Source organism: Phalangium opilio, unplaced genomic scaffold, assembly GCF_054372755.1.
Source record: "Phalangium opilio isolate 3A_F unplaced genomic scaffold, DU_Popi_V2 ptg000085l_1, whole genome shotgun sequence".
Classification (NCBI taxonomy): domain Eukaryota; kingdom Metazoa; phylum Arthropoda; class Arachnida; order Opiliones; family Phalangiidae; genus Phalangium; species Phalangium opilio.
The window spans coordinates 934,838-1,006,926 of NW_028324190.1; the positions used below are offsets into that span (position 1 = coordinate 934,838).

Sequence of the window (72,089 nt, forward strand, 5' to 3'; positions counted from 1 at the left end):
CGTTCAAAACTAGCCATGATCCTTCAATTTTGAACAAAGTACCGTCATATTGATCAAATCTTAACGCTAGCACACATTTTTAAATAGCCTATATATTACCATTAAAAATGAGTCTTTATCCCATTCAATTTTGAATAACCCAAATGACTGAACGTTCAGTCATTTGGGTTATTCAACTTATTTTCTTAGTCACGGATTGTAGAGCCAAAACTCAAAAATGTTATTTAGATCTAAGGGTCAGAATTTTCCTGAAATTCTAATAAGAGGCGTGTTTCAATCTTATCTTTTATCATACTAGGAAGGTTTCAACGTTCTTGAGAGGGCAGACCAGTGAAAAGCATGTTTATTATTTGGTTTTACAAACCATACAGGATTTTTTAAAATACAGAAGCTTTCAAGATAAAATTAAAAAGAAAAGTCAAGGATTTTTTTACACTTCAAGTATATCAGTTTTTTGCGTTATGAGATGTTTTTGATTTACTAGTCTTTTTAGTTCATTTGACCCTCATTTTTGGTTTGATCGTTTACTTCTTTCATTTTGGCTTTAGTATTTTCACAAAGATCCAGCTGCTCAGTTGTACTTTGATATTTTTCTCCTATGGTTTCGGCATTTTCATCGCACTTCGTAATTTTCACATTCTTCTGTGACCAGAAATATTCTGATAGTTTTGATAACTGTGAATCGATGTCATTCTCAAGGTATACAACATCTGGGGTCTCCTAAGGACGTTTCTTTGTTGTTACAATTGGGCTTTGAAAGCATGAACTTGAAAACTTTTGACTATATTGTACCAAGTGAAAAATGCTATGTTCGACTATTTACTAGGCGTAATATATTAAAAACTTATGGTGAATTATAAAGGGAATACATCGTAGTGTGATTTCCCAATTCTTGCATTGAGCACTGTATACAGTGTAAAATGATAACTATTATCATCAACCAACCTGTGATTAATAGAAGTTAGCTAACTGTCATAGTTCTGTGTGTGAATTAAATTTTTCAACACAAAAAGCTTTGACAGCTGCCCTCAAGTTTTTTCTGTTTTGCCACGCGTGATACTGAGCGTATTTGGCGCTTGTGAAGTCAGAGTACGTTGTGCCCAAACTCAGTTACTAAAACACCTCTACGAGAAGTTTTTCGTCGATCCCATTAATGTAAGCAAACGCTAGAATTTTTGTGATTTGATCCCGCGATTATCTATGATTCAGGAAAAACAACCTTTTGATATATTTTGGCCACAAAGATTTTAAGCCAAATTATTACTTCCATTTGAAGCAAAGGAGTTTTGACATTTGTTGACAACATCAAATCTTATTATAGCTGGTATGGATTCAATGTTAATTCAAATCCTTATCTGTTCCACATATCAATAAGGCAATAACTAAGAAACTAAATTGTCGAATAAACAATATACCAAAACTGTACCCAGAGTGATAGAGGGTCACAAGGCTTAAACCGTAGGCATTAGACAAATGCCAAAAATTACCGAATCTACTAAATGACTAAACGAGGCAACAAGACCACGACAGAAACTAAAAGTAAACTTGAATTTAAGCACTAGACCAAAAACCCGCAACCAAAAAGTTATTAATGCCTAAATTTGGCACGATGAAAAGTGTCTTAATACTATTTGTTTTAGTTCAGACACAACGCTATACAGCAAGCGTGATCGAGTGGGCTGTAAATGAGAACTTCTGATTCGCTTAACAAGCGACGCCCAGAAAGTTCTCGAAGTTCGAATGAGTACGAAACGACGCAATTTATGATTTCTGAAGTTTCATCGTGGGAAGTTAGTTACAGTTTGTTGCTATAAGAATCAGGTTTGATATCTACATTTATGTCCCGGTTAAGTTGTGATTAGTGGGTTTAACATTTAATTGCGTATAATTAGTCCAGTAATGCGATATGACGTAAAAGTGAAGGTATCTATTAGCCGACCTAAAACGCGGTTTAAAAGGTCGAAAGTGAGAATCTGTTTCATCGAACGATTCACGATTATCTGAAAACGTTTCTTCCTGGATTGAACCCTATAAATTACTTTAGCAATAGTGCAAGCTCATAGTATAAAAATCGTAAATTTTTTGTAAAGTTATGCCACCTCGAAATTGATTTTGGAATAACGGAAGAATGGAACTTTACGCTACCAGACATGGCAAAAATGCTTGCGACGGCAAAGGAGGTACGGCAAAACGCCTTGCAGTAGAACCTCTCTGAAATTGCTTATTACAGAACAAATAGTCACGCCGAATCAATCTTTTTGAGTGGTCGAGAGAAAACAAAAAAGGGATTAGATTTTTTTGGGTTTCTAAAGAAGAAGTTCAACTTCACAAAGAGATATTAGAGGAACGATTTTCCAAAGCTTCTACTGTGACTAGAACGTGAAGCCATCACAGATTTGTCCTATTGAATAAACGTGAAATTGAAATGTACCGTGTATCATAGGATACACACAGCACAAAAGTTTTTATTGGGATAAATGACGATAAAAAATCTATTTCTTTTTGGATATATCAGTGCGACACTATGTTGCTGCTATTTACGACCAAAAGTGGTACGTTGCCCTTGTTCTGGCCTCCTTTAAGCGATTTCAAGCTGAAATTTATAATGACGGACTCCCAGACGAATTTGTTCACATGGCCTAAGCAAACTCACGAAAGCTTTCTCCAACTTAATAATATTATATGAGTATTACACGAGCCACAGGTTTCTAGCAATTCTAGAAGATACTATAAACTAGATGATGATTGCCTTAAACAAGTTCAAAAAATGTTTCATACTTTCATCTAAACGTAATTTACCGTTAAAGTAAATAAATATTTTATATTTTGAAGCAAAATTTGGGTTTATTTATTTAAATCAAATACGTTAATATATGAATACACCGTTAGAAAGCTCTTTTTGAGCGCTATAATTAAGGATAATGTATATGATTTTTCGAGTTGGACGTTTTTCTCCATAGGCCCAAAAACGAGACCCCAGAAAATTTATTTTTTCTCAAAAATGCTTTTGTAACTCGTGAACAAAACTAGATAAGCTAATTTTGAGTAGCATAATCGATTTCCCGGGTTATATTACGTATTGTATGCAAATTTGATTGAATTCGCACACAAAACTAGAAATTTATTGCAGACTATCATAAAGGTACCAAAATGACTCTTCAGAAACACCGTTTTTCTGGGGTGTTACAAATCTTCACTTAAAAATTAAACCGATAGATTTATTTAAAAACTATTTCGGTTTCTCTTTTCCAATAGTCACAGGATCATTTGTGCCAAATTTCATCTAAATCCGCCGACCCATTGTTAACGACTTGGCTCATATCAAATGGAATGACCCTGTATCCGATGTTAGTAAAAAAGCCACTCTGCTGGCTTCACGAACAGCACTCATTCAAGAAATAAATAAATAAAATTTTTGCTTATTGACGTTATTAGGCCTATTTTTCCTTTGTGGGCCACTTTGTCCCCTGTCTGCCGATTCCTACACCCCCTTAGAAATACGTTATAGAAATTTAGTCTCTCTCGAACGGTCGTAGTGGTTGGTAAGCATTCTTCATGGCGGCAAATAAATATAAATTATAATTTCATCGGCCCGCCCTGGGGCCTACCCTCCCCAAAGTCCATTTTTTTGGGTATCCGGGGCTCCCTAGTCATGCGAACTTTTGAGTCTTCAACTCTTGATACTAGAAACCCCGTCACACTAGGGAGTAAGGGAGTAAAACAAAATGTGAGTGAGGGAAGGATGCATTCCGGCCACAGTTTTGTGGGGAAATATTCGTCAATTCTTCTTCTCCTTTTCTGATGGCTGTTTAATAAGTTCTATTTTATTTCTAAGTAATTTCTTACAGTCTTATTACCCCTGTATTTGTTGCGTTAAATATTGCTACTCCTCTTGGGAGACTAGTAAGGTTGAACTTGAACACCACCCAAACACCTTAGTTCTTTTCTTACTTGAATATAGATCGTAACAATGCCTAAAACAAGAGGAACCAACGTCACAACACCTTCCAAAAATGTTGGCATAATTGAGTTCAAGGCCTTTCTCGAAGCAAATGGTTCAAATAATTTGAAACAAATCAACATTTGGAGGCTTGCTAGAGGTCACTCGCTAATCACTATTCAATAGTTTTTCAAAGTTTTGATTGTTCCTAACGCACAATTTTGACAGTTGAAAACAATGTTAGGCTTATGAATGAATCGAAATCATTACTATGTTTTGATAATGTAAAGGATAAAGTGGTCGTCCTGATTATTAACAGCATCTGTAGTCCCGTCTAAGAAGTTCGTAATATGGTCAGTGACTTGTTTAAAACGGTCATGAACCAGTTTTATGACTCCAACTAGGCTTTAATATTAGCCTTAACAAGTCCTTTATGCGTTAGTAAACTATATTTCTAGTAGGCTTCTACTATATGGTGAAACTAAATAAAACGTTTTTGTCCTAAAGGATGTTAGAGAAACTATCGTAGAAAAGTGCAAAACTGGGCAACTTGATTATGTTTTTAAACATTAATTGGTTATTTTAACTACCTTAGACTCGGTGAGGTTATTTGTGCAGTCCTGTTTTGGCCAGAGAGATTTTAAGTTAGTATAAATTGTTTGTGGTCAATGTAGGCTCTTAACAAAAATCAATTTCGGGATCTTTTTAACTCCCTTCTGATGGTTTTGGAAAAAGCATTCGAAACGAATATCCCCGATTGTCAAACTGCTTGTTATAAAACTTGGCAAGGTTTGATTGACCGGTTCGCGCGCGATAAAACCGTCCTAGTTTCTGCCAATCGGGTGAAACTATAAATGCGACCATTATTGAATGGTAAAAGATACAGTGACGATATAAATGTCGCTCGATTTGATGAATGGTGGCACCTTGCCTTTAGAATGGAGGAAAAACTTGATTCTGAGTTGTTTTCTACTGTAAGAATTTGTTGTTTAAATTTAAGTAATATCCCCTTGAACGTTTTAAATAATTTCCAATCATTCTACTACAGGTTATATTACCACTTTTAATCGCACGCTCAACGGTCAAACAGACGGAACTGGCCATTTTATTTCAATTATTTTTAATAATGTAAGGTTTTAATTTTATTTTAATAATTTAATTTCTATTACGTGTAACACTAAATTAAAATTTTAATTTTATTTAAATAATTTAATTTTTTGCATTTTACAACCAAATTAAGATTTTAATTTTACCATAGTATTTTACTATTTTAATTTTATTTTTTAATTTAAATATTTTTGCTTTTTACCAAAGTGTTTTCCAATTTTAATTTAATTATTTAATTTAAATATTTTCTTACCTTAACTGGTAAGAAAAAAAACTTCCTCTGATGTGAAAAATGCACGCGACAACTAGTAGTAGTTTTCTAGCCGGATCACGCGGTACATTTCCACTTTCTACGCCAAATTTAAACTACCTTTCTTTCTCTCCTCTCCGAGCGGGAAGCCACCTCTCCCTATTCCCCCTCTCACTTATATACCAGGCAGGAAGTTGTCTCTCTACGTCGCGCGCTTTCTTTCGTTTCTCTCCGAGCTTCTCTCTCTCCAAATCGTGTACGCTATCTCCGTATCGTGTACGCGTCCGGCAAAGGGACAAGGACAGGCGCTTGGGCCCTTTCTTAAATTTTACCATGAGTTAATAATATGTTAGCTCCCTATAAGTTACTCAGGCTCCATAGGCGTAACGTATCCAGCGATTTCTTCCCATTTCGCCCGCGCGGGAAAAAATCCGAATGTTGCGCTCTCTCTAGTCGAAAAAAAAAATCCCGTTCGCACGGTTCCTCGACCTCGAGTCGTAGGCAGCTTTTTCACCGACGGAATGTTTTAGTCGTGAATGTTTATGTTTTAACAATTTAACATTAAATCATGGCGTTTGTGTCAGTACTGAGACAAAAAAAATGCAGGAACTCCATGGAATTTGCCGATATTGATAAAGAATGCTAAAGATAAGAGTTGTTATTGTGACTTGAAACCAGAAAAATACACAACTGAGCTAAATCCAATCCACTGATCTCGTAACTGTTTTCATAACCGAGGCTACTGAGCGAAATATTCGGCTGCTTAAATAGCTCCGATATCATTGGCTAGCTTCCACTACACGCGCTTCCGGGGAAAAACCGGAAAGAAGAGTAAATAAGATTTTCGTTCACGTGGCGGCCGCAGAGCGTCGCATATAATTGGGAAGCCGGCGGCGCGGGAGAAAACGCTGGAGTATAAAAATGAATTGCCTGAGTAACTTATAGGGAGATAACATATTATTAACTCATTATTTTACCGGAATTAAAATACCGTGTAAAATTAGTAAGTGAATAACCCCAAAAAACATTTACGTTTAATTTAGGATGAAACTTTTCTCTGTCATAAAAAATTTATGACTGACCCCTAAAATATCAACGATAATTTAAGGAAGGCCCCTGTCCCAACGATAATAAAAGCGCCTATGTTGAAAATATTTTCCTTATCAAACTGGATATTTCCTCACATAAAAATTGACACGCACGGGCCTACACTCTAAGAACTATTTGTTCCAACCTGAAAATTTGCAAAGCCTCAACACACTGGGAGCAAACTTTTTCGTTCAATTTCGAACAGTAAATACAGGTAGCAAAATTGAACACGAAAACAAACCATGGGCAAGGTTGAGCACTTTCATGCTCATTGTTGAACATTGTGTGTGGTAGGAATTTTTATTAGGGATGAAAAATTTAACAGTAAGGTTGACAATTTGGCACATAACGTGTAATTTCGAATGGTATAAATGACAATTTGGAAAGTTTAGAGTTGCCCGTTTTGAATGTCGTTAGTGACAAATTGGCACGCTTAATGTGGCAGTTTTAAACAGTTTAGCGGCTCATTATATCTCTTATAAATGCCAACCTTCGATATTTATGTTGATTCCTTTTCAATGGACCAAAATGGGGAGATTCCATTAAATCGAACTCTCTCACTTTGGGCAGTCTACGAACATTGGAAAATAGACTCGAGGGACTACACTTAACGAATGTGATCAGTGTTACTTTTCTCCGATAATAATGACGTAGCATATTAAACTTTCAAACGATTTAAAGTCTTATGTATTTATAAGAGAAAGGTGAAATACGTAATAATTCGTGACATTTCCTTTCATATTATTGTAAAATTATGTTTGTAAAGACCAATTTATATTTAAGTTAGGGTAAGTAAGCATGTTACAAAAAACTGTTGGGATATTTTCGGATATAAACAAACAAGTTGGGTATAAAATATTCTTTAAAACCCTTCAGGTATACGGTACATATATGGGATTATTTACTTTGAGATCGACAAATAAGTTATGTTATGACTGCTCGTTGCCCGTGACTCAGGTAGGCTGGGTCATAACTACTGGAGGATATCACCGAAAAGATATATCAACGAATGAACCCATGAAACTTCTAACCCTAGACCCAGACGTTTATTTTTGTACCATTGTGCCCATTATGCTGGTATCCTTTACGTTTCTTTGCATTACTCGAAGTTTCGTGTTGAAACACCACAAAATTAACTTTAAAAATGCTTTTCGGACTTTGTGAATAATGATACTTCATCTGGTTTTTATTTGTTACGTACTATTCAGGTTTTAAGCAGAAGCGGATTAATACTATCATAAGCCTATATTGCAAGTTTTCGGTTTGCAGAAGCGATTCATTTAATCCAAACAAGAAACAAATAACACACTTAAAATAACTTTAGGTTAATGATTTTATCTGATTTATCGATTTTGGGATGGAGACTTCCAACACGGATTTTGCTTGGATCGTGGATTCTGGCGTGTTTCGTTTTAGATTAGTGCTATTATAGTTCCATGGTCCTTTCTCGTTCAGATTTTGTTAACAGCATTGAATATTTGTTGCGAAAACCCGATCTCCAGCCTTGTATCTTCTACGGATCGTTTATGAAGATGTTGATGGTGTGGTCTTTAAGACTAACAATATTAAACTTTACGAGATATTTCTTTGCACATTTGTATCGTTCATTTATTTCAGAATTCGACGGATCCACTATACATTAAGCTTCAAAAGAGAATGGCTTTTAAGTTTAAACGGACATTACGTTGACAGATTGATAAAACAGAAATTTACGAGCAAAGGAAAGTTTGTTATATTTTACCCAAGGAGCCAAGTTAATTTGATAACCCAGAAGCGTGGTTCATTTTATGCTAAACAAAAAATGTTGTTACACATTGGAGAAATCGGTTACAACGTAGTTACTTTGCACGTACTATTCAGCGATAAGTTGCCGGTGAAGGTCGTTGAAAATATGAAATACATGTAAGTTCATAAAAAGAACTACATGAAAACGAAAAGACTTAAGCAGAGCAGACCATACGCTGTCAACAACCCACATACTTACACTACAAGTAACGATGCCAGATGTCGATCGCCTGGACTCGTTCAAACAAAGTTTTGGCTCGATTCTCATGATTGTCGACACTGGCGTGCGACAACTTAGTAGGTTGAACAACCAAAATCCGCCTACTGCGATTCTAGCCTAAATTCAATCGTTTTTAATTTTACACGCAATTTTATTAATAATCATTTACTTGTTGACAGCGTTGCACGAATAATGGAAACTGGACAAACGCAACTAGGAAAGAGAAAGAATCCGACAAGAAAAGAGTATGTGCAAGACTCGAGAGGATTGAGCCTCAGATTTATTTCACCGATTTTCAATGTTTACCTTTATGGAATCGCATTGTCAGTTTTTGGATTTCTGGTGGAATGGATTTTACAAACTTCACATCGTTTTCAATGCAAAATGCACTAAAAACAATTCGTTATTTCTTGAGATTGTGATTAGAATTGCACTCTTTGACACCGTTTTCCTTTTGACTGAAACTCAGCAACAAAGTTACTTCATTATTAATGTGTCGTTGTTTAGCCATTATTAATGTGTCGTTGTTTAGCAAATAAATCTGAAATTCCAGTTAGCTAGTTAAAAACGACATTATGAGTTTATATAGCACTTAAGTCCCCCTTTGTTTTATTTGTGTAATATATGCCTCTGCAAGAACCACTGATAATAATGATAGTTGAAATAAATACGTAATAAAAACTAGAGGTTAACCATTTTAATATACCAATATTAAGGTCATCGCGTGGGTTGATTGAAATATTAAATAGTCAAAAATTTTAGGGGAAAGATTCTGTATTTTTAATTTACAAAATGAAAAACTAGTTCCAAAAATTTGAAAGGGAAGTTGTAAACTTTGGTCTTCTATGTATAAGAAATGAAATTTAGTATTTTGCATTGCGTAAAATATGATAACTGTTATTGCCTTGTAGAGATAAATACTGAAATAAAACTGACTTTTGTGGCAAACTAAAGAGGTTTTCTTCATATGAGCAATTCTTCATACTGTGACAACTGATGTTAGTTAAGAAAATATTCCGTAAATCCCTTTTTATCTCTCCGAGTGACGATGACGGGTCTGTGTGTGTTTCTGACACCGCAAAACAGAGCAAACGTGTTCGCAATTTCCGGTCCGCGTTCGCAGTACACAGAAATTCGGAAAATTATACGTTATATATCTATCACTTAGGAACCGCTCATTATCTAGCTATTATACCTTCATCTGGTAGCTAGCCGCAATTATTTCACCCAATAGTTACTGTCTATCACACTGATACTCGAACCAGAAATTATTGGTTTCTACCAACATGACCATGCACACTAATATATACTTATTAGTTTCCAACAACACCACCACGCAACTGTTTTTTCTCCTAAACCACATAGAAACCAATGCACTTATTGTCTTCTACTCCATTATCATCGTTAGGGATAGGATGGAGTGGCTATCGGTTAAAGTTACAAGAAACGTCTACCCTCATAATGGCAGTGTTTCCGTCAAAGATTCACGCAATTGCGCGGTTCTTATTCATACCCGTGATTCGAATCCCATTTTCTGATTTTAGAAGGCAAAACGTCACGAGTACGCTTCATTTCAAACGACAATATTAGTCAAGTCTGTTAAAAATGTTCAATTGTTCTTTTTTAAAACGATCTTAAGTGAAAAATTAGGGAAGGAAATGCACGTAAGAAGTGTGCACAATGAATTCGAGGGTGGGACACTTTCTTCAAACTTAGAGCTAAAATATTTTATTTATAGTTATATACCAAATTACATACTTCTTGCATTTTCACTTGAATGTATGTACCTTAAAATATAACCTTAATTAGGAAAGCGTCTTTTATAAGACCAAGAGCAAACCAGGCAGGAGTATAAACTTTGAAAAAATTTCAATATAATACAAATTTCATCGAAAATTAAGGGACAAATTAGATAGAGCACCCGCTTGGTGTGTAGTGGTCTGTTTGACCGCTGGTTCACCGAAGTTGATCACTCGATGTATCGACTAGTTGGTAGGCATTCTACCCGACATTCCAACGATCGGTACGTAATGGGTCACGTGAATAGCCGTGCAGCTTTGTAATGTCCTACACGCTCCCACAGTCGGCCGACTTCTTTTATCAAGAATAAAAACCGACCATATTCCTTCACTTAACTGTCATGTTGGTCGAAGGGAATAACATTAGTTAAGCGATTCCATCTTTCGAAGCGAAAGGTTTATTATCTTAGGTCAGCCGAGTGATGGCGAAATCTAACGTTGTTCCAGACTTCCAAATGCCGTCGTAAAATTAATTGGATAGGTTTGTAGCTGTGGTTTTCCGAAACACTTTTCTATTGAACGAAGGTTAAAAGGATACTTTCTTTTAATTTCATTGCAATAAATCCCTATAAGGTTAATTTATTTCGATAGATAGACAAATAAGGATTCTGAAAATATATATGTTTTTATATTTTAGTTTAATTAATGATTTTTAAATTACGATTAAAGACACCTGGTGATACAGAGTCGAACCACCGAAAAACGTTACTAGTTCGTCTCTACCAATTTCGACGTCATAAGTCTCTTAGGCTCCGTAGTGTTTTTCCTACTGGTAAGGGGATTCATTCTGTGGGCGCAGTATGATACAGATTGACGGGAGTTCCGTCACTACGCGGGGTAACGCTGCCGACTTTCGGCACGGCATCGGCGATCCCATACGTTCGCCGAGGCTTAGTGAGTTTAAACCAATTATTATCATTGCACCGTTTCAATTAGAAGTTAAACACTGTTTATTTCTTAACGTGGTTTTAATTTTACTCTCTCGGTTTAAATACGAGGCATTTTATTTTAATAATAAATCACAAAATATTCTAAAACTCGTCCATCGTAGTTCATTTTACACGTTAACTCCATAGAAGCGTAAAACTCAAGGCGCGAAACATTACAACTGCTCATGCGCGGCCATAAGTGTGAAAAGGCTAATTCTCGTTCCTACTACTTTTTACTCCTAAAACGACAGTTTTCATTCCAACTACTAGCAACCAATCAGAGGCCGAACTTTACCTACGTAGGTAATGGGTTGAAAATGGCGACCGATTTAAAATCTGGCGTTCAAAATTTAAATTTTTATTCACGTTTATTTTAAATAATAAATGTTTCTCGCAATTTCTACTGACCCCCATGTTTTTAGTGGTGGTTAATTTATAGAAACCCAATGTTAGTTTGACCAACTCAGATAAATCCGATTCTATCCCTTTAAATTTAGAACCCAAGATTCTAGAAACAACTTTAACGTTACATAAAGAACCTTAATTCACACTCCAGAACCCTTTAAGTTCTAACTAGAAATGTTGGGTTCTAGGAAAAACCATCAAAGAACCTTTTTTCTAAGAGTGTAGTAATCCTGGGTTTTTCAAGAGATCTAGCTTATTTTTATGCCCAAGCACGATGGTCAAAACGTGTATCTACCAAGGTTCGAACATGGGACCTTCCGCGTGTGAAGCGGACGTGATAACCACTACACCATATATACATGATCACATTGATATTTCCAAAAGATCTAGCTTCTTTTTATTCCCATTCACGACGGTAAAAGCATGTATCTACCAGGTCTCGAACCTGCGACCTTCCAGGTGTGAAGCGGACGTGATAACCACTACACCATAGATACGTAGTAAACCTAAGTTTTTCAAGAGATCTAGCTTATTTTGATGCCCAATCACGATGGGCTAAACACATATCTAGCAGGGCTCGAACCTGAGACCTTCCGCGTGTGAAGCGGACGTGATAACTACTACACCATATATACATGACCACACTGAGTTTTCCTAAACATCTAGCTTGCTTTTATGCCCAATCACGATGGTAAAAGCATGTATCTACCAGGTCTCGAACCTGCGACCTCCGCGTGTGAAGCGGACATGATAACCACTACACCATAGATACATGATCACACTGAGTTTTCCAAAAGATCTAGCTTATTTTTAAGCCCAATCACGATGGTCAAAACACGTATCTACCAGGGCTCGAACCCGGGACCTTTCCCGTGTGTAGCAGACGTGACAACCACTACACCATATATACGTTATGACATTGAGATTTCCAAAAGATCCAGCTTCTTTTTATTCCCAATCACGATTGTAAAAACATTTACCTACCAGGGCTTGAACATGGGACCTTCCGCGTGTTAGGCGGACTTGATAACCACTACACCATAGATACATGAACACACTGAGTTTTCCAAAAGATCTAGCTAATTTTTATTCCCAATCACGATGGTAAAAACATGTATCTATCAGGGCTCGAACCTGGGACCTTCCGCGTGTTAGGCGGACGTGATAACCACTACACCATAGATACGTAGTACTTCTGAATTTGTCAAGAGATCTAGCTGTTTTTTATGCCCAATCACGATGGTCAAAACATGTATCTACCAGGGCTTGAACCTGGGGCCTTCCGCGTGGAAGCGGACGTGATAACCACTACACCATAGACACATGATAACACTGAGTTTTCCAAAAGATCTAGCTTATTTTTATGCCCAATCACGATGGTCAAAACATGTATCTACCAGGGCTTGAACATGGGACCTTCCGCGTGTTAGGCGGACTTGATAACCACTACACCATAGATACATGAACAAACTGAGTTTTCCAAAAGATCTAGCTTAATTTTATTCCCAATCACGATGGTAAAAACATGTATCTATCAGGGCTCGAACCTGGGACCTTCCGCGTGTTAGGCGGACGTGATAACCACTACACCATAGATACGTAGTAGTTCTGAATTTTTCAAGAGATCTAGCTGTTTTTTATGCCCAATCACGATGGTCAAAACATGTATTTACCAGGGCTCGAACCTGTGAACTTCCGCGTCTGAAGCGGAAGTGATAGCCCCTACACCACAGATACATAATCACTCTGAGTTTTCGAAAAGATGTAGCTTATTTTTATGCCCTATCGCGATGGTCAAAACATGTATCTACCAGACCTCGAACCTGGGGCCTTCCGCGACTTAGGCGGACTTGATAACCACTACACCATAGATACATGATCACACTGAGTTTTCCAAAAGATGTAGCTTATTTTTATGCCCAATCACGATGGTCAAAACATGTATCTACCAGGGCTTGAACCTGGGACCTTCCGCGTGGAATCGGACGTGATAACCACTACACCATAGACACGTGATAATTCTGCGTTTTCCAAGAGATCTAGCTTATTTTTATGTCCAATCACGATGATCAAAACATGTATCTACCAGGGCTTGAACCTGGGGCCTTCCGCGTGGAAGTGGACGTGATAACCACTACACCATAGACACGTAATAACACTGAGTTTTCCAAAAGATCTAGCTTATTTTTATGCCCAATCACGATGGTAAAAATATGTATCGAGCAGGGCTCGAACCTGGGACCTTCCGCGTGTGAAGCAGACGTGATAACCACTACACCATAGATACGTAGTAATTGGCAGTTTTTCAAGGGATCTAGCCTATATTTATGCCAAATCACGATGGTCAAAAATGTATCTACCAGGGCTCGAAGCGTAGAAGCGGACGTGATAACCCTGCGTTTTCCAAAAGATCTAGCTTACTTTTATGCCCAATCACGATGGTCAAAACATGTATCTACCAGGGCTTGAACCTGGGACCTTCCGCGTGGAATCGGACGTGATAACCACTACACCATAGACACGTGATAATTCTGCGTTTTCCAAGAGATCTAGCTTATTTTTATGTTCAATCACGATGGTCAAAACATGTATCTACCAAAGCTCGAACCTGGGACCTTCCGCGTGTGAAGCGGACGCGATAACCACTACACCATAGATACGTGATAACAATGCGTTTTCCAAGAGATCTAGCTTATTTTTATGTCCAATCACGATGATCAAAACATGTATCTACCAGGGCTTGAACCTGGGACCTTCCGCGTGGAAGCGGACGTGATAACCACTACACCATAGACACGTGATAACACTGCGATTTCCAAGAGATCTAGCTTACTTTTATGCCCAATCACGATGGTAAAAGCATGTATCTACCAGGTCTCGAACCTGCGACCTTCCACGTGTGAAGCGGACATGATAACCATTACACCATAGATACATGATCACACTGAGTTTTCCAAAAGATCTAGCTTATTTTTATGCCCAATCACGATGGTCAAAACATGTATCTACCAGGGCTTGAACCTGGGACCTTCCGCGTAGAATCGGACGTGATAACCACTACACCATAGACACGTGATAACACTGCGTTTTCCAAGAGATCTAGCTTATTTTTATGTTCAATCACGATGGTCAAAACATGTATCTACCAAAGCTCGAACCTAGGACCTTCCGCGTGTTAAGAGAACTTGATAACCACTACACCATAGATACATGATCACATTGAGATTTCCAAAAGATCTAGCTTCTTTTTATGCCCAATCACGATGGAAAAAGCATGTATCTACCAGGTCTCGAACCTGGGACCTTCCGCGTGTGAAGCGGACGTGATAACCACTACACCATATATAAGCGATAACATTGAGATTTCCAAAAGATATGGCTTCTTTTTATGCCCAATCACGATTGTAAAAACATTTACCTACCATGGCTCGAACCTAGGACCTTCCGCGTGTTAAGAGGACTTGATAACCACAACACAATAGATACATGATCACATTGAGATTTCCAAAAGATCTAGCTTCTTTTTATACCCAATCACGATTGTAAAAAATTTACCTACCAGGGCTCGAACCTGGGACCTTCCGCGTGTAAAGCGAACGTGATAAACACTACACCATATATACATGATCACACTAAGTTTTCCTAAAAATCTAGCTTATTTTTATGCCCAATCACGATGGTTAAAACATGTATCCATCAGGTCTCGATCTTGGGACCTTCCGCGTGTTAGGCGGACGTGATAATAACTACACCATAGATATGTGATAACACTGCGTTTTCCAAGAGATCTAGCTTATTTTTAAGCCCAATCACGATGGTCAAAACATGTATCTACCAGGGCTCGAACCTGGGACCTTCCGCGTGTGAAGCGGACGTGATAACCACAACACCATATATACGTGATAACATTGAGATTTCCAAAAGATCTAGCTTCTTTTTATTCCCAATCACGATTGTAAAAACATTTACCTACCAGGGCTCGAACCTTGGACCTTCCGCGACTTAGGCGGACTTGATAACCACTACACCATAGATACATGATCACAACGAGTTTTCCAAAAGATCTAGCTTATTTTTATGCCCAATCACGATGGTCAAAACACGTATCTACCAGGGCTTGAACCTGGGACCTTCCGCGTGGAATCGGACGTGATAACCACTACACCATAGATACGTGATAACACTGCGTTTTCCAAGAGAAATAGCTTATTTTTATGTCCAATCACGATGATCAAAACATGTATCTACCAGGGCTTGAACCTGGGGCCTTCCGCGTGGAAGTGGACGTGATAACCACTACACCATAGACACGTGATAACACTGAGTTTTCCAAAAGATCTAGCTTATTTTTATGCCCAATCACGATGGTAAAAATATGTATCGAGCAGGGCTCGAACCTGGGACCTTCCGCGTGTGAAGCAGACGTGATAACCACTACACCATAGATACGTAGTAATTGGCAGTTTTTCAAGGGATCTAGCCTATATTTATGCCAAATCACGATGGTCAAAACATGTATCTACCAGGGCTCGAAGCGTAGAAGCGGACGTGATAACCACTACACCATAGATACGTGATAACACTGCGTTTTCCAAAAGATCTAGCTTACTTTTATGCCCAATCACGATGTTAAAAACATGTATCTACCAGCGGCCGTATTCTGCAGAAAAGTTAAGCTCCATCTTCTGCCCTTGGCATTTTAATTGGCTACGTCTACCGATGACGTTACATGCCTTGGCTCAGTGATTGGTGCAAATTCCGCGCAGACTCAGATGTAAACTATTAAATTATACCCCAAATTCAAAATGGTTTTTCATAAACTGACAAATGAGTTACCGGTTAAACACCGGTTTTAATGGTTTCTTCGGTAACGCTATGTGCTGATCGCACTTACAGCAGACGACATTTCAACACTTTTTTCAACCTCCCGACGTTGATCAACGTGCCGAGTAAAGTGGTGAGTGTAAGTTATGAAGGATTAATTAATTTATGAAGTATTCAACTAAACTCTTTAATTTTCCCCCTTAAAAATCCGATTTAAATAAAAACACACCATATAATTTATTTTTTTATGATTTATTACTTGTTCAGATTGTGTGGCAACTGACGATCGCAGTATAGAAGTCACTGCAGTAAAAAAGTGAGAGGGCTGATCGCCCGTGGTAACTGAATGGTTAAAGCCTTATTTGAGCACTTAGCATGACCAAAATCGCAAGAGCAACTCCATGATTCTTTCATGCTCTTGTGGCACTAACATTTTTGGCAATTATCATATTCTCATGGACGAACAAGCTTATCCAGAGACTTAGTGTCAAGCCATTTGCGCCTCGCAACTAATACTGGAAGTCGCGGATCACCCGCTTAGCGCTTTACAACTGCAAATCGACGTAACTTATAAAACATAACCAGTACCCATATTTACACCTTCCCAATGAACAGTTACTTGAAAAGTAAGCATTTCAGTATGCAGCAATTGGTATAATCAACCCTTTGTTTCTCATAAAATATGAATATGGTAAATCTGAAATAGGTCTAATGAATGACAATAGAATAGTTAAGTTATATTTAGAATAGGTATGTGGTCATGAAGACTTCGGAGGATGTAAATTGCAATCATGCAACAGAAAAAAGCAATGAACTCTTGACAGTCAGAAATTTGTAAAATTTAATACACGTGGAAAATAAATTGCCGAATTTTTGGGTTTGAGAGTGTATCGGGACTGATTGGGTGCTGGCATGCTGGTTATAAATAATGTCATCTTGAGAAAAGGCTAGACATCATCAACATAATTCTAATGTGAACAGATTAAAAACATGCCATTAACGGTTTTAATGCAATAAAGGCGGTAACAGACGTTTTCTTCATTTTTAAACCCCTCCCCGGCTCCACTTAGCGCTATGAGGATGACAAGCTTTATCCACACAGGCTCACAACCCCTTTTAATAACAGTCAATGATAACAAAAGTCCAAATAATTCAAATAATGTTATGAAGTCTATCTAATAAATTATTCAATGCATGCATATAACCCATGCAATAAATTTAATTGGCTTATTAAATGAAGCGTCTCCTTAATTACAATATAAGTTAACAGTAAACTAACACGTATGCGAGAAATAAATCATAAAATACGTGAAAATAGCGCATTTAGTATATTAAATGGATTAAACGCGAAAAAAATAACTATTTATAATGAGAGAATGAAAGAAGTACGTGTCAAATTGGATATTAAAGCAACTATAGTGAAAATGAATAAATAGAATATCTACAATGAGTACTATAAAATCACAAATAATCAGAGAGAGTTCATGCCGTCATGAAGAAAGTGCTTGCCAAATTGAACATTGAAAATAATCGAAATACAGGGAAACTTTATTCAAACAACCTATCATGGCATTAAGAAAATTATCTACAGTAAAGTTGAGCATGTCTTCAAAAAACAAAACTAGTCATTATTTTCTGGCTGAAATTTTTCAGTTCGGTCATTATGTTGGCTTGAATACTCTCGGTTTCCAGTCTAAACCTTTTATTTTCAAAGCTTAGCTTTTCGTATTCATTCTTAGCCCATTCATTTTCAGTCATTATTTGCCAAACAGACGCAAACATGAGTAGGGCATCCAATCATGCATTAGCGGAAGCTATGAGCATTTCTTGCTTTTCTTACTAGGCAGCGACTGAGCTATAAGAAAGTTTAGCCCATTTATAAATGAAACAATAAAGGAAGGCGATGCATGCAGAAACAATAGCAAGGATTGGTGGAAAAAAGAACAATGAAATGTTGAAGTGAAGAATAAAATTCAAAGGACACCGCAGTAACTCTTAATGGTAAACTGACTTTGCAGCAACCCTCTATCTCAAAAAAATGTCCAAATGAAATTTTCAGAAGGTGGACTATTATACCCTACGTCGAATAGAAACCATTCTTATGACCATTTCTGTGTTCTTCAGTGGCAATTGGATGAGCACCATGTTCATGGAAAGCAGAAGGCTCTTTGAGGAATCTTCAGCAAAAACTGGAGGAAGGCTATTCAAGAAGCTTGCACCCACCTGCAACAAAAAATAATGTTAATAACATGGTTAATACATTACGAGAACTTACCAAATTTGCAATACGCTGAGCTTCACGTTCTTCTATAACAAGTGGAATATTGTTGAGGAATGCCTTTCATTGACACCTCGGGAAAGGGTTCTCCGTTAGCGGTGGACATCATTTACCTGCTTTGTGATATGTTATCACATCTTTGTCCTCACTTCGGGCTGGTGACCAGCAAGGGTACAACCTTCAACTCATAGAGGGAATGCGGCGCCTTTTTCAGTTTTTTAAACATGTTTCATTACTATGTATAATTCAATACAATAACTACAAATAAATCTTACCAATGTTAGAACATATAAATATACATGTAATTACAACTTCAAAAGTTGAAGATAAATTACACAGGAATGAAAAAATTACTGTTTCACCATTACCAAATAAAACTACTGACACAAAAATCTATGTGCCCTTCACGGATGCTTAGGCAGTTGTGGTTCGATGTTATCAAAGTAACAACATGGAAACAGGGAAAGAATTCAAAGAAAGTTTAATACTTAATTCGACAATTACAATTGGTTTTTAATTTTTTATACAAATATGGCAAGCACATTATTTACGTGAAAATATATAACTTACTACACATTAAACGATGTTACCTTAACAAGCGGCTGTCTCAAATACGTTGACGTCATTTAAAATTAAAAAAGAGCAGACGGCACGAAATTACTATTCAGTTCATATGATAGGTGGCGTTAATAGCTTAAACGTTTCCGGTGAAAGGTTGCAGCACTGACCTTTGGCGAAAAATTTACACCATAGACATTATAACACTATTAAAGCCTAGACAAACTATTGGGGAAAGCGGTCCTTGAACGTTTTTGTGAGGGATTTTTCGCTTCTCCTCCTTCGCATGTGTGATAGGGTGAATGACTGGTGGCGCCCCCTATCGACGAGCGAAGGAGTTATTAATAAGGATGAGCTTATAGTAGTGGCACTCTATGTTAACTCCCTATAGGGCATAATAAGTCAAACCCTCGGAGATGCCATTACTCCATTTTATACGAGCTGAGAGCGGAAAAACGTATTTTTAAAACTTACTTTCGAGGAAATACCACCGTTTTCTGAAGGTAAGAGTCTTTTTTTATACATTTATTTGTAATAAAAACATTTAAGGCGAGCTAAGCCTTGGTCTTGTAAAACACGGCAGATTAGTGATTTTGAAAACGACGCTAATCCTCGCGCTAATCACTAATCTGCCGTGTTTTACAAGACCAAGGCTTAGCTCGCCTTTATTACAAATAAATGTATAAAAAAAGACTCTTACCTTCAGAAAACGGTGGTATTTCCTCGAAAGTAAGTAGAAATACAAGTTCCAAGTGTTTTTTAAAAGATTTTACAGGTGTAAAATTTAAAAATACGTTTTTCCGCTCTTAGCTCGTATAAAATGGAGTAATGGCATCTCCGAGGGTTTGACTTATTATTCCCTATAGGGAGTTAAAATAGAGTGCCACTACTCTAAGCTCATCCTTATTAATAACTCCTTCGCTCGTCGATAGGGGGGCGCCACCAGTCTTTCACCCCATCACACATGCGAAGGGGCGAATGCCCTAAAACCGTCACAAAAATGACTCTCAACTGTTCCTCTTGTATCTCTATGATTTACACTGTACACTGACCTTACACCGAAATTTGGTTCAACTTGAAACTCAAACTGAACTGAATTCAAAGGCTTATTTTTGCCTGTTGAACCTCCAATCACTAAGCCAAGGCATGTAACGTCATCGGTAGACGTAGCCAATTAAAATGCCAAGGGCAATGGTTGACGGTCCAATCAGAGAGCCAAGGGCAGAAGGAGGAGCTTAACTTTTCTGCAGAATACGGCCGCAGGCTTGTAAGGCTGCTAAACGCCAAGATCCCGAGTTTAGAGATGTTGAACGTGCTAGAAACCAGACGGGTATGGCGGCTAAACGCCAAGATCCCGAGTATAGAGATGTTGAACGTGCTAGACAAAGATCTTCAGCCGCAGATAGGCGAGCAAACCCCTCGCTTATAGAGCAGACCTATTTTGATAGCATAAAAGACGGCCCAACGTGGCCGTGTTAACGATGTTCAAATCTTTTTTTAAGTCATCTGGCACCATTGTAAAGTCCATAGATTTTTTGTCAGTCCCTGGTATTGAACAAAGAGAGTTGAATGATGAAATATTTTTGTGTAGTACTTGTAATAAAACCGTTAAGAGAAAGCAAATTCCAAAATTTTCAAGGGAAAATGGATTTGTGTTTCCTGAAATACCTGCGCAATTAAGTAACTTAAGTAATTTAGAAGAAAGAATGATATCACCACGAATACCATTCATGCAAATAAGAAGGTTAGGGTGTGACCAACAACGTGGTATTAAAGGAAATGTGGTTAACGTCCCTATAAATGTAGAGTCCACCGCCTCGGTTTTACCCAGGTTACCTCGAGACACGGATACTATTCAAATTGAGTTTATCATAAGAATGCAGTATAACACACCCTATTTGTACGAAACTGTGAGACCCAAAGTCATTTTAGAGGCCCTTAACGTTCTGGCAAAAACGCCTTTGTATGTTAAACATGGAATTACCGTTAAGAGTGACATATTAGACCCCATTCCTGAAGAACTTGAATTTATTGTTGACGAAAATGACCGTCAGGTAAATCAAGTTGATGTATCAGGAGATAATCCAGTAGCGCCAATAAACGCAGAGAATGATAGCGATGATATGTGGAATGAACCCAACGAAAGTAGTTCGTTAACAGTTGGGAATCAAGACACATTATTAGTTTCTTTAAGTAATTTTTTGCCAAGTAATACCATGCATGTGAAGTTTGCTCCTGGTGAAGGTCAAACCCCAATGTCTTTACTCTTTGACGAGGATGCGGAAGAATTGTCATTCCCGAGCATTTACGTGTGTCAAAAAATGAACCTTAAGGTTAAGGGAAGTTTTGGTGATATTTTTAAATGGGAGCTTCGTAATATTGATAGGCGCTGTGCTAAAACTCATTCGAAATTGTTTTACTCTTTTGTCAAATTGGAAACCTTGAAAGTTAGTCAATCTATACAGGTTTGCATAAGGAAAACTAAAAGAACAGATGGGTCGAATTATACTGCTGGACTTTTAGCCTCTGCAGGTTCTCTTGATGCTTTAATTAAGCAGGATGATGGTTTTAAGGTTTTAGAAAGACTACAGAGTTCGCCTTCTTATTGGCAACACAGACAAAAGGAATTGATGGGTATGATTAGACAGCTTGGTACGGCTACCTTTTTCATAACGTTTTCGGCTGCCGAAAGTAATTGGCCTGAGCTACTGAATATTTTGAGACTAACCTCTGGGCAGGAGAGTTTACCTAACGATGATATTAATAATTTAATTTTTTCGGAAAGGGCAAAACTGATTCAGGATGATCCTGTTACTTGCGCTAGATATTTTGACCACCGTTTTCGGGCTTTGCAAGGCTCTACAGAAATTAGATCCTCTTGGCGTTATAGAAGACAATTATTTTAGAGTTGAAATACAGCAAAGAGGTTCGCCCCACCAACATGGTTTGATTTGGATAAAAGATGCTCCAAAACTTAAAAATGATCTCTCAAATGTTAAGGAAGTAGAGGAATTTATTGATAATGTTATTTCTTGTGCTGCTGAGCACACTGACGAACATTTAGATTTGTTAACACGATTACAAATTCACAAACACACAACGACTTGTAGAAAGAAGGTCGATAATAATTCCGTTTGTCGTTTTGGAATCCCGTTTCCACCTATGCCCAGAACCATAATTTACGACCCTGGTTTGAGAGAGCCTGGTAGCGTACAGGAAGAACTCAGATGTAAGGAAAGGTCAAAGTTTTGGGTAGATTGTTTTGAGGAGTTGCTAGCTAAGTTGGGTTGGTCAGAAGTGGAATATATTTCTGCCGTTACTTATGACCTCAAAAGGAAAACAGTTTTGTTGAAAAGACACCCTAAAGATACTAGAGTTAATCCTTACAATCCGTGCGCTTTGCGTCTTTGGCAGGCGAATATGAACATTCAATTCGTTCTTGATGCTTACGCACTGGTTATGTATATTGTATCATATATATGAAAGTCTCAAAGAGGGATGTCTTTGCTTCTGCGCGAAGCTTCTAAACAGGCAAAAAATGATAAATGTACAGTAAAACAGAAGTTGAAACTAATTGCTAATCAGTTCTTGAATGCCCACGAGGTAAGCGCTCAGGAAGCGGCTTACTGTGGTTTACAAATTCCTGTGTCCAGGTGCAGTCGCGCCTGTGTTTTTATAAACACCAATGCCCCTGAAAATCGTGTACACATTCTTAAGAGTCAATCTGAAATTGAAGAACTACCAGCAGACAGTAATGATGTTTTTGCCTCTGGGATGCTAGAACATTATGTTCAAAGGCCAGAGGAACTAGAGGCAATAACGTTAGCTCAACTTGGTGCCTGGTACGAATATTCCAAAGCCCGTAGAGTGACTAAAGCCGCCCACGATCATGTTGATGAGGGAGAGAGCAATGAAGTTGAAGCTTGTGGTAAATGGCTGAAACTTAAAGATGAATCAGGGTTTATTAGGAAACGTGGCCGTGCTAAAATTACTAGGTACAGAAGATTCAATTTAGAAAAAGATCCCGATAACTTTTATCGTGAACAATTAATGTTGTTTAAGCCTTGGCGCGATGAAAGTAATGGTATTTTGTCAAAGGATATGAAATCAGAATATCAGCTTTGTCGCGAAACTATTAATGAAATTTGGAAAGAATTTCACAATGAAACTAGGAAAGAATTTCACAATGAAATTGACGAAGAAGCCGTGGAACAGGCTGTAGCAGATTTTGAAAATGGAGAAATTCAATTGGATGTTACTAATATCCAGCCTGAATTAGAACATAGAAATGAAGTTGATAGATCTTTAGCTATGGATGATTCCGATTTTTTAATTAATACGGTTCAAGAACCTGTAGGAAATATTAATAGAGAAATTATTGATGGCAATGCCGAAAATACTGTTTCTCCGTCAATTACCTTAATTAATGACTCTGAGTACAACGCCCTTCTTAGAAAATTGAATTCAAAACAAAGAGAGATATATTACCATGTTTTGTATCAGGTAAAAAGCAAAGAAACTCCGTTGCGTCTCTTTGTTACAGGGGGCGCTGGTGTGGGGAAAAGTCTTTTGATTAGTGCTATATTTGAATCTGTGTCAAGGTTTTACAACAAACAACCTGGGAGTAATCCATCGCAAGCGAAAGTAATCCGTTGCGCACTTACTGGCAAGGCTGCCTTTAACATTGGTGGGGCAACTTTGCACAGTACTTTTAGTTTACCGGTTAGCCAATTTGGTGGAAATATATCGAGATTGGAAAGTGAAACACTTCATAAATGCAGGTTAGTCTATGGTCAAGTAAAACTAGTAATAATTGACGAAATTTCGATGGTTGGAGCGAAAGTGTTTAATCGGGTAAACGCTAGGTTACAAGAGATTATGGGTTGTCCTGATTATTTTGGTGGTGTGTCTGTCGTTCTAGTTGGAGACTTTAACCAATTGAGACCAGTTTGCAATAATTTCGCATTTCAAGGTCAAAGTGAGAAAGATAATCCTTACGCGTCGTTAATTGGTAACCCAATATGGGAGCAATTTGAATTTGCCGAACTTGAGGAAATTATGAGAGAGAGATGATAAAATATTTGCTGAAGCTTTAAATAGAATGGCTGTGGGAAGTATGACTCAAAATGATATTGATTTCTTTAGTAGTCTGGAGGTAACGCCTGAGCGTGTACCCCCAAAAGAAGCGATACATCTTTTCGCCACTAACGCGGAAGTAAACATATTCAATCAAAATAAGCTTTTAAACATGAATACGGAAAAGGCTGTTTCGGTTTCAGTAGATGTTGTCAATGGTGATCTTAGTAGTGAAGTTAAAAATAACATACTTTCCCAAGTTGAAAAGTTAGCAACGTCTGATAGGTATGGTCTGCCCAAACAATTGACTCTTGCGTGTGGCGCGAGATATATGATGACTAACAATGTTGACACCTCTGACGGACTAACTAATGGCGCGACCAGGAGCAGATGACAAAGGAGTCTCGGACGTTAGCTTCCATAATGTAGAGGGCAATGGGATCCGCGAACGTCACGGTTATTAACCAAAATCATTACGCCAGTGCCACCTCTCGTAGGAAATTTGAGCTTTATTTTCCAACCAATAGCGTGGCTGCAAAGTCTCGAAAGGAGATCTGGGAAATCGCATTGGTTTAGTTCATGGGTAACCATGGAGGACAAGGTCAACGAAATTGTAAACAAGGTATGTAATAGTGATAATTAGTTAATGGGGATAATCGTTGAGGTGATTTATTGTGGTTCTTCAGAAAATACGTCGGCAAATATATCTCAAGGCTTATCCTTAGGCTTAATAAAGGTGAAATACAACTCTGAAAACGTTAAAATGGTTGCGTCAGATGACTGAGATCTGGAGCGGCAACTGTGGGTTCATGTAAAGGCGAACCACTGAACAAAGTGTAACTGTTGCACCAAGTTTCATAGGTTTCGTGAAGAATGGAGCAATTTTGTATAGCGTACTTTAAAAATGTTTTAGGTATGGCGAAGCGGAAATGACTGAATAATCGGCGACAATTCAACAGTCCTAGTCGAAAATCCCCTTTTTTCGGCAAAACGCGGCCGAGGTGATTTTGAAAATGTTCCTGGCGGCGTTATCTGCCGTTGGTAACACTGCAGCGTCCTCAAAAGTTGGCCAACGCTCAAAGCGGAAGTTGGACTGCGCCGCAATTTATCGACTAGAACTATAGTTCTAGCACGTTCAATGTTATGGGAGCAGCAAGTAGAGCAATACAAGGGCGGGCTGCATAGCGGTCTAGCAGTGGAAATACAGAAAGGAGAAAAACTTAACGCCAAGAGGCAGAGTTTTCCTATTTTGTGGAACTGGAGTCGTCTTGGTCTTTGTTATCAGAAACGTACAGCGCCAATACACTTATGTAATAGTTTCGAAAAAACGAAACTTTATGAACTACGCCTCATCTACTAGGTTATTGCTTTCTTTCGGACGCTATCCACCAAACATTCATCCTTAAACAGTCTGAAGAAGTTTTTAATATTAATAGTCCTAATTTGATTGTGGTTTTTTCCCAAATGGGTTTTCCCAGAGCCTTTTTTCCCACATGCGCTGTGGGTTTTTATGGCTCGAATTAGCTTGTATTATGACATGAATATTTGACATCCATTGCATCGTTCGATAATGCTATTAATAAATTTATTCGTGGATAGCTCAGACGTCAGAGTGAAAAATCAACTCACAATATAAAAATAAGTGTTTTAATATTAATAATTCAACTGTAATTATGGTTTTTTCCCAAATGGGTTTTCCCAGAGCCTTTTTTCCCACATGCGCTGTGGGTTTTTATGGCTCGAATTAGCTTGTATTATGACATGAATATTTGACATCCATTGCATCGTTTGTTAATGCTATTAATCAATTTATTCGTGGATAACTCAGACGTCAGAGTGGAAAATCAACAATTTAAAAATAAGTGTTTTAATATTAATAATTCAATTGTGATTATGGTTTTCTCCCAAATGGGTTTTCCCAGAGCCTTTTTCCCACATGCGCTGTGGCTTTTTATGGTTCGAATTAGCTTGTATTATGATATGAATATTTGACATCCATTGCATCGTTCGATAATGCTATTAATAAATTTATTCGTGGATAGCTCAGACGTCAGAGTGGAAAATCAATAATTTAAAGATAAGTGTTTTAATATTAATAATTCAACTGCGATTATGTTTCTTCCGAAATGGGTTTTCCCAGAACCTTTTTTCCCATATGCGCTGTTTGTTTTTATGGTTCGAATTTGTTTAATGTTAAATTATACTGAAGGTTCCAATATATAATGTTAAATAACTATTCAATGTTGTATATAGATATGAACGTTGAAGTATTATAAATACTGTTCGGTAAATGGTTTTCAAGAACCTTTTGTTCCCATATGTATTGTGGGTTTTATGGTTTTAATTAGGTTATATTTAACTTTTACTGTACAGTTTAATGTAGTAGGTTATTTATTGCTTTTTATATACTGAAGTATTGTTGAAGTGCTATAAATACTGTCTTCTGAGCCTAATGCAATATTATAAATACCGTCTTCTGAGGCTAATGTACTTTCAGAATTAAATGAAAAGTAAATAAAGTGAACGTTAAAATATATGACATCGTCCCTATATTATTTAAGATGAACCTCGTTCAGCCGTCGAAGGTAATTTAAGACAAGTAATGATGATAATATACATGTATGAAGTCGATAAGTTTTATAATATAGGGGGGGGGTAGAGTTTCCACAGCAAGTGAGAGATATTGAAAAGGCTTGAACAATTGACTATTTTAAAATTGAATTCCTGCACTTGCAAAGAATTAAAAAAAAGCGATAGATGCATATATTTAGGTTGTTTAAGGGGTAGTGATAGTCATCTCCACTCGGAGAGGTAATATTTTGGTTTTCCCAACTTGTTTCCAATTTCACCCGCTAGAGGCGCTGCGTGTTAGTTTGCGCCTCGATCCTCGACTCGTATAGGTTAACCTCTTTCACTATGGCAACGCTCTGTGTTAGGACTTGCTATAAAAGCAGTTCTAACCTGGCTCAGGCCTTCGAAAACATCAGACCCTCGCGTCGTTAGTTAAACATTAATTCCCCCGACCCTCGTTTCAATTTACTTACTCGTTTTTTTCAATTACCGTTAATTTTTTGTCTAATAAAACTCAAGTTATTTTTTGATTTAAATCGCTTTGCTTTATAGAACTCTTAAGGCGGCCACTAATTTACGAACTAGCCTACACAAAACCTTTAGATATTTAAGTAACCCGCTTCCACATAACCCTTTTTGGCTGGCCTTTTTATCTTCTCTCCATCTCAAACGTCAATTCAAAAAACTTATCAATCCAAAATGATTGAGTTTGGTTAGAATACAAAACGAAATCATCTGTCAGATACAGTCATGACTAGGGATGCACCGATATATCGACCTATCTTTTTCATTTCGGTATCGGCCAATATCGGCTAGGGATGCACCGATATATCGGACAATATCGGCTTAATGTAAACGTGTATTTCCGGTAGAAACTTGACAAGAAATAAGGTACTCAATGAATACTAATTGAAACAAATAACACAAAGTTTATTTATTCCCACAATTTAACATTTTCCTTTAAAAATGCAAGGTTCTCCACAATGTTTGGTTTTAGTCGGTTTCTTAATTTGGTAAGTATTTTTCCAGTTGTACTAAATAATCTTTCGCTTTCAACACTGGATGGAGGTGCCAACAGATATATTTTAGCGAGGCTGGCCAGAATTGGAAAACGTTCTTTATTCGCGCGCCACCATTTGAAAACACAAACATTATTAGGAACGAGAGGTTCATTGAAATATTTGGCTAATTCATGAACTTCTGGGTTCTGAGGCTCGGGGTCATTTGTGGTCGTTGAAGCGATGTCTTCTAAGAAGCTCCATAAACCGGAAGTTTTCCTCGTCTTCGCCGGCGTAGGTTCGGACAATGGGGCTTCCATATCAGTTTTTTTCTCGTTTTCGACCAATTCCTTCAACCACTCTTTGCCAATGGTAGCACTTTCTTGCCTTCTGAAAACTTTGTCCAAGAATAGTAGCAATCAAACAAACTTTGTTTGATTCTAAAGAAACAAATCGCTCGTTGAGTTTTTGCAAAAGTTCAGATTTCATAGTCAGAACGCCGCTAAAGTTGTTATCGTCACTTGACAAAAATTTCGCCAAAGCGTATATCACTGGAATGTTCACAGAAGCGGTAACGTCTATCTGAGACACAGTTCATGTTAATTCTTCGAAAGGTTGCAGTAATTTAACAATTTTTTCGATTAACGACTACTGATATGGACTGAAACATTTAAGCTTGTTTTCGGTGCAGTAGGTTGTCAACACCTCTTTTTGTTCTAGAGATCTTTCTAGCATATAAAAACTGCTGTTCCACCTGGTAGGAACATCTTGAATAAGCGCGTGCTGAACCACTCCCAAATCCGATTGAATTTGTTTTAGGCGGTTACAAGCCAGTTGCGAATGTTTAAAGTGGCCGACTAACTTTCTGCCCATGGCCAATAGGTCAGAAACACTCCTTTGAACTAATACGCCCTTTTGAACCAATTGTAAGGAATGCGCCATACAGGGAACATGGTGGAAAGAGCTATCTTTTACGGCTCGAACTATGTTACTACTATTATCAGTTACAACAGCGTGAATTTTCGTATCTGTGATGTTCCAGTGTGCAAAAATTGAGTTGAACAATTCGCTTTTGAATGCAGATGTGTGCTGGCCAGGTGCATGTTTCACCGCCAACACTACATAATTTTTGACAAAATCAGGACCGATGAAATGTGCCGTCAAGCTTATAAAAGCCTCATTGTTGGCGTCTGATGTCCACAAATCGGAAGTACAACTTAGCATGGTTATTTGTTCCAGTAGGTTTCTTACTTTTTGTTCCACTGTTTGCATCAGTTGTGGATGTGCTGTATCTCTAAAATATCGCCGAGAAGGCAAGTTATACCATGGTTCCAAATTTGAAATCAACTTCCGAAAGCCGATGTTTTCAACCACAGAAAACGGTTGATAATCTGTGGCAATAAACTCTGAAATTAATTTCGTAATTTCTTTAGCGCGAGGATGATCAGGATCAAACGTTCTTTTTCTTTCAATTGCTTCACGTAGTGTGAGTTGGGAAGAACATGATGCTGCAGCGTGAAGATTTGGTTGCTTACGGTTGGTGTTCTGGCCCAAGTTTTGAGTTTCTTCTAAAAATTTGGAATGCTCCTCTTTATGGTGTAATTTCAAATGCGAAATCATATTTGAAGTAGTAGCAGATTTTGCAGTCAGTCCGCCTCTGGAAACAAGCTGATCACATGAATTACATTTCGATTTCGATACATCGACAGTTTTCGTAAAATATTTCCATATAATAATAATAATAATAATAATAATAATAATAATAAAAAGCTTTTTATTGGAAACACCGTCTCAGTTTACACTGATTTTCAGCCAGGTCCAGATTAATTTAATTTACATTAGGAATTAAATATGTGAGTCATAAAAATGCAAGTTAGTTTACATTAGAGATTAAGTTTACATACTGTTAAAGAAAATATTGAGTTTGTTTGTAAAATTAAGTAGTTGTTTTTCAATTTTAATGTCATGTGGTAGGCTATTCCATTCTTTAACTCCTTTGACTTTTGTGCTCTTGTCTCTTAGGTTAGTCATGAGCTTTGGGACAGTAAAGTCTGTGTCACTACCTCTGGTATGGTATTTTCTTTTATCATTGATCATGAAGAGTTCAGTGATGTAATCTGGAACTTGATTGTTCATTGCCCTGAACATTAATTGTAGTAGACTGATTTTATATTTAATATCAAGGGGGGAGTAGTTCGCATTCTTCCGTGCTATGGTAGCTGAGGAACGCTTGGGTGCCTTAGTTAAAAATTTAGCTAAGTAGTTTTGTAGCGTCTGTAAGCATTTTAGCTTAGAGGCAGTAGCGTTATTATAAAATATGGATCCATAGTCAAAAAGGGGTTGTATTATACCATTGATGATTAACCGCAACGCTTTTTCGTTAACTGCGTTTTGAATAGGTCTCAGTATCCAGATTCTTTGTTTTATTTTCTTTTGGATATATGCAATATGTTCTTGCCATTGTAGGTCTTCATCTATCCACACTCCCAGATATTTGAAGGATTTTACTCGCTCAATATGTCCTCCATTAATGCTTGTGATGTTCATTATGAGCGACTTTTTATGTTTTTTTGGGGCAAACAACATAACTTTGGTTTTTGCCTTATTAATTATTAGGCCTCTTTGTTGTAAGTTGTACTCTAATGTTTTAAGGTCTGACTCCATCTGTTCGATGGCTAATGAAGGATTTGCATTCGATGTTGTAGTCGCATTGTCGTCCGCATAATCGTTGACTGTCGAGAACTTTTGATTATCATGAATTTTACGAGTATAAATATTGAATAGAAGCGGACCAAGTACACTCCCCTGCGGAACTCCATATTTAACTGTCTTTTTAGTCGATGTTTCACCTTTGTATTGTACGTATTGCTGGCGGTTTTCCAGGTATGATTCAATCCATTTTATCGCTGTGCCTCTAATCCCACATTCTTTCAAGTCCTTTATGAGGGTTATATGTGATACCGTATCAAAAGCCTTTGACAGATCGACAAATAGTACCACAACAAATTGATTTCTGTCCAGTCGTACTATAATGTCTTCATACAAGTTTAGGATTGCAGTTGTAGTTGAGTATCCCGGGCGGAAACCAGACTGTAGCTTAAATAGGAGTTTATTTGCGTTTAGATGTGCATAAAGTTGCTTGTTAACAATTTTCTCGCAGACCGTTTCTGGGATATCGAGTATCGATAGTGGACGATAATTTGATGGGTCTTTAGGGTCCCCGGCTTTAAACGCAGGAATGACTCTGGCTATTTTCCATTGCGTAGGGAATATTCCTGTATTGAAGGACAGGTTAATTAGGTCTGAGATATACTTTGATGTGATGGCCGCCGTATTTTTGATAATTGCCGATGGGATCCCATCTTCTCCTTCAGCCCTATTCGTCTTAATTTTTTTGATTATGTCAAATATCTCCATTTCGGATGTGTCGTCAAATTTTGTTAGTTGCGGTATCCTACCATCGCTATTGGAGACATGTACGGGATCGTCTTCACTGAGACTCAGGGCGGACTCAGTACCTTTATCCTCAATCAAGGTGTCTACCATCTCAATGAAGTGTAGATTGAGGACTTCCACGATGTCCTTATCTTGTGAATAATTAATGTTATTTCTTGTGATTTCCTTTATATTTATACTTTTTTTCCCTTTTATGTATGGCTTAAGTACTTTCCATGTAGCTTGTGAATTGTTGCCAATCGTTCCAGACAATTTCATTATTTGGTTTGTAAAGTAGGTTTTTTTCGATTCTCTAATGTCCTTATTTACCATATTTCTCTGCCTCGAATATAGGGATTTATAGGTGATACCATTTTCAGGGTTTTTAGATTTCGTTTTAATAACGGAGACAAATTTCTTCTTTTTAGGGGCGTGTTTATCAAGGTTGGATATCATAATGTTTTTAAAGGCATCAGTTAGCGTGTTTGGATGATAAGGGACTACACAATTCTTTAGATCATTCTTAAGGTCAGCTACAAAGTTTATAGGATTCATTTGGTTATATAGTCTAACTTCAACACTTTCCTTAACAATTTTTGGGCATTTACGTTTACGTGTGGCTAGCGTCATATCATGGTCCGAGTAACTGATTGGAACCACTTTGGTATCTACGATTCTGTCTGGGAAATTTGTATATATATGGTCTATGAGGGATTCAGTGGTTGCGGTTATTCTGGTTGGTTTATCAACCATTTGTTTAAACTCACATAATGTTGTTAGAAGCAGTCTTGTCTTTGGCTCGCGCTTAGTCTTATTGGTATCACAGTTGGTATCACCTAATATAATCATTTCACAGTTGTTTGTTCGTGTTAATTCGTCTATCTGTTGTCTTAGATCTTTGATGGTGGCTTCATAGTTCATAGCAGGGGGAAGATATACAATCCCAATTATCAGTCTCGGGGCATAACGTTCCTTAATGAGTAGCCATAATTTTTCTAAGGAGGAGCCTGGAATAGGGTCGCTCTGTGTTTTGATTACCTCGACATCATATTGGTCTGCTATATATGCGCAAATTCCTCCTGCTCTACCAACTCTGTCACTTCTTATTAGGTTGTAGCCATTAATCTGATATATTAAGTCAGGGGCCTCTATATTCATCCAGGTTTCTGACACTCCCAAAATTTTAATATTGTGTTCTGTTAGGGTTAGATACAAGTCCTCCATTTTTTTATTGATTGCCTGAATGTTTAAGTGTCCGATTATCATTTTATTGTTTTTAATGGGAATTTGACTTTGTACAGGAGGAGGTCATACGGCTGATTGGTTTAGGGAGATGTGTATATCAGCTAATGGCAATTTGTGTCTACGTATTAGTATTCCTAGAGGCCAATTGGTTTTGGTTAAAACTTTGGTATCATCACAACGTGAGCATTGTATTTTATAGGATTTACTCCATTTAGTTTCCTTATCGGGTGTGATGTTTTTTACCTCGATTCCCAATTGTTCTAGATGCTCACTGACCTCCATAGTAGTCGTTTCTGCTGTGAGGTTTGAGATTACAAAAGTTGAGTCTGGTTGTGCTGAGGGCAACCCATCATCATTTCCACTAGAACCCCAGACTTTAGAATTATTTGATCTTGGTTTACTTACTATGGCGCACGATATGCCCGTTGGCCAAAGTTCGTTGGATAAGATGTTTTCTGTTGGTGTGTTCGTTTGTAATATGAAATTTCTCTGTATGTCTTGGTTCTTGGCCGATAGTCTAACTCCATTTATTTCAATACCCTTCGCTTCTAAGAATGTAGATAATGTAGCTTCTGTAACATCCTTGGAACAATTTCCAATGTAATAGGTTTCTGAATTAGCTATCGCCATTATTTTGAAAGGTGTGACGGCATTTGATTTTTCCGCCAATTGCTTGTTTTTAGGCCTAGTGGGTTGTTTTTTGTGATTTGTATGACCACTCATACTAGAGTTCTGAGGCAGAAGCGAAGTCTTGGCACCCATCTTGGTGTTCTTGTAGAGATCGGTGTATGATTTTTTAACAAAGGTATTTTCACTAGTTGTTAACGTGGTTATGGGGTGGGGTCTGTAGCTTGCGTGTTTTGGAATTAAAGGAGCTAAGATATCTCTTTCGTCGCCATGACCATTGCCATTATTTACTGTGGCAGGATTCTTATTTTCCAAAAATTCTAAGTTTTGTTCTTTGACTGAATTTACTTCGGCAGTTAGGTATCTGACCTCATTCTGTAGGTCATGGATATTTTTTACCAGCGTTGTTAGGGTGAGGAGTATCTTATCAATAGAGCTATCTTTTTCTCGCACTAGACTCTCGGTTTTAAAAAATTCCTTTAGGATATCAGTTAATTCAACAGTTAACTTGTCATTGTTTAGGATATAATCAGGCCCTCCTACGGTAACCTTCGTCGGCGTGAACACAAGCGAATCCTCGGATTTGTTTAGTATGCATTTTTTACATTTAAAGTTACTTACTGACCCGTTAAACAGGATATCTAATTCCTCGGTAGTCACCGCACCAGTACAATCAGCATGCGTTAAGTTATGACACGCTTTACATGGAATTGACTGTTTACCATTTATTAAATTGTTGCATTCGGAGCACTTTTGTTTAGGACCAGCGTTCGATTTTAGATTTTTTTGCGACATTTCAGCTTAATCTTATCAGTTTATACTTTAGGCCGAGGCTTAAACAGAAAGCGGGATTTCTCGGAGCAAAAAATGCATGCGACCGCACGCATCAAAAACTTCGCAAACTATATAGCACTTGCCATAGTGAGAGTTTTCGTAAAGTCTTTTTAAACTAATATATCAATGCGATTCTAAGCAAAAACACGACAAGAAAGAACACACCAGCAAGGGGAATCCAATAGGAAAAGGATAGACAATCTCGGCTTTACTCCGTTGTTTACGACTATGAGAAAGTAATTTCTCTAGTTTCCCACACCTCCCACAAACAATCGAAATCAACACTGAGGCCCTATAACGCTTTTGGTGTCACTTATGTACTGTTTGAACTTTTCACTTGTGGTCCACAAGTTTGCTTATTACGCTACTTCTTGTTGAACAAAGGTAGGAGCTGCATTTTTACTAAAAACCAATCAAGGATTGGCCATACCATTTTTAAGTTAGGGGGTTAAGGCTAAAATATGTAGCGGTACCACATTAAACAAAGAGAGGTGACACATATCTCTTATAAAATGAAGTAAAATGTAAATGGTCCTAAATAATGCTGATTCTACTCTTGGAAACTATATTCATGGAGAAATATTATTTTTTTATGGGCCGATGATATCGGCCGATATATCGGCCACGCATTTCCGATATATCGGCCGGCCGATATATCGGCTGTACCCATATCGGTGCATCCCTAGTCATGATATCCTTGCGATTGATTTCAGTTCGTACATTGACTTCCAAGATGTTAATCAATAATATTATAAGGATTCACGGAAACTTTCCCATCGTCTCCCACAACGGGGGCAATTCTTTTTTTAGAAACATGTTGTAGTTGAACACGAATATCAAAAGACTGATGCCTGATAATTAATCACGGATTACATCAACTATTTACCGACTACAAAGAAAATTTAAACCTCCACATACCTTCGAATGAACCATAGTTGGGTCATTAGAGGAAACATGGTCCCATCAACATCAGTTCGTTTAATCACAATTTTCCCGTACAGCGGCATAGCAAGCTGCAATATTTAAATTAAATTAGGAAAAATAACCCTACGTAAAATATATGATTTCCACCTAGGTTTTTGCCGACAGCGTTCTAGGTTATGGGGATCATGGATATTGCGCAGATACGAATGACAATGAATAAACCCCCTTGTACGTCCCGATGCTGAGGGTTTCCTAACCCCCTTTTTTACGTCTATGCTAATTCGATTCAGTCTCATATGATTTGATGTGAAAGCTAATTCAAAAACAGTAGCCAACGCTAAGCTTAAACCACGTGGTCGTACTGGCTTGCTTCAGTAAGAATGGCAAGCTGCCAGGAGGAAGGAAGCCATTACGCGCTAATCGGGATACAATGGGCCGAAGGGCTGACCTTAAATTATGCGACAATTCACCATTTGCCACGATATTTACGATAGAATCCATACCATAACAAATACAGGAAAAAACATAGGAACTCCGTATTTTATCAAATAATATACTAATTAATTTAACTAAAATCATGGTTTTAATACAAATTAAATAAAAAAATTACCCTAATTACGATCATGAAATATTGCAGCAAAGAAAGCTTATGCTTACCAACAACTTCGACGGTTCGAGAAGAACTGAAATTGCTATAAAATATTTCTTATGGTTATAGGAATCGACCGTCAGGAGGCAAACAGGCCTGCAAAGAAAAAATAGACCTAATAGGACAATAGGCCAAAACATTCGTGAAATTCATATTTTTTAGGATAAGGAATAGCAAACGCGTCATGTTTCCTCTAATTCAATATAGGTAACACCACCTTAGGGGAAAGAGGTGGGATGGAGTAGAAATCTGCATACCTCGTAGCTTTTCTACGGAATATCCGTAGAACGGCAACGAAATCCTTCCATCATCATGCCTCTGTTTCGGTCGGGTCGTCTCTAGAAAAGAAGCTAACTTTGCATGCAAATACAATGGTGCTAGGCGGCTGCACCACGATTTTATTAATTTAAACTTGAAATCCCGTCCCCAGAAGTAACATAATAGCAATGTGTTTCACACATTCCATTACCATAAACACAACTCCATTATGTGATTTCACTGTGTCATTCTTACTTATGGTTCACTTACGTAACGTTTTGACTGGAAATATGTGAAATAAGTTTTCTTGATTTTATTATTATTACATCGCCTATAAAAATGGTGTTCAATTTCACAAATAGTTCAGAAATAGTTCTCGGTAGCTTAAATCTCTCGTGATCTTTCAACGACAGAGGCTTCCTCACAAACTCTGAACATGTCACAGGAGCTAAAGAATCCAATCGAGAGGATACCTTTAATATCTGATCAGGTCACCGTTTATAAAGTGAGTTTTTGCCCTCAGCACCCATCCATAATTTCAAAATTTTCTTAACTGCTCCCAAACAAACAACGTGCATATAGTCTAATGGGAAGTCATCGACTATATCAATATTTGTTAATGTTTCCAAAATACTGGTTCCGTGGTGGTGACATGCTTAAGCTTTACTTCTAAAGTTAGCGTCTGTTCGTAACTCAAGCGTCTGTTCGTAACTCAAGCTCAACTAACGGGAAACAGAGCCTTTTCCTAAGCCTTACGCCTACCAGAGTGCATTTATCGCAGCCATAGTACTCATTGTGACCCTTAACTTTGCTTATAAATGCCCTCGCTGGAGTGTCACATACAAATCCAAATATCTCGACTGAATTTGTTGCTCCATTTAAAATAAAACCGTTTTCTACCAGATGCTTCGGCCACTAATGAAGATAAAAGCTGATCACAGATATGAGGTTTGCTCATTCCATAATATAGTCCGATAATAAAAGACTTCGAGTTTTGTATCCTTGAGATTGCTCTTAATAATAAATTATTTGTGGGAGAGGGATCGAGTGAGCCAGTCGGCAACCGGCAGGTGTGATGACGGTGACCCCAAACGAGGGGTGGTGACCGTTGAAGTCGCCCATGAGGAGGAAGGGCGACAGGAGACAGCCCAGGAGGAGGTCCAGCGTGCGAGCGGAAGCCGAGCCGTGAGGGTTGTAGACGGACGCAACTGTGGTCCAAGAACTGTCCAGTAAGACCGACATCGCGATGCACTCCAGCGGAGCCAGGTCGGGTAGGGCAAGAGGTCGCGTGGGGAGGCTAGAGTCAATGAGTAAAGCCACGCCGCCCCCAGGGCGGTTAGGACGGTCGAGGCGGTGGTCAGTGTATTTACCGAAGGAGAGGTTGACGCGGCTAGAGGGGCAGAGCCAAGTCTCCTGCAGAGCAACGATGAGAGGGTTATATAAGAGTATGACATCCGCCAAGAATCCAAAGTTCGGAGAAACACCCCGGACATTCCACTGGAGAATGTGACTCGGAGTCCGCCTAGGCATAGAGGGAACCGTCGGAAGTGTCCATGCGCGAAGAGGCGGAAGACGGACCCGCGGAGTGTGAATCGCGACCAGTGGGCGAGACGGGGGAGGACGGGCCGTCGGCAGGGATAGACGTTTTCGTCATGATTTCAAGAAGGTGATCGGCACCGACTTGGAGGCCCATGAAACTGTGAGCAGCGTCGGCCAAGATACTGAGCCGGGACTGCATGTCTCCGACCGCAACGCAATGAACCACAACCGAGGCCAGCATGGCCATAATGTTCATGGCTTGAGCCGCGGTGAACGAGGGCTTGCCAGGGGCAGGTAGGAAGGATGACGGAGAACCCCCAAGCCCAAAGGCGGCGGGAGGGCGGAATTGCAGGGTGGCCGAGGACGACCAAGGAAACGGGCGGGGCGGGGGAACTGCCGGGCCAGGAGTGGAAGAACGGGCGGCAGACTTGGAACCGGGACCGGGACGGGCGCCGAAGGTGAAGGGGCCCGACGAGGGGGCAGGGCGGGTAGGAAGGGGAGGGAAGGCAGAGCCCCGAGGGACGATGATGGTGGGGGAGAGGCCGAAGCGGAGGATAGGTCACCAAGCGCGCGGCGGCGTTGGCGGCCGCACGGGGCGACAAAAAGGACTTTGGCACGAGCATCCGGTAACGGGAGGCAATCGGCTCGTTGGACGCGAAGAACTTCCCGCTCCAGTTTATATCGGGGGCTGGAAGAGTCCGTGGCGAGATGGTTGCCGCGGCAGTTAGAGCAGAAGTGACGAGTGCCAGCGGTGCAGGCATGGTCGTAGAGTTTAGATTTGCCACAAGCCGCACACCGGGGCTTACAATGGCATTGGGGCGCTGTGTGACCGTAGCGAAAGCACGAAAGGCATTGGCGAGGTTTGTTGGTATAGGGTCGAGCCGGGAAGCTGACAAAGCCTAGAAAAACGCGGGGAGGTAGGACGGTCGCGCTAAATTCTAGAAAAAACGTGGGGCCCTGCTCAATGCGGAGGGCAGCGACGAGGGACGGCGTGCGACCTTCGAGGCAGGCGAGCACCTCCGCATCAGAGAGATCTTCGTCGAGACCGCAAATGAAACCCTGGAGGTAGGTAGTAGCCGGGTCTTGGACGCGTTTAGCATGAAAACTGAGGGTCCCATGAGATGTAGCCGCAAGGAGGGCATCCGCCTGAGCGGCGTCGGTGGGAGTGATAAGTAAATTGCCACTTAACATTTTCTTTCACGGACGTCGCCAGCGAGCGACTGCACCAAGGTGTTAAGGGCCATGAGCTTCATAGATGAGAAAGCGTCCGGCGTAGCAGGGTCCGGAACGAGAAAGACGGGGAGAAGGCGGGCGGGCTGAGGAACCGGTAAGACAGGGGCGTCCGCAACGGATGCCGGCAGCGGCTGAGACCGAGGCTTGGTACGGAACTTCGAACGCTTTCGCTTTTGGGAGAGCGTCCCGGGTAATGTGGAAGGATCGCAAGAATCGCGTTGAAGGAGAGAACCGGCTCCCGAAAGGAAGCTGTCCGAACGTTCCGACATCGAAGGAACAGACTGAAGCACGGCAAAACAGCGAAAGAAGCGGGGAGCAGAAAAAACGCGACCGAACATATCGAAGGCTGAAGAGCGAAAATAATCCTTTCTCTTTTTTTTTTCCACCTACGAGCACTAGTGCTTAGCCGTTAGGCTTTGAGCACCAGGAAGAATGGAGCGGGAGACCCTACGCGGCCCAGCACAGACGGGGGCCGCTAGGTCGTATGTGGATAAGCAGGGAAGGAAATGAGGTTTACTTGGGAGGTGACGGAAGGTGGAATCGGGGTAAGTCACCTCCGGCGGACACGGGACAGTCGGCACCTATAGGGTAGGATCGCCGACATGTGTCGTATTCCCTCAAACTTTGCCGCCCAGAAGCTGGGCTTACAGGAGCGCGCCACACTCCCGGCAATCCTTTCTCTTCTTTCTCTCCCGTTCTCTTTCCCAGTCTGAGGGGGCGAATGCAACGGTTTCGCTCTGCGTTCCGTTGCAGACGACGGACGGAAAAATAGCACTTAGTCTGATGTTCAGCCCTTCGCCGTCTACGTCGCCTCATCCTACTTTTTATTTTCCCTACCGAGCCAAAAATTGTGGTCGTATAAGAAACGAGGATAGTGTGGTTGTTGACAAGCTCGGAGACGTACGTTTTAGTTTGTCGTGAGAAGTGTTCGCGTTTCCATTTTTATTTGTACTCGGGATCTCCCAAGCAAGGGACGTCTTTGTCAAATTAAATTTTGATTCATATTAAAAGTATACAAAGAAAACGATGAACAAAAGGTATGGTTCAATTCCTTTTTAACATATTCTCCCAAAAGGGAACGTGTTGACGTAACAGGCTTGTAATCGGGTCCCCGCTTTTAAGTTTGAACGTTATCGCGATGTCCCCCAAGTTTAAATAGGGTTGACTAAAGCCCGGTCGCGGAATCCCCAAATACGACCGGCCAGATATACTTAATACCGGGGTATTCCGTTACAAGATGTTAGGAAAAAAATATGAACAAAAATTAATGTCAATGAAATTCGAAAAAATTCAAAATTTATAGTATAAAATGTAAAAAAATAGTGTTTCGGATATCATTTAATGGAAGAAGATTCATTTCACACTGTCTACAAGAAGAGTTATTTGATGTTGGACTTTCTCGCGCTTTTTTTATTGAACAATATAGTGATAATCAGATTAGTTATGATAGTACTAGTAGTGATGAGGATATTTCTCAATCTGAATTTGGGTACAACCAGTTTGAGTTGTATGAAATAACGAAAATGCCGGAGGAATTACTCAAATTTTGTTCGATAATCACCTTATTGCTTCTGAAAGTTCGTGTCCATCCTGTGGAAAGTCTGTAGAAGGCCGCAGTGCAGTAACCTTAATTCCAATCATCAAACGGTGGATCAAGCCCGGTACCACCATTTATGGTGATTGCTGGAAAGCATATGACTCTCTAGATAAAATTCCGGGCTTTGTACATATGAAGGTGAATCATTCTATAGCTTTTAAAGACTACGAAACGGGTGTCCATACGAACAAAATTGAAGGCAAATGGATTACTGCAAAGAAGTATCTGCCAAGATTTGGGTATAAGAAAGGGTCAGTTCGAGGCTACTTAGCCTTGAATTTGCTCAACTATAAAGCTGAAAAGGAGAAAAAAAAATTTTGGGGGGAAATGATTACACATATTGTACCATAATATAACCAAACTAAAGTAGAATCGCTTTCCGATTCTTATTGACCATTTTTCACAATCATCAGAGAATAACATATATCATTAATGTGCAAAAAACATTCTTATTATTGTCTTCTGTTTTCAAATCACCTTTTAGTCTTGTCATTTTCCTCTACAGCCTCTTAAGTAGACGTCTACTGTTGCCTCTTTGAAAGTGGAGTACAGATTATAGAATGAGTAAGCAAGTCGGAAGTAAAGTAGTGATTACATGGCGCGACAGCGAGCCTCCACTTGCCTGACAAGGCTTTTAGTTTGAGTGTAAAATTTGGCTTTCCGCATTCGCGATTATATTTTTGATCCTCCATTAGATTTCAAATCCAGGGAGAGTTTATGTTTCAATCATTGGCGCTTAATGATTTAGTTACAAGGCCACTTTATTTTGGTCTTTGTTGTGAGGCCAGTATCAAAGGCTAGGATCAAATTGAAGTTGTGGTTCACTAGTTCCCGTCTAAAAAAGAAACTAGGTTAGCCACGTGGAGTGGCCTCACAGTGGGGCGGCTATAGACATCTTGTTGAGAGGCCAAGACGTGGGAAGTTGCCTTTGCTGGCATAATTTTTTATTATTTTTAGCGAATTTAGAGTCGAGAATGGACTTTTTTTAATATTGTTGAGAATATTAGTTAAAACACGGTTCTATTGCTTGAAAACCTTTTAGTGTAAAGCAACAACTAATGCCTCATGAGAAGTGAAAATTTAGCTGTCCATAAAGTATCTTTTTCTTCATCGGTTTCGCTTTTTGGTTTAGAAAGATATTATTATTTTTACTGCTATCAAACTAAAAATCATCCCACTATCGACGGGGCCTCCTAAATAAGAACTATCCAAAACGGCTTTGCAACACAAAAATTGTACTTTATATTGATAATAGTTCCGTGTTTTCTTATTGTCGGATTTGTCTTGGCTGCTGCTCTAACTCATTTTAGATTACATATTTCGAGGGCATTGAGTAATAGAAAGAGTGACATTATTGAAGCAAACAAGTAATAGAGAGCTAAAAGCAAGAACGGAGTAAAATTCCGATATGAGTCGCGAGATTCAGGGGGGCAACTTTTCCTCTCTCTCTCTCTCTCTCTCTGAAATACGAAAAAACCTCTTTCCCCCAGTATAGAAAAGTAGACCCTTTTCGATGGGGAAAACGGTGGAAACGCGCCTACACCAGCACATTCATAAAGTAGAAAACTTTCCAGTCAGCTCTAAGAGCCAGAGAGATTTAAGAGAAATGAAAATTCAGCGACTATTGTATATCCTGCCACGTGAACCCTTTTTACAACATCGAAAAGAGGAGGTGACTTAGGAATTTTTTGGTCGAAGCCAATATAAAAACGTTGCTTTCAATTGGCATACAAAACCCTTGCCATCAAAACCTGCATTTGGGAATGCTTCCCGACAACTTGATCTCTCGTTGTATCATACTCAAAATGAATCCTTGAACTTGGAAATTTAAAGAACCTGACGTTCTTCATGTTTGGTTTATCACTATACCTGTAATCACTCTTACAACTTGCGTAAGAACAGCGTTTGCTAGGCATTTTTCGAAAATATTTAATGTTTTTAACTTAATATCGAAGACACAAAAAAACCGTTTACGTTTACTAGGCCTTGCCGGTACAACCGTACAATTCAAACTGCGTCGTTTGCATGGGGTAACAAAGTTCTACGTTTTGCCGTCTGAGGACGCCACGTGGCGATACTCTTTGAAAACGCCCGGTTTTGCTGGCCTTTCATATCCAGGGGTTATTAATCTGAGGTGAAACCAAGGAGTAGTATATCCGGGCCACACCACACCCCATCCACTAAGGAGACCTAACTTAGCCATTTCCCCTAGCTACTATGTGAGACGAATACGATTGGCTCACTGCGCGACACTCTTAAGCCAATAGTGTTAAGATAATTTTTGACGATATAAGCAGACGACAAAACAAATCCGTTTTGGAAATAAGCAACTTCTCAACAAACATTTTGCCAGTCGACAAGAGTCGTTGCCGAGACGTAAAGTTCTCGCGAGACATACGTCTGCGGGTTGACATTGTAGACATAATAATGGGCAATGAGAAGAATTTCTCTTAAACCTAATTTCAATCTTTCAAAGAAAGAGTTTTTCTTTATTGAAATTTCGGTAGAACACACCTTTCTCTCCTTCTTTTTGGGCACCTTTCTTTTTCTTTGGCATCGCCAAACATGCTCATCAATAGTATTTTCCCTAACGGATAATACCATCGGTTCATTGCAAACGCTGCAAATTCTTGAAGTGGCGATTAATTTCTTTTCTATTAACCACTCAATAACATCAAGTTTTTTTACACATATCGTGTATTTCGAAAGAGGTTATTAGCTCAGCTTCGGGTACTAAAACTTCTTCCTCCGAAGATGAAGATCTCTCCGAAGAACTCGACATTTTCATTTTTAAATTGAAATATTTTTGGAAATTTTCGGATCACCGTGCAAACGAAATTTTGAGGAGAAATCAATGTTTCAGAAATTTTCTTAACATTATAGAGAAGTAAAATTACACCAATGTGTGAAAAAAGACAGGAAACAGGCAGAAAGATAAGGCAAAAAACACCTGATTTTTTCTGGAAAAGGAGGGTAGCATATGGTTTTTGTTTCCTTACCATTTTCACACCAATGTGTGAAAAAAGTCGGGAAACAGTAAAAAAGATAAGGCTAACGAAAAAGAGAAACTAAAAACACCTGAAAATTTCTGGAAAAGGAGGTAGCATATGATTTTCTTGGTTCAAAACCATTTTCACATGTATTTGTTATTTCCTTTTCCAATAAAACCATTGAAAATAAACAAAAAATGAAATAAATTTCACTTAAATTTTTATTTCTACAATTACTCCAACAATTTCACTATATTTTAAGTGAAATGCATATAAATTCACCAAATAAGTATAATTTCGTTATGATAACGAAATAATATTTTGACTTATTCTCGACTGGGTTCGAACCCATTATCATTGGCTCCACAATACTACCGCCGTACAGGGCCGGATTAAGGGGGGCAGAGGGGGCACCTGCCCCCGGGCGCCAGCAAAATAGGGGCGCCCAAGATGTCTGGTGATACCCAAATCTGAGCGATTGTTTTATTAAATTTTCGAAAAACTCAAAAACATGACGTTAGTTTTGAATGATTACGGGACTGTTTTTCGTTTTTAAATAGGTATATTAGCTATCGAGACCAATTTATAAACACCAAATTAGTTGGGAGGAGACGATAAATAGATTTTCCGAGTCTAAATCTAGAAAAGCCTATTCAAAGACATAGGCAGGGCTGATACTAAGTCACTTTTTTCAAATTCGGTTACTAAAAGTCACTTTTCCAAAAATTAGTTACTATTTGTCACTTTTTTTGGATTTTTGAGTCTTTCGGTGTTATTTATCCTCTCGACCACAAGGTTAAACGTAATATATTTGACTGTATGACGGTTTAGACGCAAAAACAGCGAGATTACAGTTGATCAAACCCAAAAAATTGTGGAGCTCGCTTCGCTCGCTCATCAAATATTTAACTTAATATTTATAATCAATCCAATAGCTCTTTCAATAAAATTCTCTCTTCGTGGTTTCCCCCCCCCCGACACGAGAGAAGAGGGGAAACTTTGATAGAAAATTTCTGGCATAGCGCACCCGACCACGCGCTTCGCGCCACCGTCGGTTAAAAAAATCGGTCGCGCCATGACAAAAATCCAGTTTTTAACGGGTTCTTCTTTGGGAAACCGATGAAAACTTATATTTTTATTTGAAAATGTGTAGCTATTGCATTCGGGAATGCGACAGGTATTTCCCCTAACACGGTTGCACTGCTTGAGTCTGTGCTCGAAGTTTACATATTTCAGGTTTTTCTTCAATATCTCACTCCAGAATGAATAGCAGACGACGCGTTCTTCAAAAGCACAAAGATAAATATGTTGTCTATTCTGCCGCGAAACTGCATCTCCTGTCCTCGCGTTAGATTATTACTCCTACTTGAAACTTTGATAGAAAATTTATTGAAGCAGCTATTCAAATGAATGTTTTAGTTTTGATTTAAAAACGACATCAATTACTTTGCATTCTGAGCTGTGCTCCAAAATGGTTTAATTCAATTTCGCCGTAGATATTTTATGATGGGACCTTTCCTTTGACTGGAAATATCTAAGCCCATAGATTTGGCTTAATTACGGCACCGACCTTTAAAATATCTTTAACTACTGAAAATAATTATGAAAATCGATCACGTCTGAAAACATTTCATTTAAAGTGCCCTTATTTTATAGCTTAATTTGCCCTTATTTAGTCACTTTTTGCTTACTATTTTTAAATTTATTAGTCACTTATTCAACTAAAATTGAGCGTATGAGTGAGTATCAGCCATGCATAGGGATACTTTTCACTTAACAAAATTACAATAGGGAGCTAACAGCTGGCTAGGGGGAAGAGATAGTCTGACGTCACGCAGCCGCCCTCTGGTTGGCATTTTGGCGCGTAGAATACTGTTTCCAACCGTTAGGGGGGATGAAACTCCAGTAAGAGATAGAAGGGTGTGACGTTTCAGGGTCAGAACTGTTAGCTCCCTATATTTCTAATAAAAACAAAATTGTTAAAATTTCTAGCTGGTTTTTATAAATTATGGGGCCAAGGGAGGGGGCGCCCATCGAGTCACTGCCCCCGGGCGAAAATCTTCTTAATCCGGCCCTGGGCGTGATTAACTTTGCGGATATCCTATCTGCGTGAAATGATCGAGCTGTCAAACCTGGTGCGAAGAAATTTCAAAACAAACACTAGAGGGAAATACCTAGACAAAGCCATGAGGCCGACAAAAGATGTAAAATGTTCATTAGCTATATCGAATTTCGTGATTGCTAACAGAAACGCGGTTAATCTATCATGTTAAACCCCGGGCTAACACGATTACACATTTAATTTCACACTTTTATAACGACAATCTTATTTGTCGATAAAAAAGACTTCAGTTTTTCCTAAAACAAAAGAATAAAGCGAGTGGCAATCTAGTCTAAAATCCTAATGAACGAGTAATATGAAACATTAACAATCAAATAAAATAATATAGGTAAATGTAATTACTTATTTTCCCAAAAATGCATTTAGTAATTATTTATTTTCCCACAAATACATTTAGTAATTATTTATTTTCCCACAAATACATTTAGTAATTATTTATTTTCCCACAAATACATTTAGTATTTATTTTCCAACCAATACATTTAGTATTTATTTTCCCACAAATACATTTAGTAATTATTTATTTTCCCACAAATACATTTAGTAATTATTTATTTTCCCACAAATACATTTAGTAATTATTTATTTTCCCACAAATAAATTTAGTATTTATTTTCCCACAAATACATTTAGTAATTATTTATTTTCCCACAAATAAATTTAGTAATTATTTATTTTCCCACAAATAAATTTAGTAATTATTTATTGTCCCACAAATAAATTTAGTATTTATTTTCCCACAAATACATTTAGTAATTATTTATTTTCCCACAAATAAATTTAGTAATTATTTATTTTCCCACAAATAAATTTAGTAATTATTTATTTTCCCACAAATAAATTTAGTAATTATTTATTTTCCCACAAATACATTTAGTAATTATTTATTTTCCCACAAATATATTTAGTAGTTATTTATTTTCCCACAAGTACATTTAGTAATTATTTATTTTCCCACAAATACATTTAGTAATTATTTATTTTCCCCTAAATTCATCTAGTAATTATTCATTTTCCCACATATACATTTAGTAATTATTTATTTTCCAACAAATACATTTAGTTATTATTTATTTTCCAACAAATACATTTAGTAATTATTTATTTTCCCACAAATACATTTAGTAATTATTTATTTTCCAACAAATACATTTAGTAATTATTTATTTTCCCACAACTAAATTTAGTAATTATTTATTTTCCCACAAATAAATTTAGTAATTATTTATTTTCCCACAAATGCATTTAGTAATTATTTATTTTCCCACAAATACATTTAGTAATTATTTATTTTCCATTTATTTCTTAGATTACATCAATTAATATGTAATAATTAATATATCTCGTTAACAAATTCATACGCGTATATTCGATTTAAGAGTCATCGCGGTTTTACTAAAATATTAGTAATTCCCATATTCTAAGTAATTTTAGTAGTATATACTACTTTGGATTCCCTAAATGGAACGCACTATCACTAGGTCATGCTAATTTTTGAAAAATACTGCTTTCATTCGCCGACAGAAGAATTTGTTTACGGTTACAATTATTGTAAGAACTTCTATCTTGTTTCACCAAAAACGGATTTATGGGATAAGAACGTCGGAGTTAGCGAATTCACTCCCCATCCTCGCATACTTTATTGAGAAACTTCGTCTGCTTATATTTTGACTCCACCCACAAATTCTGTATATAGCTACTTATAGAGATCGAATTTGTGGGTGGAGTCAAAATATAAGCAGACGAAGTTTCTCAATAAAGTATGCGAGGATGGTACTAGAGGCTAAAGCTATGATCCGACGTTCTTATCCCATAAATCCGTTTTTGGTTTCACTTAGAACTTTGGTCAGTTGAGTATTTGTCTAACATCGCGTTAGCTATTTACACGATAGTATAGTAACTTTAGCTTATGGTCATTTCTAAGTGTCACTTATTTAAATAAAGTTGCTTTCATCCGCGAACGACAATAAATGAAGTAGGCCCTAGCTTAGTATCACCAAAAGTAGAAGAGGAAAAAGTTTGAAAGTGGCCAAAAGTCGCGAGGCATCAGAGGTTCGCCATGATTGGCCGTTGAATTAGCTTAGCTATATTAGGCTTATTCACTCCCTAAAAGTAGGCTTTGTGCTATTTCGCGGTTACCGTCGTCCGCTATTGTGTATGCTAAATTTCATTCGGTCGAATGCGGCCTCGCTCCATGTCTGAAAATTTGTAATCTTTGCTCACGGGTGGTGCACAATTTTGATGTGTGATTTAACCATGATGATACCTATGCTTTGTGCAAATAAATACTAGTCTGAGCCACCTCTTATCCATGTCTTTGTTCGGAACGAAATCGTTTTAAATCAGTTTCCGGTTTAAAGTTCCGTTGCGAGGGGTTACATTCCTAACAATTTTCGTTTGATTCTAGTGATGTGCAGTGGTTCACAAAACTGGAATCTTGTCAGTATCTCGACGATGAAGACGAAAGAAGCGACTCCAAGCATTGCCGCTCACAATCGGAACTTGGCTTCAATGTCCTTGAACCCGAGTACGTGTACTTCATTCTCAGCCGTCGAATGTTGAGGTTCCAATTCGATGTGAAAGTCTCTCTCGAACACGCGGTGAAATGCTGTGCTTTGGCCGGTTTCCATGAAAGTCCGCAATCTGCAATCACCAAATGGTGATATACTTCAAATCAGTAACATAAACAAGGTTGCAAAATTTGTCCGCGTGATTAATGCTGACTTTATTTGACAGTTTCAAGGTACACACGACACTTTTGGCCGGGACTTGAAAAATGATATTCCCCAAAGATTTCAAGTGACACTATGAAGAGTTGACGAAAATTATACCGATTTCGAATAAAATTCGCGAGTTACTAAATGAATTCGGGTGGATTTCACGGGCGGGTAGCGATATGAACATTTAACAAAAACCCTCATTTAAAGCGTGCTTCGTGATTTGCACGCTTCTCATTTCGACTTTTTTGACAGCGGATTACCAAATGAGCAATTGATTGGTTTAGCGGTGTCAAAATTAAGCGGTGCTATGAAAATGATCTATGGGATCAATCGGCAGTTGGAAGTGGAACTGCTATAAATTTCCATTCAACTACGCATCGGTTCCACGAGCAATAACGTAACGCGATACGTAGCTCTTGAACTCGCCATTATGCGCTCGAGCGTAGTTGTATAATAATTAGCAATTTTCCAGCGTTATTAGTCAATGCGCGTGAACGACAGTTGAGGCATAGAATTTTGGAAGAAGACTCGAGTAGCACGAAAACGCAGACTATTTGTGCATTAAGAAAGTTAACGAACCTTTGGTTGATGAACTTCAGAGCTTTAAGATTCATTGTTGCATTGTCAACTGGGAGCACTAGCGGTTTTTCCAAGTACTTGGCCGAACCAAGATGAAGATGCAATGGTTTCAGCCTTGGCTCATCGAAGTGCTGTATCAAGCTCATCTGTAAAATAGGTAAATCTCCAAACCATATTAGCTTTCCTGACGGTAAGTTGCTCGGATTAAGCTCTTGGCCTTTAGTTCGCTGATGCCAGAGAGTTTTCATTTCATCGTCAGTCTGTTAGGATTGAAATTTTATTAATGGACTTTGGAAATGAGATTAAAGTAATTAAAAATCTCCACCGATTGTTTAACAATGTCTTCCATATAGCCAGAAATTGAAACTTTGGCGTCGGGTACTTTCAATAAATCCGGAATTCCGTTAATGTTTTGTCTCTTCTGAGACGAGAAATTGGCTTTAAAGACTCCGTTGAACAAATTGACGAAAACCACCATTATCAAGAGATAAACTCCAACGCTGAAGCGAATCGCCAGTGACGAAGGAATATCGAAGCCTGCACCGACACAAACCAAAAGATCAAGATTGAGTGGTTGAAGGCACCGTTCATTTACTTCACTTTGTTGGACGTGTGGGTGTGTCTGTGTTCATTGTTACATCGAAAGGGAGCGCGTTCGCGGTTTGCAAATCAAAGTAAACGTGTTTGAAAATTGCAAACCCGGTTTTTAGCCACATCGTATGATGAACATCTACGATATGGGTCTTAATTTGACCTGGCCTGCTGTTGGCGGTGAAGTGAAAGAGAACTGCCTTAGACAGTGTAAAATTTTTCATTCGTCAGTGAAGGGAGAGTGAATGGGAGAGAATTGTGGTGAGATAATATTTTTCGTTCGTGTATTTTAAAAGGATGGGGATTATGATAGATAGGTTAAGCCATGTACTCTTCCTTAAAAATTCCTCTCACCCGTCGACAATAAGAGTTTGACAGCTCCCCTCTTTCAACATTCAAAGAAATCGAAGGAAATTTTGAAAGCAAAAGCAAGTATTTACTGACGTTCTTTTTAGAATGGTCTTAAGGCACCGGGATATTACAATTATTGGGTGTTTTACCAAATTCTTTCACTTTCAAACGCTTCTGGCCATAAGTTCACGTTAGAGATTTATAAGATGGGAAAATTATGTGTCGGCACAAGTCTATGTCATAAACTAAAACTTTCTGTACGTGAATTAATTGAGCGTTAAGTACGTAATGTTAGAAATTTATAAGAAGCGATAAGTGTGCATCGGCATAAGTCCATAAGTCTATGTTGTAAACTCATCGAGGGGATAATCACTAAACTATCTGTTCTTCGATTCGACGGAATACTACAATTACGGGACAAGTAAATTTATACTGGTAATAATTCTATCACTGTATAGGGTAGGGCATCGGGCTATTCTTAGTGATTTAATGCACGGTAAATCATTTAAGAATGGTAAGAGATAGAGCTATTCACTCATTAGGGTAAGGTATAGAGGGGTTATTCACTCATTAGGGTAAGGTATAAAGGGCTTATCCACTCATTAGGGTAGGGTATGGAGGGGCTATTCACTCGTACGACGGGGCTACTATTACGAGCCCTTGGGTCGTCTTGTTTTTTCTCTTTTGGTTGGATGTAATTTTAACTTTGCGCGTCCCCCATAGATGGCCTGCAAAATAGATAGATTTATACGGCATCTTTCGTGTTTTGTGTTTACGCGTGCGACGGAGCGAACAGGCAAGGGGGGCTCACGCTCGCTTCGAAGTTTTTTCTCTCTCCAACAATTCGCTTGTGTGACGTCAGACCACTAGACCACCGCGGCTCTGCTTGACATAGGAATCAGAGCGCGCGCTCTAAAATTTTGTAACTAACTGCTCCTTAATTTCCAAAATTTGAAAAGGCCGACCTGGCCCGGCCCGATGAATTGTTCGACTCTGGAGACTCGACCTTTTCCCAAAATGGCTCCGAAATAAAGAAATTGTTTCTGAACAACGAAGGACATCATTGATCCTGGAATTCCCTTGACTCGCTTGTGAATGATATCAATCATCGTTAAGACTCCCATGACGCAAAGCAACCCGCTCCAAATCTGGAAAAGTGTTTTCAGAGAAGCAAAGTTTAAGAATTACTTTGCAAATTAATAGATGGCTCTCAAGCAAAGGGCTTAACCTTAACATCACCGGCACTAACAACAGAGTTCTTGAATACGCTTCACATACTTGAAGATATACATTCTACAGATTTACACGAAGACCAAATTCTACATATTTTATATACACTCCATTCCAACAGCAGATAATTTGGAACTGAAGGAAAATGTTTTCCCGAATTGAAACTCGTGCCTCGACGACTAAATCTGATTGCTTGGAGTAGTTTGACATTTCGTAACTCTTATTGTTACGTTACGTTTGGTCATAGCTTACATGTAGGGAACGATTTCAAAATCGCGGTGTAATCATGTTACACCAAAAGTCTGATAAGACTTGGACCACAATAGCAGCCCACAAGGGCGGACTGGCAAGCTTCACACCCATCTGTCAACGTTTCAAAAAGGGCCCCCAAGTCGATCCCTAAATGGAGAGAGGAATAGGTCCTTATAATGCAAATTATGAAACAAAAATTTTCTTATGTGTATTTTTTAATTCGACATTCAAAACACACCCAAAACTAAGTCAAGAGTTTTTGAACTATGAGTGAATTCGTTTATAATATCATTATTTTCAATGGAGAACATAATACTATTTTCACAGGATAATATCATGTTACTCTCCAAATTTTCCTGTATGAAATTTGCAAAAAAATTGGTTTTCAAAATAGTGTTGAAAATGTTCGTTCGCATTGTGCTTGAGTGCAAGGCAGCAACACTACACATTTGTACACTTTGAAGAACCTCTTGTACGCTTTACTTTGCATATTATATTTGTGTAGTATATTCAACACACAGCCAAGACAATTAAAACACTTTCCATAACACTTATAACTATCTAAATCGAATTCATTGCCACCACTTTCCACGTAACTAAAATCTATTTCTTCGTTTGGTAAATTTTTTTCAGTTGCTTCCCTCTCATGTTCGTCGAGTCTAATACCATGAACAACCCCCGGGACTCGCAACGCAAGCTTTCTACTTTTCGTATTTTTCTGTTACGCACGATCCTAGCGAACCTTGCGGTATATTAAGGAAACTTTTAAGGGGTACCGAATTTCCGGTTTACTAATTAAAAATGGCGGATCACGACGATGAAGACGAGAATGAAAATGTTAAAGCGTACATATTTTTTAAATACCATATTGCAGATATGAAGCTAAAGCGATATGTTATTTTGCTATTTTATCATAATTGCACATTAAACCGTTGGGGCCTCGGCTTGCGAATTTAGAAGAAAACCATCTTGTTTCTTATTTAAGCGACCGAAAGTTCTGTACACCCTATATGTTTCTATCCGTTACAGCTTGTGGACACCCTTGTCGCGAAAACAGACTCCGTGGAGGAGAAGGTGCTGGAGCTATTTTCCGAATTTTGTTCAAATTGACATTAGGGGTATTTGGCAACGATTCGCGACTTTGACTCAAGAAGATTATCTCACCTGGCCTTGTTTCGACTCTATTATTTTCAAAAGAGGTTGGGGCCTGAAACGTACAGGTTACTATAAACCTTCCTCTTAGAAATCCTTCGATTAATGCAAGACTCATGATTTTTTCTTCTCGTAGCTATAGCAAGGCCCAACAACCCTCACTCCGCTCCCTTTTCACAGCTATTGCCAGGACAACTCCGAAATGATCCTTGAACCAACGTAAACCTTAAACTTTCTCGAGGGCCGACAATATTACCTAGTCATGAATTACTCTAAGGTAATATGAAAATATTCGTACATCTATGGCAGGACATGAAACCATCTGATACATTGCATAAATTTTAGGGTTTACTACGGGTTCATTTTTTTAGGAATCCGGGCACTTAACATTCTCTTTAAAATGTCTATTCTCTTTCCAAAAGCAGAACAGTGACGTCAGTCAAGTTTCTGACGAATCTCTCTTTTTCTAATCATAGTATCGCTGACCTCGTACCAGCCGTTGTCTTTTCTCACAAAGTTCACATAATGTCCTACGGCTAACGATTCACCTTTATGAATAATCACCCCTTTAGCTTTAAAAGGCATCTTGTTCATTGTGACTTTTTGATAATCGAAACTTGATATTTTGGTCGAAATCTTAATTGGTCGACCATCTTTGTAATCGCCACGGGGAAGACACAGAAAAACGTACTTTCCGCTGGATATCAATACATCACGCTCTTGTATCGTAGGATTATTACGAAATACACATCGCACTTCTGTTAATCTCATCCTTTTTTCTAAAGATTTCAAATCAATTTTATCTCGGTTTTCTAGTGGAAGATTGAAAATTTTGCTTTGAACAATATTTTCCGAATTTCTTCAACTTGACATTTGGGGCATTTGGTAACGTTTCGAGATTTTGACCAAAAATAGCTTTTAGATTCTTAGAGTAATCCGCCTCCATTTCACTGGCGTCTTGTTGCTCATTTTGCGTAAAGTGATTGCCAACAGCTATTCTCAGTTTCAAGACTTTACGGCTAAAACTATCTTGAGAACTCTCGATGTCTCTTATTGAGTTATGTAGACAGCGTAAAACCGGTTTTTCCACGAATGATCCATTGTAAGATTTGACCAATTCTCTTAATTCGAGCACTAATACCAGTAGTTGCAAACGCTATTAGAATAGCATGTTACTTGATCATCGTTATTTAAACCTTTCACGGGAAAACTATCCAAACTCTGTCGGTCCTTCCTTTTCTTCTTTGACATTTCCTGCGCCGTTTCGTCACATCTCTTCTTCGCCTTCTAAAAGGCTTTTAGATAGAGTAGGCGCACTTCTTTTTCTACCTGGAAAAAGGTGGCTTTGTTTAAAGGCATCTCATTAACTCTCTGTCAAGGTTAAAAAAAATTATCCATTTTGAATAAGATCTTGTTAAAACAATGACATTGGAAATAAGCCAATTCCAAATTTGTAAGAGAGCATCTGGTCTTGGTCCATCAGAAATAGAGGCTTTGGTCCCATTGAACCGAATTCCCATTCGACAGAACGGCTTTTTTGTGGTGTCCCATTCGACCGAACGTAGCCAAAAGGTGCGATTTTATTATAGTCCCATTGGACCGAAATTCTATTGAACTGGAAGAAGACATACTGTATGGTTTTGCATTAAATATATTTTTAATTAATAGGAAAATCTTTTGGAAAAGGTGGCAGCTAATTAATAGGAGAATATTTAAGAAAAGGTGGTAGCTAATTAAAAGGAGAATATTTTGGAAAATGTGGCAGATAATTAGTAGGAGAATGTTTTGGAAAGGGTGGCAGCATCACCATAATTTTTCCATCCGCTATAAAAAAAATTACATTTTCTTTTCGAATTATGTCAAAGATTGTTTGCTCTTTTTAGGAAGTCAGCAGAATATTTCTAGTATTTATTATTGATCCCTCAATACGTATTCCCTTCAAAATAATTAATTTCATGATAAAATGTTTTCGGAAAATGGAATTGTTCTTGAAAAAGCGTAGATATGCAATTTTTGGAATAAATTTAGAGGGAATAAATCGATTAACAGCAAAATCAGTTGATAGAAATAAATTGTGATTAAGGATTAAATTAATAATAATAATAATTAAAGAAAAATTGCCAGTATCTGAACTTCAGTCAATTGATAAACCTCACTCATATCGTTTGTTTTTTCGGCCTTGGTTCAAACCAAGACATTTTAGTATAATATTTAAGTTGTTGCGGGTAAAAAGCTTGTAGTCGAATCTCAGTTCTATACAGGCGGTTCGCTCCGGTGGTTACTACCTGGCCTGAACATCCTGTCGGTTTTCCTTCGGTGCTCTTCAATGAGTGTCGTAGGTGCCCGACACGTTTACTTTTAAAAAATTGGAGTGCTCAAAGAAGGCGTTCCGCCTGAAAAATGGTGCATGGAGGACTTCGAGTTCTATTGTGTTGGTTTTCGGAACACAAGGTTATGATTAAAGGGACAGACGGGGGCATTCGTATTGCGACGCTAGAGGTGAAATTCTTGGACCGTCGCAAGACGATCTACAGCGAAATCATTCGCCAAGAATGTTTTCATTAATCAAGAACGAAAGTTTGAGGTTCGAAGGCGATCAGATACCGCCCTAGTTCTAACCATTAACGATGGCAACCAGCGATCCGCCTGAGTTACTCAATTGACTCGACGGCCACCTTCCGGGAAACCAAAGTTTGTGGGTTCCGGGGGAAGTATGGTTGCAAAGCTGAAAATTAAAGAAATTGACGGAAGGGCACCACCAGGAATAGAGCCTACGGCTTAATTTGACTCAACACGGGAAAACTTACCCAGCCCGGACACCTGAAGGATTGATAGATTAAGAGCTCTTTCTTGATTCGGTGGGTGGTGGTGCATGGCCATTCTTAGTTGGTGGAGCGAACGAGACTCTAGCCTACTAAATAGGCTACCGATCAATTGTGTCGGTCTTCTTTCTTAGAGGGACAAGCGGCGTTCAGCCGCACGAAACAGAGCAATTACAGGTCTGTGATGCCCTTAGATGTCCGGGGCCGCACGCGCTACACTGAAGGAATCAGCGTGTGTTTAACCCTGTCCGGCAGGACTGGGTAACCCGATGAACCTCCTTCGTGATAGGGATAGGGGCTTGTAATTGTCCCCCTTGAAAGAGGAATTCCCAGTAAGCGCGAATCATAAGCTCGTTTTGATTACGTCCCTGCCCTTTGAACACACCGCCCGTCGCTACTACCGATTGAATGATTTAGTGAGGTCTTCCGACTGGTGCTCTGAGTGGCTTTCAGGTCGCACCGACGTACCGGAAAGATGACCAAACTTGATCATTTAGAGGAAGTAAAAGCCGTAACAAGGTTTCCGTAGGTCAAACTGCGGAATGATCATTATCGAAAAATTGCGGTTCCGAAAAGGTTTAACCGGCGCCATTGTATGGGTACGAGTTTTTATTAAAACGAGTTTTTCGGCGAAAAAACTTCTCAATATTTTTTAATCTTCTTAGGAAGAAGGGTTTCGTCGCCGTAAAGAACGTTTCGTCGCGTTCTTTACCCGAAACCCCACCGGCAAGGGTTCGACTGTAAATCAGTTCACGACCAACAGACGATGCGATTTCGTTCACCACATAGCAGTGCCTTCACGACACGAGCGGCGCCGTAAAGTTTTCTTACGGCGTCGTCCAGTGATTAACTGGTGTACAGACCGAAGTTCGGGCTCACCCTCGTGGTGCTCCCTTCGGAAGTCCCTGGCTGGCTTTGTCGCGTCGTGATTGCTGTCGAACGGGTTGCGGCGGGTAGAAATCGCTCTCCGAAGGAATCAGGAAAATCTCGGCGGACCAGACTGCTCGAGTGTGGAATCATACGTGTCTGAGCGCATGGAAGATAGAGGGCTCAGGCCGCGGACGTCAACTCCGTGGCAGCTCGATCGATTCCATTTTCGGGAGTTTACCCTTTTTCCGCGGTGAATTCCCGGCTCTATCCGTATAACCTCTACCATAGGGCGTAACCAAGCGTCCGCCTTTCTTACCAGAAAGCGCTTTATATCAAGGGTTTGTATTTTTGAAAAATAAAAAAATGTACGACTCTAAGCGGTGGATCACTCGGTTCGTGGGCCGATGAAGAACGCAGCCAACTGCGAGACTTGGTGTGAATTGCAGGACACATTGAGCACTTATCTTTCGAACGCACATTGCGACCTCGGGTCTTTCGCGAGGTTTCGCCTATCTGAAGGTCGAATTACTGACCACTGCGACCGCTTTTCGTACTCGATCATTCGAAGACGATTAGTTGATTCTAAGGTGACCGTGTTTCTTGGTTCGCGAAAGTTTACCTTTCGGGAATCGAGATCGGTTTAAATCTCGTGTTTCGTCTCGTTCGTCGACTCGCCGTGGCGTTGTCGCACGTTAGATTCGTGCTATGCCTTAAAAAACATAAGGACCAGAGCGGATTCCGAGTAATGCGTAAAAACATTTTCTCGGCAAGTTCGTCTCGCGATGATCCGGGTCATTCGAAGTGTAAGAGTTCAACAGGAAAATAGAGGCTGAGTGTAAGATAAGTGTAGTTTTAATTATAATTTTTTAATTTAATTATAAGGTATCCATGAATTTACCAAAAACATTCGAGTTTTGGGTTGATTTCACATTAATTATACTTGATTAAGTTTGATTTAACGGTTTATCTAGTGTGGATTTAGTTTATAATACAAGTTTCGATAAAATATTAATTTGAGCGCGGTTCGGGAGAGTGGATTAAGCTTAAAAGTATAATTTTTTGGAATTAGAAAATAAACTATAGGGTCATCTTCTGACCTTTCAACGAATATTCGGACATACAAGTTGAAAGTGAACCATAGTGACCTTAACCCTAGGTTTATTGCAAGCATCCAATTTTTCTCATGGTTTCTGACCAATGAGAACCCTTTAATATCAAGGGATGCTAAAGGCAGAGTCGTGGGAAAACATTGTATTCTTCGTTTCCATCAAAATGTGAGTCTGCTCAGTAAGCGTTGGGTTTAAATGATGGAATGGAATCATTTTCGCATAGAGCTGCTTCAGCTGCAACGCGAAATATCTTTCCGCGCTTTTTTGCCCGTGTTTCTCTGTCCGTTTTAAGCATGATGTTTTATTCGGATAACCCGAAAGTAGCTGTAGCATTAGAAAACGAATTCAAACGATTGTTCCCTGATTTTGATGACAATTCAACTAAATCGAAAGAAGTTAAGGGATTTTGCGACGAGCCCTGCTGCGTTTACAACTGGAAACAAATTGAAAAAAGATTTAATGGAATTATGTTCCGACAAGCCCAGTGTTTCCAACTGGACAAAATTGGTTTAGATTTAATGGAATTATGTTCCGACGAGCCCAGCAGTGTGTCCAGCTTTAAAAATTGTTCGGGTTCCAGCTGTAAATCAAAGATCAGGGTACCTGCAGGCATGGTATAGTTAGGGAATTCTAATTAAAAGATCTCAAAAATATGAAGTAAAACATTACAGGGGCGTCGGAACGTTTTTGAACCTGGGGGGTTGAGAATTTTAGCTGGCCTTATGTGTGTTTGAGAAAAATCCTTGTACTGGGTGCCGAAGCATAGCGGACATCATGGCTATGAGCAAGCCGATAGGTTTGCTAAAAGGGGGCGAAGGCAAAGTTCTTGGGACCGGCACCGGTCGTCCCCATACGCTAGACAGTATGACTGTCGTTCAAAATAAGCTCTGGCATAATATGGAGGGTGAGGGCCAGAGACAGACGAAACAGTTTGTCAATGGCCCCTGCAGGTCTAGGGCTAGGGACCTTATTGCGCTCAGCAGATGGAATATTTGGCTGGCCACTGGTCTTTTGACCGGACACTGTCGGCTAAATAGACACCTCCATCTGATGGGCCTTGCTGACGACCCTCTCTGTCGATCGTGTCGGAAAAAGGAAGAAAACTCCTTCACATACTGTGCGAGTGCGATTACTTCGCCTCACTCAGATTAGAACACTTCGATTCAGATACTGTGGAGCCCTCGCGGGTCTCTACCATAACGGTGGAACGAATTCTACGCTACACCGCGGCAACAGGTCTCTTCAAGGCCTGAATATGAGGGTTCACCATATGCCTCTGGCATCGGTGCAAGGACGGGAGCCACCTCTCACCCAATAATAATAATTCAATACATTGGTTGTCTTTATTACTTGAAATATTTGTTAAATCAGTTCGTTTCGTTAACCACTCAAGAACAGATTTTGTTCTTTGACATTTTGGACAATGCTATTGGTTAAATTATGTCGGCTGCTAATTTTTAAAGATGGCAAAGGTTGATCTCTGGGTTGACCGTTGACGTACAAAAGGTATTTTTTAAGTAGACGACACGGTCACGTAAACAACCGGAAATAGTTTCTCCAAATTCAGAGCCGGTCCTATTTACAAAGTTTCTGCTCCTCTTGGTATATTCTCTTTGCTCAAATTGAGAGAAGTATCAAAATTGGACGATTTTTGCCTTAGAACATTTGTGAATAGCCCCTAGTGAGATTTTGAGAAAAGCAAGTAAAATCTACTCTATCCGCATTGTGGATCGGGCCTATTTAGGAAAGGGGGGTTGTTCATTGTCTTGGCAGTGGGGGTCTATTATAGGTCTAAATCTCTCGGGAGTGACAAAAATATTTTTCACCCGGGGCCTAGCACTTGTCGAGAGGGGTGGAAACTTATGCCTTTTTTGTTTTTGAGTTATGGGGATCACCTAATCACAGCTGAATATTATAATTTTTTAAAATTTTATTTTTACTGGTATTATTAACATTTATATTATTTATACTTATTTTTTTGGCCTAAATTCAGAGGGGGCTCAGCCCCTCAGGTTCAAAAATCGAGGGGCTTGAGCCCGCCCTGCCCCGGCTTCCGACGCCCCAGAGTAAAAGTCTTGGGGGGTGCTTAGCGTGATTGGGAAGGCTTGGTAATTGCTTTGAAAATTCTCGTGGCCTTTGAGAATTTAAAGTTGTCGGTCCCTTTCTGACGATCTTTCACCAGATCTTTTGAATCGCACAGAATGGTTCCAAGAAAAAGATACAATTATAGGAATATGACTAAAGGGATCATGAAATGGTAGAAATTATTAGTTCTAGAGAAATGGCTAAATTTTATCGTTACAACCTCCCGGGGAACGTGGCATCAAGATGGGCTCTAACTTGACGACTGAAATGTGGTGGCGCCCCGTCGTGAACGAACCACATTCGTTGATGCAATCTTAATGGTAGGTCTTCTAGTAGGTCTGGTAAATCATTTTGTAGGAAGTTCAAATACGCCTCACCATTTAGTTTTGGCTGTATAAAGACGGGTCCAATCAAATTATCGCCGACAATCCCGCACCATACGTTTAGACTAAAGTGTACTTGGTGTGACCTTACGGTAGTAGCGTTGGGGTTTTGTTGCCTCCACTTATGATGATTATGCAAGTTCAGTATGCCGTCACGGATAAAATTGGACTCATCAGACACTAACAGAGTTCGTGGAAGTCGATCACCCGGGCCATAAACCACTGACAAAATCCTGGTCGTCTCGGATAGTCTGCTTCGTTTAACGACTGAATCTTCTGCAAATGATATGGATGGTACTCGTGTCTGCGAAGGATCTTCCAAACAAGAACATGGTTGACGCCAAATTGGCGACCAACCCTCCTGGTGCTGGTTGAAGGATCGTCCTCGATAACAGTAAGTACTTGTTCTTCGATGACGTCGGGAACGTCTCGTGCTTGGGGTCCGGCGGGCTGTAATTTGCCGGTTTCCCTTAAGCGTCTGTCAACAGCCGTGAATGTTTGGCGATTTGGTAGCTCTCCTCGAGGGAACATCTCTTGGTATAAGCGCCTAGTTTTCCGCGAATTCCCATGAGCCCGTCCACACATCAGATGCATATCCGAGTACTCAGCATTTGAGTGCTACACCATACTTAAATAACGTTATTCTAAAAGTGCGCTTAAAAAGTACAAGACGTTTATTTAGATACCAATTCGACCTAATTTTTTAAAACACTTTGCAGCTACATTTATTTTTAAGCAGATTCTTATAATCCACCAAATAATGAAGCTTTAAACCAAGGTTTTCGCGAAGTTTCATTAGTAGATATTATTTTTGGGTGTGAAAATTGTAATGCTTATTCCAACATATTTGGGGTTTTGCTATAAAAATCGGTATATAGAGTAAGCAGGATAAACCATGATTTACGTCAATTTGGTTTTGAATGCAAATAAGTGTTAGTTTGAAGCATCCTGTTTACTTTTTCATGGTGTAGGAGGAAAAACGCTTTACAGGGTTAACATATACCGAAACTAGGACTTCTAGGCAGGCATAAGATAAGGGCACCATGTCGTCTTTTTCTACCTGGAAAAATATGGTTAAAACCCACCTCTCAGATTAAAGTTATCCTTCCATTTGTTTAATTTCTCCTTCATCAGCTATTTTCAATTCATCTAGTTAGTTTCTCTCTCATCTGCTTAATTTTCAATCGGTCCACTTAATTTCTCGCTCATTTTTATGCCGAAGATGCAGGCGCAGAGAGGAACTGCCTTGCAACGCACGCTACTTCGTTTTCTTTCTACCACTTTTACACATTGGCATTTCTGTCAATGATGGGCTCTTCTTACTTATCTCGTTGTTTGAGAGGTGTTTGGCTTGAACTGGAGAAGCAGCTTTCGATTTCAATTCATCCCATAAATTGATTTTTTTCGCACTCTCACACGTGTTTTCGGATGTACTTGGATGAGGTTCATTCTCTGCATTACCTTGTTGGTTACATTCTTCTAACCGTCTTTGAGCAAATTTATCAACCTGCGATCTTAGTAAGACTGTGCTAACAGTCCTTTGGTATGTCTCCAGAAGAATAGTCTTGAATCTGGGATCGACTAACATTTGGTACACCAGTGTACTTTGGTAGTTCGGGAAACGAGATTTAATTTTCTGTGCAAATATTTTCGCATATGGATGAGAGCCCATTTTTTCTAGGTCCTTCTGAAGGCAGAATAGTGCAGGGTACACCATTGACATCGTAGGGTACTGGTCGCCTGATAGATCTCTCGTTGCTTCCTCAAATGAAAGAAACTCAACGAAAATGAAAAGTATTATAAAGAAGCTCTAGTCAACGGACAAGAGGTTAGATCATTCATCGATTTGGGAAGCAAATGCGTCATCATCAGGAAAAGCGACGCCCAACGACTGAAGCTTGAAGTCCAGCCGGTGGACGAAGGATTAGCGATTGGAGGGTACGGAGAGGGAAATACCAAACTAGAAGGCAAGACACGAGGAACGATTGAGGTAGATCAAGTTAAAGCTACCGTCGAAATATTAATTGTCGAATATCACGTTCAAAGTATCCCGTTAATAATTGGTCAACCTTTCACGGAACAACCCCACGTCACAATCGTTAAGCGTCAGAACACACTCAGACTTTTCGCAGAAGATAATCGATCGGAATCGGAAGACGACTGTCTGAAAAATCTTCAGACTGCAGAGTTGCCGGAACAGGCTGCAACGTTATGGGCCAAGGACGCGAGCGTTTTACCCCCCAACTATATTGGGTTTATTGAATTAACGGTGAACAAACGCCGAAGTAACCAGTCGAGCCTTGACTGCGGCGGAATTCGAAGGTGAAATGTTGCAATATATTCGGAACTCGTATCGCAACTCGTGTACGACGATTTCGTGTGCGGGCATTAAGACCGATTCGGTGCAAGTGACTAACGGAGCAGGATCCGTTGTCACCTTTTCTATTTAACGCCTTCATCGACGAATTAATTCGTCTTATGCCTGAGGGTGTCGGCTTTCCGGTCGGTGAAGTCAAGTGCAATCTGTTAGGTTTTGCGGACGAAATAGTGTTGTATCAAGCACAAGGCCGGGAATGAAGTTCCTTTTCGGCACACTTAGCACGTTTCTTGCCTCACAAGGCCTTAACGCGAATCCGGTAAAGTGTATGAGTTTTGCTATTGTCAAACTGGGGAAAAAGAAAAAATGGTCAGTGGAGCTAATGTGGTGTTTACCCTTAATAAGTGCAATATTCCTGTAATGGACTGTGAAACCGTGTGGGCGTACTTAGGGCTTGACTATTCTACCAAAGGAAAAGTGCGAGTAAATTGCGATAAGATCTACGCAGATATCGATAAATTGCAGAGTGCGACGCTTAAACCGCACCAGCGAATGGTTATGTTGAAGGGATTTTTGATAGCCAAATTTATTCATACACTGTCACTCTCTAAGCTTAACATGCAAGATTTATTTGCTATCGATAATAGGGTGAAACGCTTTGTTGGCCAAATTCTGCGTTTACCGCACTTTTCGCCGGTATCACTGTAAAAACTATAGGTTTCAATTTAAACCATAAATGTGTATTTACTTTTTGTCCAAAACTCAAAACCTGGAAGGTTTAAATTGAAACCATTTTGAAATCTAATGGATTAATTGAAGAACATTTTCATTTTAGATCAGTTTTGTTTGGATCTCTATGGTTTAAGTTTAAACCATTAGTATATTTAGTTTAAGCCAATACAGTACTGTTTAAGAATCGCAATAGTATGAACATAAACCATTTTCGTATTATTACAAATTTAAAAGGTAAAAATATGGTTTAAATTCTGCTTATCAATATGTTGGCTATAAACGTTTATTTACTGTAATGCTTTAAACGTAAAAGAGTCAAGTTTCCTAATGGTGCTCGATGAAACTATTAACGTTTGGAATGTAAACCAGTTCTGCGCTGTTAAAAGTAACATATTGGTCTGAAACTTTGAATACAAACTATTATTAAGCTGCTAATAGTAACGAATTATTCTTAGGTTACAAGATTAAGTTTTTGGTTATAAACCGTTACAAAGTTGCCAAGGCAATAAAATGGTGTACAATTAAATTATTAATTACTTTTTAAATTTTTAATATAAACCATAAATGGTTTAGTTTCAAACCACTACTTATACAATTAAAGTATCAAACTGGTCTATATGTTGGCTTAAAATGGGGTTTCAAATTTCTATTTCGTTCTTTTTTAAACCCCAAAGGGTAAGAATGTAAACCCTGTTGTATGATATTATACATAAAAATGCACATTTTTTCTTCGAATCAAGCATTTATTGTTATCATTTGGCAAAATTTTTACATTTTTTTGGAAAAGCAGATAGTTTGGTTGAGCTCAAACCAAAAAAACACGACTCAACAAAGCTTAATGTTTTTTTTAAAACGCCAGGGTATTCGATATTGAAAATCCAAAAGGAGGCAAAAAAGCGCACAATGCAGATAGGAAGTCAAAGGCCTGTGTGACTATTTCCCGATCAATGTATTACTCATACCATAAGCGGATAACAAACATAAGTGTGCCATTAAAGGTAAATATTCACTAAAACCTTGTTTAAGGGAAATGACGTAAATGACGAAATTTACGTCATTAGCCGAACCCGCGGAATACGGAAGTTCCGATATCCCTACGCGATAGTTTATTTAGTACAAAGCTACCGGTTGGTCGTCTGCTCGACGTTCGTTTCAGCCAAGGCCAACGGTTGATATGGATGAGTGTGTGAAGTTGTTGAAATTGTGCAAGCAATTAATTCTATAATTGTAAAAACATTTGGTGAATCCAGTGCCAAGTAGTGTTTACACCAACAAATAAAAGAGGCCGGCTAAGTTTTCGCGATTGTGGATCAACTGTCTAAACAGTTTTTAATCATTTTCGAGGGGAATAAACCAAAACGATATGCAACTGCTAGGGATTCAAAACTACAGAGTTGTAGTACTATGTTCAAATTTTATACGTTTATAAGAAACAATTTCTAGAAGATATTATCCTGTCGATAACACCATACGAAAAGAATGACTTACTATCAATATTGCAAACATATGGAGAAGAGGTAGTAAAATATTGGTGTCAAAAAAAAGAACGCTCAAATCCAAGTGATGAAGTGGGAATTAAAGAACCAACAGTATGTTAGCCTTAAAACATTGTGAAGATAATTTGGTTTTGATTAACGAGAAACAAATTATGAATAGGTATACGAAGAAGAATCTTATGCAAGATCGTTGCTAACAATCGGTGGTGGTTGTATTGGGGAAGTTTGGCGCAAATCTAAAAGAAGAACAATGCATGGGACGTCCAAAAACCTATCAGAAAATCAAGTTTTGCAATCCAAAATCCTCTATGATGCAGCTCTGAAAATTAGACAGTCCACAGAAGAGAAAACTGAAATTTCATTCTCTGGCATAAATATTAGAGATCGAGGAGGGTTGTTTATTCCGAAAGCTCAGCTAAACGAATACTTTTCTCAGTTGAACAGTGTCATAAGGACAGTTCTATGCGAAGACGGAGTAAAGAAACATGGTCATAGAATTCTACAGGTACGTTATTACCATTGAACCTCATTTTCTTCTGAGTAATTTATTTTCACAAATATAGGCTGTTGCTGATTTCGTTGAACAACACAACTCGATCCTCACAGAAACCTTTTTACGATGCGCTGAATCTTTTGTTACCAGAGAAGACGGTAGGATTATATGCAGAGAATTACAGAGAAAGTTCACCCACGCCTTATGCAACGAATTTATAACATCAAGGGAAGAGAAAGTGAAAGGTGGAAATGGGCTAAGGGATGAACTTTATGTTCTTTCTAAGAAGGTTGGCTCAAAACCTAACATTACAGTTCCTAAAAATGCCAAAAACAAATAATAATGCAAAGAATTCCAATAAAAAAACTAAACCAAAATCTATCAAAATAACTAAGTTAAGCCAAACTAAACAAATGGTTTCACCGTCAGAAAGAGATTCTAGTCAGAAGAAAGTGTTTTTAAATAAAATGAGTGATATTTCTTTAAGCGATGTTCAAACTACTCCAAGCCTAAGCTCTAAGGAAACAAGTTTGGAATATAGTAGCCCAGGATGTGGGAAAAACATTTCCAAAGAAATTGATCTGAAGAATAAACCATTAAAGAAACCAAAAAAAGACCCACTAAAAATGTTCAAAAAATCTTTAATCAATGTGATCAAAATGAAGTGAGAGAAACTGGAAGGAGGAGCAAGGTGCTACCTGCTCACTTTTCTTCCTACGTATTGTGATATTGTTATTGTGATTAAAATGATCAAAATGATCAAACTTTCAACAGAGATCGTTATACATTTTTTGGTGCCTTTAAAAGGAGAATGAATTGGCCAGACATTAAGTTTTTATACACTTAAGACTCCCAAAAAATTATAAAATTTTATTTATAGGTCATTTTTCAATTGATGAAGTCAGTATTTGTCCCACTGACGTTGTGATTGAATTCTTTTTAGGCTCTTATCGTTTTCTTGGACTCAAATTTCTTTTTAAAAGCGTCTCTTACATAGAAAGGAACGTCTCTATAGCCCTTACCACTGTGGTGACCCTTAATATCTCTCTTAGTTAGAGCATGCTTCCGTAGAGTATGAAAATTTATACTTTTAATTTTGCCACCCGCACTGTGCTTGTACTGGGAAAAAAGGGTTTCGACAGCGCTTCCGTTAATTCTGATAGGGCAGAGATAATATTGACCATCAGGCTATATTTCAAGAAATTCCTTGGCGAGGCTCTTCATTCCAAAAACCATTATTCGCAATAAACCCCACGTCTGACCAATGTCAAAACGATATAGTGAAACGGTTATTGATTTATCATCACCTTTAGATCATTGTATAAATAATGTACCTGCCAAGAGAGAAATTTCTTTTGTCTGGGATGGCTGGGGTTAAAATAAGGATCGTTCTCTGAAAACAAAAATCGAGATATAAACAAAATGATTGGATGAACATCATTACAATGGTTGTGATTTGATTATTCGTAGACAGGGTTCGTACAAATTGTTTTGATTTAAATACCATGACTTTTCCAGGTTTTCCCTGCCCATATTCTACAAATTTCCCTGACTTTTCCTTAATAATTTAGGCCTATTTTCAAATTCCCTGACTTTTCCATGTTTGCCATGCTTTCTAGGTCGCGTACGAACCCTTGTAGAGTGCTGCTCTATTTATTGTCCAGAAAGCTTAAGTTTAGGGGATATAAATGCCGCAAAATCTGGGAGCACCCAGCCAAGTCGAGCACTGACATTCTTTTCTCGAAGCAACTCGTGGCACTTTTAAGCCCACTGTAACTTCGTGATGGGTACAGGTAAAAGCCTGAAATTTTGCTTGCCGCGAGGACTGTCAATCGTAGCTATAGTTTCCAAATTTCAAGTTTTCGAAATATCGCAGGCGAAATTTACCTTATTTTGTCACTCACTCACTCACTGATCATCAAAAGTCTAAGGTACTTCTAGAGGAGATAGAAACTTAAAATTCAGGATTTAGTTTTCATTTATTTTATAAAGCACAGAAAAATTAAAACATCCCGAAATTTTTATAAAATTGTTCTTTAGTTCTTTATTTTAAAATTAGATGGCGCTGCCGTCTTTTCAACAGAAATAGTGTGTGTTCTTGATGAAAGGACGTAATGGTCCAAAGCTAACCGAAAGTTAAATATATATTAAAGCTAATAGGAGTAGTAGTTTAAAAGAAATGTGTCGTAACTGATGCTACATTCTTTTATTAAGATATCGCGTACAATCTTTATTGAATATTCTCTGCGGGTCGAAAAGGGTAATTCAGCGTAAATATGGACAAACGTTAGCGATCATATTGGCAAACGAAGTACCACGAGAGGGTCTTGTTTTAATATAACTACCGAAGTATAACGAGAGGGTCTACAAAAAGAAGTGAGATCCTATGAAAAACATTAACATGTACAAAAATGGGCCAAGCCTCGCTTCGTGCCCTCTCCGCCGTAAAACGTTCTGAGATCCCATGTAGAGCCAAGTCTGCCTTTTGTTCACATTCAATCGCCAATTGAACAATTTTGTTATAAATTAAGTCCTTTTCATAATTAATAACCAATATTCTTTGACTCTATCATTATTGTACATCTTTGTTCGTATCAAAAATATCGTGACTTGGCAATCGCAGGTGTATATAAGGTTATGCATAACTCGCCTTATAAACTAGTAAATAGGGTTATGCATAACTCACCATATAATTTGTACATAGGGTTGTGCATGACTCATCTTATAAACTTGTACATATCCCCTCGACCATAAACGATTTAGTGAATATCGCTTCGATTATTTTAAAATCGGCAACGATTTAGTGAATATCGCTTCGATTATTTTAAAATCGGCAACGATTTAGTGAATATCCCCTCGACTTCCTTTTAATATTACTTATCTGCGATTGCCAAGTCACGATATTTTTGATACGAACAAAGATGTATAATAATGATAGAGTCAAAGAATATTGGTTATTAATTAGGAAAATGACTTAATTTATAACATAATTGTTCAATTGGCGATTGAATGAGAACAAAAGGCACACTTGGCTCTACATGGGATCTCAGAACGTTTTACGGCGGAGAGGGCACGAAGCGAGGCTTGGCCCATTTTTGTACATGTTAATGTTTTTCATAAGATTATTCTTACCAAAAATATCTTTAAGCCAGTCGGTGAAATATTGTAGTCCTTGGTCAAAGTAGGGCTATCTAAAGAAGCTACTTGTGTCTTCGATAACATTCTATCTTCAAAAAGGTTTTGGCAGGCCTTCAAATAAGAGTATGTGCTCAAGACATTCTTAGCATCTTTAGGTTTTTCAACTTGGTTGCTGTATTTCAGATTTGGTTCTGGGTTAGCATATTCGTATAACGCAGATAAAACATCATTTTGCTTGAAAATATAAAAGAAATTATGATTAAAGTTACGTGTTAAAAAGAACAAGCTAAAGTGTTTTACCTGTAGAATTCGGGCGGGCTTTACGTTTATCTTAGTCCAAGCGTCTCTTTTTACATAAGCCTGCAAAAGTTTGGGAACTAACCTCGCTACACCCTTATCTCTTAAATTATCATCCCTAGCTTTGAGGTCAATGATTTTTTGCCAACCAAACTGTATGCTCTGATTTAGAATCATAGGGATATAATTCTCGAATGGTATTCTATGCGAATAGGTCTTATAATTTAGTATAAGAATTTATGGACAAAGAAGCACTAACCGATGCGGTACGTGATAACACTCCAGCGATTTCCGTTACAGCCAGTGACTAAACAATATATAAACACAATTATACATTTGTAAAGGCCAAAAACCAAAGATACCCATACAATTTTTAGATTGATCATGTAGAAATTCTTTCTTTTCCTGCTGAAGGTGCATATCGCAATCCATGTCCCAAGCTTTTCTTAGTCTTTCTCGTGTCTCCTTGATTGTTTCTTGGTTGTTAGCTGATTCTTCAGCAAAGCTTAACACCCCATCTAATTCTTGCGAAAATTTCTCGTTAACTGTTCGCGTAACTTCTTTCATCTGTTCATGTTGTTTCACACCAAGCTCCATTTGCATATCATTTAATTTGCTATCAATCTTGGCAGCTTTCACTTTTAAATTATGAAATCTACAGGAGATTAATTTTTTCCTCTTTGCCAAACTATCTGGAGATAAAAACTTTGTAGGGCAAGTAGACGACGGATGAGCTCTTTTCTTGCGGACTGGAGATGTCACACTTGCTTTTCTTCGCTTCATACAGACTTTCAAATATCTTTCTAAATATTTGCATTCCGGGCAGATGTCTCGCGATTCAGCCTCCGTTTGACTTTGAGAATTGTTTTTTCTAAGAAACCATCCTTCGCATGTAATTGCCATCAGATGATTGCATGGATAGGCAAATGTTTTAACCGTCCTGGGAGTATTTGGCAGGTCGGACACTATTCTAGCTGAATCTGTACCCAGACCAACACAAAATACCAAATTGACATTTGACAAATCAGCAAGTGCATCAATTACTCGTGTGCTTGAAAAACGCCATCTTCCAATACCGAAAACTCTTTTTTGACACCTCCAAATAAACCAATTTGTTTCAAAGTTCCTTTGGCATTCAGGGTACATTTAAAAGGCTCGCTGTTACAGGTTGTATAGTAAGACCCCTTTCTTGTTATTTCCAAAATATACTGGATAAATTCATTGCGTTAATGACAAAAATTCGAATATGAATTGATTTACATTGCATACCTCATTACTCGAAGTTGTCTTTTCAACGACATGTAGCGTTTCAAACTGATTAACCAAACTTGTGAATGGCACACCAAGGTAGCTAGGAAAAAGATCTTCATGTTTGACCAATCCCTGAGAAGGTACAGTTGGTTCGAAAGAATGAGATGAATTTGATCTATACTTTTCTAAGTCAGAACTTTCTTCAGAAGTAGGAATTCCTATTGTAATCACTGCTTCTAATTCTTTCGAGAAACTATCGCTTTCACTCTCCTATGGTGAAAACAAATGAACAAAAATGCATATTTCAAATGGTTCAGGAATTTCAATTGCCTTGTTTACATTACGAAATTCAGTTGTTGACACCGTTAGCGGCTCGGTGACATTTTCACTACTTTCGGTTTCCTACGATTGAACAAGTCAAGTAGTTTATCTTCAAGTTCTACAACGTCACAGTGCATGCCTATACTTCAGGACGCTGGAGTCTGTACTGGTGACGAACGTCGTGAGACCTGACGAGGAAGAAGACAACGATTGTTGAGAGATCAAGAAGCGGAAACTAAGTCGTCTGGAGAAACGTCATCGTCATCCTCATCTTCATCCACGGATGAATCATCTTATTCCCCGTCGAAAATATACCAGAGTCTTTTCCAGAAGTCTCTGATCTGCCTGAGGGATCTGAACAAGACGGATTTCACTTATTCTCAGATCCTCCAGCGGTTTTCCGAGTGAATCGAATACCACCAGACCTTTCTCCTCCTTCCTCTCCTGATAGAAGCTCGAGGGAGAAGTCTCCCTCTACACTCTCCTCTATCTCACCCTGGCGATTCCAGTTCTTCCTCTGAATCTGACGAAGACGAAAATGAATTGTCCAGTCCCATTCCCGTAAAATCTATGAGATTTGTCAATCTTTTTCGTAAAGGATGGAAACGTGAGATAGTACTGAGGAAGAATCCAAAGCCTGGAGGTCCTGAACTGGACATAAATTATCACCCACCAGCGAACTTTCCTCATAAGACTCTTCGGTCTCGCGCAGACGTGGAACAGTATTTACGCGTGCTTGGGATCACAGATGTGACATCTAGCGATTTTAACTTTACGCGACAAGCAATCTCGCGAGAACCGTGGCAAACTGTTCGGAATGAAATTTAATAACTTTTTGACGCCTTCCAGGGACCGATGGGCACTTTTGTGGTGGTCATCGAAACAAGTGCACCCCATCTTATGCGGACCAAGTTCCTGCGACTGTCATGTTGTCGGCACCATTCACCCTAATTTCCTACGGGGCTTTGCGGCTGCTGCGGCGCCGCCGGGGAATTCGCCTGCAAGAGTGTCACTTTCAACCTTTCCGACAACGTTGGCCGTTCGCCCCTGCGAACCTCCTCGTGGTTTAGTCTCCGGTACTGAGGGTGTCCCGCGTGGGTGATGACACCTCCGCCGCACTTTCACCACTCGTGTTCCAGGAGGAACGGCCCATGCTCATCCTGGATCTGGCTGGACTACGCCTGTTACGAGCCATGATCTGCCCTTGTCTTCGCTGTGAGTGACTTTTGTTCGCGCCGTGCGTCGCACGCGCTTTAGACGCCCCTCCCAGAGGATATGTCGCAGCGGTAGTAAGCACCTCCGTGGCCGAAGTGCAGACGGAACCCCAACAACAGTCATCGCAACCGGTTCAAGTAAACGTCGAGAAACATCTGGAGGGGGTAGCTCGTGCCGAAGCCGCTCTACATTGGCCGCCTCCCGAGGAATTTGCGGCGGCAGCCCCCCCCAGGCCGCCGCCGACGTACCGAGGTTTCATTGCCGTCCCTTGGATTTTGGAAGGGTGTCATCCGTACCGGATATCCCGGCCCCGCCCCTTGGGACCACTGTCCCTGCGGGACGAGGACGGGCCAGTGGAACCGTACCAAATACGGAAACTCTACCTGCAAGAGGACGTGGTAGGGGGATTGGACTCCTCCTACTAAAACCTAACCCTCCAGCGGAACCACCGACCACCGGGATACGGGCTACCGTATCCCAAGACAGTGGTCGTGGAGATTCCGCATCGGCGACGCCTCGCCCAACCGAAGCATCGGTAAGACCAAAATCCGCCACGGCCAACATGATCCCCGACGAACGTCTCACACTGTGCCGCCGGTGTCAAATCGGTAGACACCACGAGAACAATTGTTTCAAGCCAAGACCCGAGCGGAGCGAGGCCTACAAGGCCCGCCGCCGCCAGTGGGCAAGGAAAGAAGCCGTGACTTCGGCCACAAGAATATCGCTAGAGCAACGTAACGCGCAGCAGTTAGACTCTTTTTAACTCAGACGACTTTTTTTCGGGGGGGGGGGGGAGGATGTAACGACGAACCTACGCGTTCCTCTCCCAGGCTAACTATGCGTCGTCTGCTTTGTAATTTTTCGGCACCTTAAGCTTCCCAATAATTTTTCTCTCTTTCTGTTTTTTGTTACTGACAAGTTGTCCCGGAGTGGCGCCTCGAGAGTATCATATTTTTTATGTACGCGTTAAAAGGCGTAGACCGGGGGAAAAAAACCAGTCTTGTCTTGTCAGTGATCGCGAATCCGAGTCTTTTGTTTCTACTCAGAATAAAAGTATTTTTTCCGATATACGTGATCGTTATTTACCCTCTCTCAAATGGACTATCTGATAATCATGGTTTTCATTAGTCATGGACAATAAGTCCTTTAAACGGGTAACCTGGGAACTTCTTAGTCTTCTTTTAAATTAAATTCTTTGTGAGTTGTGAAATTAGGCCCCTTTCCCACTTTCTAATTTTACGGTTACATAAAGTGGCGACCTTGCCAGGACTAACTGTCGCGTCATGAATCCCGCCAACCCACATGCTTTAAGCGCCGCGACTAACGCGCAGATACCGGGATCTTATACCCTGCCGAGGAGGAACAATCCTCCTCCAAGCCTTGGTACTAGTCCTACGCATGGA

General features: G+C 39.1%; 1 protein-coding gene, 1 long non-coding RNA gene, 11 other non-coding genes and 1 pseudogene across 13 annotated transcripts; 3 read left to right on the plus strand and 11 right to left on the minus strand.

Annotated features, from left to right (window-relative positions):
* Positions 1 to 11,810: 11,810 nt before the first annotated feature.
* TRNAV-CAC (transfer RNA valine (anticodon CAC)) lies at positions 11,811 to 11,883 on the minus strand. Its single transcript has one exon. It is a non-coding gene; the product is annotated as a tRNA-Val (tRNA).
* A 341-nt stretch (positions 11,884 to 12,224) lies between these two features.
* On the minus strand, positions 12,225 to 12,296 carry TRNAV-CAC (transfer RNA valine (anticodon CAC)). The gene has a single exon. It is a non-coding gene; the product is annotated as a tRNA-Val (tRNA).
* Positions 12,297 to 12,637: 341 nt separating this feature from the next.
* TRNAV-AAC (transfer RNA valine (anticodon AAC)) lies at positions 12,638 to 12,710 on the minus strand. The gene has a single exon. It is a non-coding gene; the product is annotated as a tRNA-Val (tRNA).
* A 340-nt stretch (positions 12,711 to 13,050) lies between these two features.
* On the minus strand, positions 13,051 to 13,123 carry TRNAV-AAC (transfer RNA valine (anticodon AAC)). The gene has a single exon. It is a non-coding gene; the product is annotated as a tRNA-Val (tRNA).
* Positions 13,124 to 13,738: 615 nt separating this feature from the next.
* Positions 13,739 to 13,811, minus strand: TRNAV-CAC (transfer RNA valine (anticodon CAC)). Its single transcript has one exon. It is a non-coding gene; the product is annotated as a tRNA-Val (tRNA).
* A 300-nt stretch (positions 13,812 to 14,111) lies between these two features.
* On the minus strand, positions 14,112 to 14,184 carry TRNAV-CAC (transfer RNA valine (anticodon CAC)). The gene has a single exon. It is a non-coding gene; the product is annotated as a tRNA-Val (tRNA).
* Positions 14,185 to 14,386: 202 nt separating this feature from the next.
* TRNAV-CAC (transfer RNA valine (anticodon CAC)) lies at positions 14,387 to 14,459 on the minus strand. Its single transcript has one exon. It is a non-coding gene; the product is annotated as a tRNA-Val (tRNA).
* A 340-nt stretch (positions 14,460 to 14,799) lies between these two features.
* Positions 14,800 to 14,870, minus strand: TRNAV-CAC (transfer RNA valine (anticodon CAC)). Its single transcript has one exon. It is a non-coding gene; the product is annotated as a tRNA-Val (tRNA).
* Positions 14,871 to 15,350: 480 nt separating this feature from the next.
* TRNAV-CAC (transfer RNA valine (anticodon CAC)) lies at positions 15,351 to 15,423 on the minus strand. The gene has a single exon. It is a non-coding gene; the product is annotated as a tRNA-Val (tRNA).
* Positions 15,424 to 15,900: 477 nt separating this feature from the next.
* On the minus strand, positions 15,901 to 15,973 carry TRNAV-CAC (transfer RNA valine (anticodon CAC)). The gene has a single exon. It is a non-coding gene; the product is annotated as a tRNA-Val (tRNA).
* Positions 15,974 to 24,824: 8,851 nt separating this feature from the next.
* On the plus strand, positions 24,825 to 25,923 carry LOC149650625 (uncharacterized). The gene is made up of 3 exons (XR_016371527.1): positions 24,825 to 24,882; positions 24,947 to 25,096; positions 25,174 to 25,923. It is a non-coding gene; the product is annotated as an uncharacterized LOC149650625 (long non-coding RNA).
* A 5,869-nt stretch (positions 25,924 to 31,792) lies between these two features.
* LOC149650626 (uncharacterized) lies at positions 31,793 to 33,931 on the minus strand. Its single transcript, XM_089849097.1, has 2 exons — positions 32,716 to 33,931; positions 31,793 to 32,643 (listed from the first exon to the last, which is right to left on the minus strand). The coding sequence occupies exons 1-2, from the start codon at positions 33,929 to 33,931 to the stop codon at positions 32,573 to 32,575; spliced, it is 1,287 nt and encodes a 428-aa protein (XP_089705223.1). The 3' UTR covers positions 31,793 to 32,572.
* A 20,402-nt stretch (positions 33,932 to 54,333) lies between these two features.
* On the plus strand, positions 54,334 to 55,531 carry LOC149650627 (small subunit ribosomal RNA; annotated as a pseudogene).
* A 687-nt stretch (positions 55,532 to 56,218) lies between these two features.
* LOC149650628 (5.8S ribosomal RNA) lies at positions 56,219 to 56,372 on the plus strand. Its single transcript, XR_016371534.1, has one exon. It is a non-coding gene; the product is annotated as a 5.8S ribosomal RNA (ribosomal RNA).
* The last annotated feature ends 15,717 nt before the right edge of the window (positions 56,373 to 72,089 follow it).

Coding starts and splice junctions, on each gene's coding strand:
- LOC149650626 (XM_089849097.1), bottom strand. CDS start 33,931: ATGTCGCAAAAAAATCTAAAATCGAACGCTGGTCCTAAACAAAAGTGC. Junction 32,644..32,715: donor CGATAAGGAAACTAAATGGA/GTAAATCCTATA, acceptor ATTGGCCTCTAG/GAATACTAATACGTAGACAC.